At 39.7% G+C, this 72089-nt stretch overlaps 1 protein-coding gene across 1 annotated transcript; it reads right to left on the bottom strand.

The window, feature by feature from the left end:
• Nucleotides 1-22387: 22387 nt before the first annotated feature.
• On the bottom strand, nucleotides 22388-22756 carry LOC102282517 (histone H2B subacrosomal variant). The gene has a single exon (XM_005889335.3). The coding sequence runs from the start codon at nucleotides 22754-22756 to the stop codon at nucleotides 22388-22390; it is 369 nt and encodes a 122-aa protein (XP_005889397.1).
• Between the last annotated feature and the right edge of the window lie 49333 nt (nucleotides 22757-72089).

Genomic DNA, 72089 nt, shown 5'->3' with positions numbered 1-72089 from the left:
AACATTACTTGCCCTTGAAAAATGAAAAGTTGCAAACAATTTTTGATAATTTTAAATTTTGACAAGGATCCTTCTGCTGATGAAATTGTTGAAGCTATTAAGAGTATTTTATAGTCTATTTTATAGACAATATTTGGGATAAGTTTCTGATAAATTATTTTCAAATAAAAATTTTAGCACCTATAGAGCTAATGAGCTCCATGGAATATTTTTTCTAAAAATATTTCATTCTTCATACAAAATATTTTAATACATTTAATTAAAAATGTAAATTTATACAATGGCATTTTAATTTTTCCTCTGACATTTCTTATGACTTGTGGAGGTGGTACAAAGAAACCAAATGTGAAAAAAAAAAAAAAAAAAACCAAATGTGACTTCATAATTTGTATAAAATTTAAAGTGATTGCTTATGCATTCTATCCATGCATGCTCAACTATAAGAAAATAATTTTTAAATAGCCTCCTCATTAATAATTTGTTCATCTGAAGCTTCATAGTAAGTACTATACCTTCCCATCAAATGTCTTGATCTTTAAATTTATTTTCTAAGTCTGTGGGTATGTGCTTTGCAGTATTGAAGCTGTTTTCAAAAACCGAGATTCTTTTTTTTAGGGAACTAATTTATTCTGATTTTTCTGAAAATCAGGAGCTATGAAAAACAAGTTGACTATCTGGCCATACCAAAAGCAAAATACAAGTAAAAATAACATTGAGAAATCATGTTTAACCATAAAGAAACATGTTTTAAAATATCAAATTTAACACTCCTTCTTCCGTAAAGCAACACAAGTTTGCTAAACCACAACACTGAAGTGGAGTTTAACTGACATAATTTTTTAAAATAGAAATTAAAAGGAGAAAAAGCACTCCATTTCCACCCTGGAATCCTGTCATTTATAAAATAACATGCTCAAATGTTAGTGAAAATAAACAGTTGGTAAACCTGAAAATAAATGTTTCAATGAATGAATTCAGATTCTAACAGAACACAGTACCACCTCATATTTGCAGAAGAATAGCTTTTGTCGCACTTAGGTCTTACCAAACACAAATAAATAAAAATGGGGATTAAAAACAAGATACTAAATCAAAATCTTTCTGTAGAGTAGCAGCTGTCACAAAATGAAAGGAACCTAGTTCCACAGAGTTGTGTGCACAGGGCCAATTTTATTCCTAGAGTCCCAGAGTCTTGTACTATCAAAATAAAAGTATCTTTGTCTTGGAAAAAGTCTGATGAAGTCACCAAAATCTTATTATCCATGTTCCCCCAATGATACTTAGAATGCTCTTATCCTTTCAAGATAACTTCAACTTCTTAAGAGTTAACATTTGAGAAATATTTAAGCAAGTGGCAGCCTCTTCTGCATTAACAAGGCCCTTTCTATTCTCTCTGTGTGGGTGTGTATGCTCAGTAGCCTCCACTCTTCCTGAACCCAGGGGCTGCAGTCTGCCAGGCTCCACTGTCCGTGGAATTTTCCAGGCAAGAATACTGGAGTGGGTTGCCATTTCCTTCTGCAGGGAAAACCTGGGGTTCTAAACACTTCAAAAGATTATAATGACTCCCTGACGTGCTTTCTTGCAGTGTTCATGTGTACAGTTTTATTTTGTAATAATTTACTGACAAAGTTTACTGCCTATGTGCTGGCGGTTCCTGTCCCAGCCTCAGGCCAGAGTTAATATTTGTGCAGATGCCCCAGTCGGGCTCTAAAGACGAAGGGGTGAGAGCCTCCCACCATGGGTCCCAGAGGTACCTGTGTGCAGAACCTTCCTTTGTCACATGGCTGTGGTCACTGCTGCTGTGGCTGCTGCTTTTGCACTGAAGTTGCCATCATTGCTGCCAGTTTCGGCCTAGGTTCTGCCCTGGCAGATTTGTTTAGGAAAATATAATGGTTTTTTGCACCTAAGGTCTTTAGGTGAGTTGAGCCAAATACTGCAGAAGAGGAGCCCAGGATGCATAACTTTATAAAATCACTTGCTAGCACTAGGAGGTGTAAAATCATGGGATGGCAGACACAGAGCTCCTGGTGCCAATGGGAACCCTTAACAGTGCTAGGAGACTCATGAGAATGCACACAATTGTTTCCAAGATATTCTAACAATATAATTAATGTTATAGGTGACTGAGACTCTTCCGGAAGTAATGATGCAGGAAGATTGGTGAGTTTGGAGCCAAATCTATCCAAAGGTGCATTTTTGGATGAAAACTAGAGAGAAGTAATTTTGTGTTGACTTAAATATGTACTTCCTCCAGACTATGATATTTCTTTATCTTGAAATATTTGACCACTTTGAAAGAATGGTAGTTTATTTATATGCATGTGTGCCATTCTAGTACTTCTTGAAGATTCTACAAGATTCATTCATCTTAGGTATAAAATATGTTGCAGTACTTTTCACAGTGGCACATTAAAAATACTTTTCATTATGTAAAATTTCAAATATATGCAAAACTAGAGAGAACAGTATAATGAACCCCTTATGTACCCACATCTACCTTCCATAATTTCATGACTGAGTTTTTTATCTGTACCTTCACACATTTTCCTCAATTCTAGATTATTCCCAGACATATCATTTTATCTACAAAAATTACAATATGTACCTTTAAAGAATTAGGTACCATTATTTCTGGCTTCCCTGGTGGCTCAGATGATAAAGAATCTGCCTGCAATGCAGGAGACCTGGGTTTAATCCCTGGGTCAGGAAGATGCCCTGGAGAAGGGAATGGCTGCCCACTGTAGTATTCTTGCCTGGAGAATTCCATGGACAGAGGAGCCTGGAGGGCTGCTGTCCATCGGGTCTCAAAGAGTCGGACATGACTGAGTGACTAACATTTTCACTTTCACTTTCACCATTATTTCACCTCAAATTTAACAATAGTTATTAGCATTATAATATAGTTATTATTTAAATTTGTCTCTCTTGTTTTATTAGGCGGTTTGGGGATAACAATTTTGAGAGGATTGCAGAAAGGGCATCCCAGAAGCAAAGGGACAAGTGACCAGTGAGAGTATAGGTATGTTTGCAGGACTCATTTGCCCTTGGCTCTTCTCACATGAATCAGTTTTAAAACCAGGACTCGGACCAAAACAATTTATCCTGTGTGATGATTTGGCAGAATCAACCAGTATAATCTAACTGGAACATTGTTTTAGACAAGGTGGACATATTTCCTCTCACAGAACTGCATTATCTAGAGTTAGCATTTTTTTTTAAACCAAGGCTGTCTGTGAAAAAGGCAAAAGAGAGCCTCTTTAAAGATCTTACCCTTTCACAAAAATCTCAGTTGCTCTTTTCACAACCCTAAAAGTGGAATTATGGCATAAAATAGGGGGGAAATTACTCTCAATTGTTCTAAATGGTTATAAGGCACTGTCCATTATTTTACTTCTGCTTTATTTTTGCTATATGACTTGTCAGGTTTGGGAGGGAATAAAACATGTTCTTGAAGTCTGTGGTAAGAGAAAGATATTTTTTTTTTGATATTTTGATATTTAATCAAACTTAAGATGCCATTGACTGTACCACTACGTACCATTAAAAAGGGGGGGGGGGAATCCTGTTGACTAAACTGTAATGCAACATAAAATTCATTCCAATTTCAGAGATGTTAAAATGTGAAAATGAATGTGCATTTTAGAATCCATGGTATATGGCATTTATTTATGCCTTTTATAGAACAAGTTCTGTTCCTGATCCTTGACAAAGATTATCTAAATTAATTATTACAAAAAACCTAGTCATGGGTATCCTTACCTTCATTTTAGAGATGAGGAAAGTAAAGTCCAAAGAAGCTAAAAACGTCAGCTAACAATCACAGAGTCAGCAGTTGGAACAAGTTCATCGTACCTTCCTCTTCTCGGACTTGTGTTCTTGCTCTGTGACTCCAGTCAAGCTGCTGCTGCTGCTGCTGCTGCTGTTGCTTCAGTCGTGTCCGACTCTGCGACCCCATAGACGGCAGCCCACCAGGCTCCCCCGTCCCTGGGATTCTCCAGGCAAGAATACTGGAGTGGGTTGCCATTTCCTTCTCCAATGCATGAAAGTGAAAAGTGAAAGTGAAGTCGCTCAGTCGTGTCCGACTCTTAGTGACCCCATGGACTGCAGCCTACCAGGCTCCTCCGTTGATAAATTGTGGCCCTCTTGGATATTTGCAGCATGTGGCCTGTTTTCACCTTGGGTACTTTTCATTTACGGCAGACCCTTATCAGACCTTCATATGAGGCAAAACCTCATCCTGCCCGAACTCAGATGGGAAAGCGCAGTTAGAACCTCAGTTTTATCACCTGGGCAGAATGGTGGAGGCTGGAGGAAGCTGTAGCTGGTGGGTTTGTGGATCCTCAGGGCTTGAGAGCAGATTCACCAGACATTTGACCTGCAACAGCATACCAACTCCAAGTGCCAGCTCTCACTCTCACAGTCGAGTTGCCAGAGTCCACAGTGCTTGGGTGGTCTCTGGGGCTGAGGCTGAACTGCAAGGGCTAGAGAAGGACATCTCTCACATTCTTCACTTAAGAGAGAACCAGGCAAAGTTAGACAGGCAACTGTGGAATGTAGGTTGGACAGTCTTTTTTTTTGCTACTTTTCTGCTTATGTTTCCTTTCCTAAGCCCTCTCTTTGTGTTGAAGTCCCGCTCAGGTTTTTATTAACTTTGTTGCTATAAGGCAAGTAATTTAACCTCTGTTATCTTCAGTTAAGTATTTTAAAATATAAATATCATACATTGGTTGTGAGGATTAAGATATACTGATTGCCAAATTAGTCTCAATACACATTAGTTCTTCTTCCTTCCATTCTCACAGGCCATATATTAAATGCCATTTGTACCATTATCTACCAGTCTCCCACCTTAACAAGATAGTAATGATAATAATTTATACATAGTTTCCTAAAAGTTGTTCTATCTTTACCCTACTATCTCAGCTGATTTTCCAACAATCCATTGAAGTGGCTAGCAAAATATTCTCTTTGAAAATTTCAGTTAAATAGTAACATTTAATAGTAACAGTAATAGTCATTGGGCTTCCCTGGTGCCTCAGATGGTAAGGAATCTGCCTGAAATTCAGGAGAGCATGCTCGAGCCCTGGGTTAGGAAGATCCCCTGGAGAAGAGAATGGCAGCCCACTCCAGTATTCTTGCCTGGAGAATTCCATGGACAGAGGAGCCAGGCATGCTACAGTACACAGAGTCTCAAAGAGTTGGACATGACTAAGCACCTAACAATAGTAATAAAAATATTTTTTAAAGTTTTCTATTGCAAAGAGTAAAGAAAAAACTTGATACATTGGTGGAAAGTCTAAACTCGTCTAAACTTGCTTGTCTGAAGCAGAGGAGAGATGTCAGTGAATAGATGATTGAAGATAGTTTGAGTTATACCCTGAGTACTATTATACTAAAAATGTAAGTGTCCCTGAACTTGTAAATTATTGCTTGAGTAATATAAATAAAATCTCTAGGGGTACACATGTGAATGCCAAATGGTTCTTGACTGTCCAAAAAGTGGTTCCCTTGGTGTTTAGATAGGATCTTTAGCTCATAAGTCTTGGGTGTGTATCTTGTGTGCTCGCTTCAGTTGTGTCCGACTCTGTGCGACCCCATAGACAGCAGCCCACCCGGCTCCCCCGTCCCTGGGATTCTTCAGGCAAGAATACTGGAGTGGGTTGCCATTTCCTTCTCCAATGCATGAAAGTGAAAAGTGAAAGTGAAGTTGCTCAGTCGTGTCTGACTCTCAGCGACCCCATGGACCGCAGCCCACCAGGCTCCTCCATCCATTGGATTCTCCAGGCAAAAGTACTGGAGTGGGGTGCCATTGCCTTCTCCGGGGACAGCTGGTTAGGTGTGGGCAAACATGCTGTACACAAAGTAGAGCCATTATCCAGAGAGAGCATCTGGCTTGGGGAGTCCCAGGGTTTGTGGAACCTGCCATCATTAGAGTTTTTACTGCTGCCCTTGAGAGGGAAGCCCAATGAAAGACGAGACTTTCTGCTTTTACAGGGATGTGGGTCAGGGTTATTTGGATATGGAAAAGAAGGCTGACTTCTGAAAGGTGGAGAACCTAGAGGAATATTAGAGTTGTACAGCCTTCAATTACCAACTCAGATGAGTTTAGCATCCTTCTTAGTGGTCCTTTAGCACCCTGGGTGCTATTATTTATGCAAATAATAATAAGTAACACTTATTGAATTCTTACATTGTGCCAAACAGTGAGTTAAGTGCTTTACACACTTTTTCTCATTCAGGACTTTGTTATCCCCATTTTTCAGATGAGGAAACTGAAATCTGGAGAAGTTATGTGGATTTGCATCACATCCCACAGCTAGGAATTCATGGAGTAGCATTTGAGCCTCAGTGGTGTGTCTCAGAACTTGTGTATTCAGGAATTAGAATGTACTTATTTAATTTCTCTGTTCACTTAAAAAAATACTATCCATTTTCTTAGAATTGTATCTGTTTTTTGTCTGTGTACCCCTGTCTAGTGCTAGGTATATAAGAAATGTTTGGCAGATATTTATGGAAAGGTTGAATGGATGACAGACCCTAAGGAGCAAAATTACACACTGAAGCTCTTGGCATATAATAATTACTTAATAAATGTTAGCGATTATTATAGTTTTGGGAAATAAAAATACATTTAAAAGAACAGCTGTGCATCATATACCTTATTTTTTTTCAAATTTTTCTTTAATTGCATATTTCTATCCAATTTTAGAAAGTAGTGAACATTTAATTTCTATGCAGTATTTTGAATATACAGGAGTTAAATATAATTTTTGATAGAGTTTTTCCTTTGAAATTTGAGCTGTGTTTTTTTAAAAATGTGAATATAGTTGAGTAGAAAAGAGAGCTGCTGCAAGTTCAATTTAAACAATCTACAGTGTGAGAATATAGATGACATTAAATGTGAAAGAGTTTCTTATCATATGCTTCCAGCCATCACAGCCTGAGGACAAAAGCCAACTGTCAGATTAGAAGAATATTGTGATTTTTGTATAATACAAAACTCAAGTTTTCTCATTTTTTGGCTTCATAGTCAATCCATTCCCCTTATTCTTACTGAAAAAGTATTTAAATTGATTTAAAATTTTGTAACTGGAATATTGTACTATGGTGCCAATTTACTTATGGCATTGAAATATCCTGATGCGGATATCTTTGAGGAGGTAGGTAGATGGAATGAATTATATTATTACTGTTGTTGTTTTTCTTGTTATTTTTATCCTTTATCCATTTGTGGCAGAGCCTGCTTATTACACATCACGATATCCATAGTGTTTCTTCCGGAGTAATATAATCCTGTATTTATGTGGGGATAATACATCCAGCTACAGGACAGCCTCCCTTGCAACAAAGTGTGAATGTGATTATGGTATGAAATTCTGTTAGTGATATATAAATGGGAAAACTGTGATTTATATCTGGAAATTCTCCTTAAAAGGGAAAGAGTAGACTCTTTATTCTCTGAAACGTGAATATAGTGGTTGGAGCTCCAGCAACTAGCTTGAACCAGGAGGTGACCTGTCGAATGGCAGCCAAGAATGGCAAAGAACAGTGAAGAAAGATCTTGGCTCTCTAACACTTGGAGACTCCATACTGGCCAAGAACTGCCAATTCCTGGCCGTTATACGAAAGAGGTAGCTCAGATGGTAAAGAATCTGCAGAGACCTGGATTCGATCCCTGGTTATAAAAGATCCCTGGAGAAATGGCAACCAGCTCCAGTACTCTTGCCTGGAAAATCCCACGGACAGTGAAGCCTGGCAGGCTACAGTCAATAGGGACGCAAAGAGTTGGACATGACCGAGCGAGCACACACACATACGAAAGAGGTACAAACTTTCTTATTTCCACCATCACTTTGGATTGCTCTGTTATATGCAGCCAAACCTATTCCTAATACATGTTCTGGGGAAATGAGAGAAACTTTAAGAGAAGTTGTCTGTATCAGTGTATTAAAGTACTTCCATGGTAGGATGTTTTGTTTCTGTTCACCTCTAGCTTGTTAGTCCTATCTTCCTTCCTTCAGTAATCTTTTAGGCTTACCATTAAGATGTCAGCTGTTTTGAGGATTCTTATTACACGTGTTAGTCGCTCAGTCATGTCTGACTCTTTGCAACCCCATGGACTGTCGCCTGCCAGGCTCCTCTGTCCATGGAATTCTCCAGGCAAGAATACTGGAGTGGGTAGCCATGCTCTTCTCCAAGGGAATCTTCCCGATCCAGGGATTGAACCTGGATCTCTTACATTGCAGGCGGATTCTTTACCATCTGAGCCACCGGGGAAGTCTTTATTGCTATTCCTCTATCTTCAATATCTGTATAAGGCTGTTATAATTTCCTAAGTTCTCATCTCTCTCTTCACCAAAATCCCTGGGAGTTTCCAACATAAAATTACAGTTACATCAGTGGACTTAGAGGTTTCTCATTAATTCAGAAGGTACAAACTGTGGAAACCATTGTTCTAAGTGATTTTTTGTAGAAATCGATTTTAGATACTGTTTCTGTGATGATAGATTAGCAGACACTGACTTGAACATAGGCAGTCTTGATTCAACTGATAGTATTTGGTGAGAAGCAGTGGATAGAAAGAATTCCAAGCTTGAATCCCAGTTCTGATACTTAATAGCTATAAGAATTTGGAAAAAACACCTAAACTTCATGAGCCTCAATTTCTTTGAATATAAAATAAATTGTGATAAATATTAAAAAGAGCTAATGCACATGTGAAAATAAACATTCTTGCACAAACCTTTGCAAATATCTGGCAGTTTGGGTCAATGGAAAATATCTAGGTCCAGCACTTAGCAGGATATTTTAGGTATTTGCTAGCAGGGTAATTTTGGCCAAATTAGTTAATGTTTTTGAGCCCCTTCTTGTCTGCAAAATGAGAAAAATAATATTGCCTTACAGGGCTGTTGTGAGTGTTAAATGCAATAATGTATGTGAAGATTATAAGATAGTACCTGGTGCCCCACTCCCCCAAATGATAGATAATAGTATTCTTGTGGTTCTTAACTCTCTTTAATTTTCTTGGTGATTAATGGTGAACTATGGCTTATTGACTCTTAAAGTAGGTAAGTAGCTGGGTTGTTGAATCATACTATAAATAGAGTATCTATTAATAGCTTTATGTCTGCCTAAAGTTACATATTAGGTAGAATACTGCAGCCTCAGTCAATATTTTTATTGATGCTATGCCTGAAGGTAAAGTTTGATGATAACACAAAGTTGAGATAGATGGAACCATGAACATGATATAATGAAAAGGACACAGGTATTGATGATTGAAGACTTGGGCTTGAGTCCCAAAATTCAGTCATGTGATGACTCAGTTTCCTCATCTGCAAAATTATAACACTAGCAAGAATAGGAGGCAGGTGCATTTTATGAGCATCTGTTCTTAAAGATACCACATAATATGATATGATATCTTAAAGATATCATATAATTCATGACTTAACTCTGAAAAATGATAATGGGTATGCTTGTTACCATCTAAACTAGTCCCAATAAGTGACAATAGTAAAAGCATAGTTCACCAGCTTCAAAAGTATATAATTATCGACAATTTCTTAAAAATTAGTGAATTTGAACTGTTTCAAATTTTATGCACAAAATGTGCCTTTACTTATATTTCAAATTCAGGTACTTAAGATTTGCATAAAATGAAAGCAAGTGAATTAATCTGGTCTGCTACCCAGGAGAAAGCTTCATTTTAGAGATTTTGAGGCCAGCTTGAGTCATTGGGAAGACTTGAGATGAGTAATTTGACCAAAACCTGATGATTGTTCCTAAAAAGATCAGCTTATAAGAGCATTGAAAATAAAAATCTTTCATCTTTTATCCCCATCTCTGAGACAAAAATATCTTACTGGTGTCAGGGAAAAAGGGCTGGAGTTAACTAGGTAAGTTAGATTTATGTATAAAGATGGATAAAGCTGGACTTTGTAGCTGTGCTGAGTGCTTGTCAGTCTCCTGTTTGTCATCCAGACTATAAGAAGGTTCTGACCACAGATATCTAAGGTATCTACCAACACTGGCTATACCGGATGCATTCTTTCAGCCTCTCCTGGTCCCTAAACCTTGGGTTTTTATGGCTTTGCCATAGCTACTGTGGTAAAGGGCTATGTGGGGGAGGGCCATGAATTTACGATACTTGAGACTGATGCTTCAAGTCTCTGGCCCCTCTTACCAATTCCAGATTTGTATGAAGTATGATGTATTTTCCCTAGCGGTTGCTGAAGAGGCCACAGTCTGGGTGCTTAGGGGTATTAAATCCTCATAGAACAAACTGTGACCAGTGGGGAACAGAAAGCAGGATGGAGCTAGCAGACAAATTCCCTCTCCATTTTTTCCTACAATAGACTGTTCCAAGTCATGGTTTTCCCTAATAGTCTGTCCAGACATGTCCTGCATGGCTAAGAAGGGAACCCCAGTAAAGCGATTCTTTGTTACAGACTAGTAGCCAGTGTGGTCAGTGCATTACCTTGTATTTTCTTCCGTCTTCTGACTATCTGTCTTCTTCCATTTATCTTTTCCTTCATTTTTGCTGCCCTGGGATTGCACCTGCCAATAAGCTCTGGATTCAGATGCATTTTTTTTCCCCTGGAGAATTCAGATTAACTCACTATCAGCAGTGAATTGAGCTAGGTACTGAAGTCCCTGCTTTCTAAGAACTTACAATTTAGGCCAAAAGACAGGTATGTGAAGCATAACCTGTCATAATACAAGGTTATGCATGAGGACAACTCACAGTCTCATCTCTGAAGTCTTCCAAAATGTGGGTAGTTGTCTCTAGTTCTGGTTATTATTTTAATGTGTGTGATAATTGAAACATCTTGATTTGCTTATAACATTGCATATAGTCCTCTGAGATTTATTCAAGCTCCTCACTTTATTTTAGAGGCCAGCATTTTCCTTGGCATTTCAATAAGATATTTTGAATGTGTTCTTGTTGCTGCAGATATTTTGCTTTGGAACATACATCATTTTTTCATAATAGTAGCAGTTTATTATGCTTTTCTTTCCTAAAATCAAATTACTCTCAGATTTTTTTTTTGCTTTCTCTCTTGAGCCAGATCATTGAATGCAATGATGTTTATCTGTAGATGCTGTCTAGACTAATTTTTTCCTGTTTTAAAAAATGAAGTTAGCAGACTTTGCAGCCTAGCTAGCTACCTGTATGGTACTATAGCGTAAATGAGTGCTTTGGACTTAGATTTTAATATTTCTGAACACTACTATCTCTAAGGGGAGTCAAAATTGTAACTGAATTTGAAATGTGCCAGAAATTTGCTTTAGTGCCAGAGATTTCTTTTGACCTAAGATGGAATATCGGAGAAGGCAATGGCAACCCACTCCAGTACTCTTGCCTGGAAAATTCCATGGATGGAGGAGCCTGGCAGGCTGCAGTCCATGGAGTCGCTAAGAGTCAGGCACGACTAAGCGACTTCACTTTCACTTTTCACTTTCATGCATTGGAGAAGGAAATGGGAACCCACTCCAGTGTTCTTGCCTGGAGAATCCCAGGGACGGGGGAGCCTGTTGGGCTGCCGTCTATGGGGTGGCACAGAGTTGGACACGACTGAAGCGACTTAGCAGCAGCAGCAGCAGCAAGATGGAATATAAAGCTTATTGTGGCACCAATCTCTTTGTTTTGAGAAGATTACTTCGGTAAATTGTCTTATTCATGTGGATATAAATTAAGAATATAGGTTAAATATTGCTGCTTAACGACTCTCCAAACTTGCAACAATAATGCTAATTTGTTGCATTTGTCTTGACATTTTTGAGGGCGAGGAATATAAGAGCAGCTGGGCTGGGTGCTCTGGTTTGGAGTCTTTCATGAGTTTGCAGTTAAGATATTGGCCAGAGCTGTCTTCAGAACCCATGACTTGGGCTGGAATATCCACTTGCAGGGTGTTTCACTCATATGGCCAGCACGTAAGCTAATTCTGACTGTTGGCAGGAGACCTGAGTTCTTCACCACTTGAATATTTCCATAGGCTGCTTTGATATCCCCAAGGCAGGGTAGCTGGTTTCCCCAGAGTGAGTAATGCAAGAGAAAACCAGGAGGAAGTGGCAGTGTTTTTTTGTTTTTGTTTTGACATAGCCTTGAAAGTCACACACTGTCACTTCCAAGTGTATTCTCTTGGTTACACTGACCAATGCTGATATGTTGTGGGAGGAGCCACACAAAGACTTGAATCATAGGGTAAGAAAATCATAAGGGATTCATCTTAGAGACTGACTGCCAATTAAATAGTACTGTTGTGTGTGCGTGTGCGTGTGCGTGTGTGTGTGTGTGTGTTTTTTGGCTGCACTAGGTCTTAGTTGTGGGATCTTCATTGCAGCATGTGGGATCTAGTTCCCTGACCAGAAATCTAACCCAGGCCCCTGTATTGGGAGCACACAGTCTTAGCCACCGGACCACCAGGGAAGTCCCTGTTTAATGTTCTTAAAAGCTCTTTTTTTTTTTTTTAAACTGTGGGGTAATCCAAATGCAAATGTATCAGACTAAAATAAGGGATGAAAGTGAAAGTTGCTCAGTTGTGTCCCGACTCTTTTCGACCCCGTGGACTGTAGCCCGCTAGGCTCCTCTGTCTAGGGACTTCCCACACAAGAATACTGGAGTGGTTGCCATTTCCTTCTCCAGGGGATCTTCCTGACCCAGGGACTGAACCTGGGTCTCCCGCATTGCAGGCAGACTGTTTACCGTCTGAGCCACCAGGGAAGCCAAAATAAGGGATAGTTTGTTTAATAATAATGTTCTAAAAATCTGACTTGACTGGGGATCTGCATGCAACTCTCTGTAGAGATTAATTTGATTTTAAGTGACTTTTCTGTCTCCTTTGCTGGAGAATCCACAAGAGGAAGTGAGGGCCACTCAAAGGTAGGGTAAAACTTCATGTTCTTTTCAGCCGAAATCTTAGTAAGTCAAGGTTCCTGTAACTCACCCTCCTGGCAAAGTTCCCCACAGACATTTCTGTGCTTATCCCAGAGGGGCCTGGCATCCATGTGCCCACAGGTCAACTGGCCAGGAACATCCTAGGACATTGCTTTGAGCTTCCTTTTCCCTACCATCTTCAGACAGGAATCCCTATCTGCGTCTCTACTTTGGAATTCTAATCCCAGGGCAGAGAGAAAACAACCCTTTCCTCAACTTTCTGGTCCCAGTGCCTTTCCAGGGCCCTGAATGGAGCTGCACTGCCTGTGCCTGGGCCAGCACAAAGTTTTTCAGGAAAAGAGGCCCCTTTTGCCTCTGAGTAACTCTCCACCAAGAACAGAAAAAAAGACAAGCATTTTTGGTTTTCGGGACTCTCATTTTGAATGTAACTGACTTACCTTTCACCTTAACTTATATTTACAGGCTGCTACTTTCTCCCATATATTTACATAGTCTGCTGGTTTCTCCCCATCCTGCCAAATGTCTTTCAAAACAATCAGCTGTCAGAGCTAACAAAATCTGTCAACACATGATGTGTGGCCTAGCACAGGGTTGTGATAAAAACTGATTTTGAGCATTAAAAATTCAAGCTGTCCTCTTCTGTTTAAGCATTAAACAAGTGCTAATCATCTGCCCTAAGGTTGGTTGACTTTTGCCAGATCCTTGGCATGTTAAGCACTCTTATGATACCCCACACATGGCATCATTTACAACGGTCTCTTGCATACTGTCTAGATATTTTACGTGGAAGTGTTCAGCAAGCTGAGCCACGTGGCTTGGCTCCATCCATCAAGTCTCCTGAGCCAGAGCCCTGGGAATCCCTTTTTGGCTATTTCTCTGTTATGGTACACATTGCGCATGTCTCTTGGGGATTCTGGCTCCTAAGCCTCTTCCACATCTATCACTTCCTCCTTTATTTCTACTGCCAATGACTTGGTTCAGGCCCTCATTAAGACTTGCATGGATCACTCCAGTCATACGCAAACTGGCCTCTTTCTGTTTTAATTCACCCTCCTCACTTCTGCTCCTGGAATAATCTTTCTAACAGTGAATGAAATCACATATTTCTCCTACCTAATGTCCCTCCATGAGTCTCCCCAAGGGTACTGGATCAAATTCAAGTTGTAGGTCAGCCCACAGATTTTTGCCTTCCTCTCCGACCTTATTGGGAGAAGGCAACGGCACCCCATTCCAGTACTCTTGCCTGGAAAATCCCACGGACGGAGGAGTCTGGTGGGCTGCAGTCTATGCGGTTGCACAGAGTCGGACACGACTGAAGCGACTTAGCAGCAGCAGCAGCAGCCAACCTTATTTCCCCATCCTTTCTTCTGTGCTTGTTTTCAGCTATGTAATTTGCAATTATCTCAAATTGATACCATTAATGTCCTAAACTTTTGCAAATATTATTCCTTCTACCTATGTGCATATCCTACTGGTTTTCAAGATCTAGATCAGGTGTCATTTCCTGTTAGACACCTTTTTATTCTGGGTTAGATGCACCTTGCATGTTCCACAGTATCTTCTAACATGTCTCTCTCCATGAGAGGTAAAGCAGGCACCGTACTTTAAGCGATGGGCTCTGGAGCTGGAGTACACGGCTTTAACCACGGTTCTTTTATTACTAGTTGTGTGACCTCTGGCATGTTTCTTAGCCTTTTTTTATGCCACAGTTCCCCTGATGGTAAATGATATTAGTACTCTTCTCAAGTGGTGGTCTTGGGCTTTATATTGAGTTGATACATATGGAGTACCTAGAATAATGTCTAGCTCAGAGCCTAGACTCTCTGTATGTCAGCTATTCACAATAATTTCTTTTCAGTTTGTTGTTCCAAAAAGTTCTATGCTTTTATTTTTATTTTTTTTTTTTTTTAAATTTTATTTTATTTTTTAAACTTTACAATATTGTATTAGTTTTGCCAAACATCAAAATGAATCCGCCACATGTATGCCCGTGCTCCCCATCTTGAACCCTCCTCCCTCCTCCCTCCCCATACCATCCCTCTGGGTCGTCCCAGTGCACCAGCCCCAAGCATCCAGTATCATGCATCAAACCTGGACTGGTGACTCGTTTCATACATGATATTATACATGTTTCAATGCCATTCTCCCAAATCTTCCCACCCTCTCCCTCTCCAACAGAGTCCATAAGACTGATCTATACATCAGTGTCTCTTTTGCTGTCTCGTACACAAGGTTATTGTTACCATCTTTCTAAATTCCATATATATGTGTTAGTATACTGTATTGGTGTTTTTCTTTCTGGCTTACTTCACTCTGTATAATAGGTTCCAGTTTCATCCACCTTATTAGAACTGATTCAAATGTATTCTTTTTAATGGCTGAGTAATACTCCATTGTGTATATGTACCACAGCTTTCTTATCCATTCATCTGCTGATGGGCATCTAGGTTGCTTCCATGTCCTGGCTATTATAAACAGTGCTGCGATGAACATTGTGGTACACGTGTCTCTTTCCCTTCTGGTTTCCTCAGTGTGTATGCCCAGCAGTGGGATTGCTGGATCATAAGGCAGTTCTATTTCCAGTTTTTAAAGGAATCTCCACACTGTTCTCCATAGTGGCTGTACTAGTTTGCATTCCCACCAACAGTGTAAGAGGGTTCCCTTTTCTCCACACCCTCTCCAGCATTTATTATTTGTAGACTTTTGGATCGCAGCCATTCTGACTGGCGTGAAATGGTACCTCATAGTGGTTTTGATTTGCATTTCTCTGATAATGAAAACCTCGAATAGCCAAAGCTATCTTGAGAAAGAAGAAGGGAACTGGAGGAATCAACCTGCCTGACTTCAGGCTCTATTACAAAGCCACAGTTATCAAGACTGTACGGTACTGGCACAAAGACAGAAATATTGATCAATGGAACAAAATAGAAAGCCCAGAGATAAATCCACGCACATATGGACACCTTATTTTTGACAAAGGAGGCAAGAATATACAATGGATTAAAGACAATCTCTTTAACAAGTGGTGCTGGGAAATCTGGTCAACCACTTGTAAAACAATGAAACTAGAACACTTTCTAACACCATACACAAAAATAAACTCAAAATGGATTAAAGATCTAAACGTAAGACCAGAAACTATAAAACTCCTAGAGGAGAACATAGGCAAAACACTTTCCAACATACATCACAGCAGGATCCTCTATGACCCACCTCCCAGAATATTGGAAATAAAAGCAAAAATAAACAAATGGGACCTAATTAAACTTAAAAGCTTCTGCACAACAAAGGAAACTATTAGCAAGGTGAAAAGGCAGCCTTCAGAATGGGAGAAAATAATAGCAAATGAAGCAACTGACAAACAACTAATCTCAAAAATATACAAGCAAATCCTACAGCTCAACTCCAGAAAAGTAAATGACCCAATCAAAAAATGGGCCAAAGAACTAAATAGACATTTCTCCAAAGAAGACATACAGATGGCTAACAAACACATGAAAAGATGCTCAACATCACTCATTATCAGAGAAATGCAAATCAAAAAGTTCTATGCTTTTAAAGGGATGGACTTTGTTTTCTCGGCGCCTAACACAAAGAACACATTTCTGTGAATCCATAGTAAACTATAAGTACCATATGTAAGGTATAATACTCTATGGTACTTTCCTATTTCCTAGTACTTTGACACGTTTAATTCACACAGGAGCAAGCTAGCAGTGTACATATCAGGACTTGAAAAAGTCATAGTAAGTGACACATATATTTATATGATATTACATTTTTCATTTCTAAAATAAGACTTCTAAGCTCAGAGAAGGATAATCTAAGTTTGCTGGAATTTTATTGCTTGGGTGATTTGTATTATAAAATCAGCCCTATTCTTTCTTGTTGGTATGAGACGTCTTTTATTATGTTGTATGCCACTATCTTCAAATTACCATGGAATCCACATATTGATCATGTTGTTGATTTAGTCAGAAGTTGTCTTTCCCATCATCTTTGACTCTCACATATTTTTGTATTTTAAGTAATGTTTTAAAATCACTTCATGTGTCCAATAGACTAATAAAAATAGAATTTTGCCATCTGCATTACATATCTCTGACAACAAATTGTTAAATAGCATGAGATTTCATTTTAGCAGCAACATCCTCTGGTAAATAAACAAGACATTTGCCATCCTCCATCTCTAGATTAATATGTTTTTATTTAATAAGTATACAATCATTTTGAAACTAACTGCATTGTTTAGCAGTCAATAATCTTCTGGATGTTTGTATTAGAACAAAATTTGACTATGAATGATAGAAACCCAAAATAACAGTGGCTTAAACAAGCTAGAAATCCCTCTCTCGTGTAAATATAGGCAGTCTCAGGCTGGATGGCAGTTCAATCATCAGAGACCAAAGCTTTTTTATTTTTCTGCTCTACCATCCTTAATATATAGGTTTCTACTCCTAGTTTAAGATGGCTGCTTCAGCTCTAGTCTTTGCATCCCCAAGTCAGCCAGCAGGAAAGAGGAGAAGGGAAAAGAGCACTCTTGTTTTTTAAGGATACTTCCTGGAAGTTGCATGTTCCTTACAATTCGGCACAATTTGGTCACTTAGACACCTAGTCAAAGGAAGATTTGGAAATGTGATCTTTATCCTGGGTGACAATGAATTTAGCTAAAATTGAGGGTTCTATTTCTGAGAAGATGGGGGTGAATGCATAGTAGAAGACTGGTGCAGAGTGCTACATTTTGTCTTTCATTTAACTGTCTCAGGTTCCTGGAGTTCAAGACTTTAAAAAGTTGGTAAATTGGCCCTGTTAATGTCAAAATTATGCATTGAAATAATTTTGACCCTTAATGTCTTAGCTAGTATGACACATTAAAAAAATTAAAAATAGAAGCTAATTTTAGAAGTATGTTGACTTTATGAATTGATTCCAAGTTAAAAAGTATATTAGTAGTATTGTATGTAACTTTCTCATAAAGGAGCAATACAAAATTAAAGTGGCATATTACACCAAAGGCCTGGATAACTAAAGGAAAAATAGGCAAATTGAATGTTATCAAGATGAATAACTTTTGTGTATCAGAGGACACTATCAACAAAGTGAAGAGGCAATCCATGGAATAGGAGAACTATCTGAGAGAGGATTAATATTCAGAATATATAAAGAATTTCTACAACTTAACAACAATAATTTAAAAATGGGCAAAAGACCTGAATAGACATTTCTCTAAATAAAACATACAAATGGCTAATAAGCACATGAAAAGATCATCACTATCACAAATCAGTAAGGAAGTGAAAATAAAAACACTTTATATTCATTGCTACTGCTAAGTCACTTCAGTCGTGTCTGACTCTGTGCAACCCCATAGACACCAGCCCAACAGGCTCCCCCATCCCTGGGATTCTCCAGGCAAGAACACTGGAGTGAGTTGCCATTTCCTTCTCCAATGCATGAAAGTGAAAAGTGAAAGTGAAGTCGCTCAGTCGTGTCTGACTCTTAGCGACCCCATGGGCTGCAGCCTACCAGGCTCCTCCATCCATGGGATTTTCCAGGCAAGAGTACTGGAGTGGGGTGCCATTGCCTTCTCCGTTATATCCATTAGGATAGCTATTAAATGTAAAAATCAAGTAATAAAGGTTGATGAGGATGTGGAGAAATTGGAACCCTTATGCAGTGCTGGTGGCAATGTAAAATGAAACAGCTGTGTGGAAAACGGTATGGTGGTTCCTCAAAAAATTAAAAATGGAACTATCATGTGACCTAGCAATTCACTTCTGGGTATACACCTAATGTGGGATATTTGTATATGCTCAGAGTGGCATTATTCTCAAGAGTCAGAAGTTGGAAGGACCCCAAGTGATCATTAGTGGATGAATGGATAAATAAAATGTATTATATACATACAATGGAATATTGCTTAGTTGCTCAGTTGTGTCTGACTCTTTGATACCCTTTGGACTGTAGCCCATCAGGCTACTCTGTCCATGGGATTACTTTTTTAGGCCAGAATACTGGAGTAGGTTGCTACAATTTCCTTCTCCAGGGGATCTTCCTGACCCAGGGATGGAACCCACATCTCCCTATCTCGTACATTTCAGGCAGATTCTTTACTTGCTGAACCATCAAATATTATTCAGCATTAAAAAGAATGGAAATTCTGACATATGTTACGCTGGATGAATCTTGAAAACATTGTGCTAAGCGAAATACTTCTGTTACAAAAAGACAAATGTTGCTGGATTCCGCTTATATGAAGTATCCAGAGGAGCGAAATTCATGGAGACAGAAGGCAGAATGGTTATTGCCAGAGGTTGGAGAAGGGGGGCATATGAAATTGTTATTTAATGTTTGTGGAGTTTTAGTTTGAGAAGATGAAAAATTCTAAAAATGGATGGTGATGATGGTTCCATAACTATGTGAATGTACTTAATGTAATTGTACATTTAAAACTGAGTAAAATGATGTTTTATGTTATATATATTTTTACCACACTAAAAAATTGTTTAAAATTTTTTAAATGTGTTTTTTATACCCACATGCATTTATATAGTCAGACTTGAAACCGACTCCAGAGTTTTTTCCAAAAATCTTAATCTTATTTTGAGATTCTATTAAAATGTTTCAAAACATATACAAAGAGAGAATAATACACAAGGAGCCCCCTAGTTCCCTTCAAGTAAGGCCCACTTTAACACCTCAATATATAGTAAAACATTTTTCTGAATAATTAGGTCATTGCCCCATTTATGTACTCTCTCTACTACAGTGATTTGAAAGCCAACTATAAATTTTTCATCATTTTCAACTTTATTTTGTAGAGATATAGGTGTCCCAGGCAAAGCCTTAGAAAACCTGCTGTATCGCAGACCCTGCAAGAAAGAGCAGCATTGTGTAGATGAGATACTCTTTCTGTAAAGAGCCATAGCAAATATTTTAGGCTTTGTGGGTCACATTATGCCTGTTGAATATTCTTTTTCCTTTTAAATATCCCTATAAAAATGTAATAATCTTTCTTAACTTGTAGGGGGTTCAAACAAAAGAGGGATGCTTCCAGATTTGGCCCAAGGGCTGTAATTTATTGACCCCAGATAGAACTTGGAAGCCCTTCTAATGCCAACCCCTAGCAGAATGGCAGGTGTGGGCATCGAATAATGATTAAGTAGATCTTTCAGATGGCAAACAACTTCTATCTGGGCCTAACTCAAATTGGATGGTTTTGAGTCTAACTCAAATGCATGCATATAAAAACAAGAGACAGAATAGCCTCAGTTCCAATCTCAGTATATACAGGAAACCCCCTTTTCTTGAGGAAACTTAAGTGACGTTACTTGTAACCAGAAGAATCTAAATTCCTCTCATCTCCTGCAAATGTAAATTGGTAAAACACTTTGGAAGACAGTCTGTTAATATCTAGAAAGTTGAGTATGGGCATATTAATTACCCAGCATTTCCACTGTTAGGTTTTGTAACTAGAAAAATTCTTGTACATTTGTGTGAGAAGGTGTATGTACAAGAATGTTCACAGCGTGCCTCATGTGTTCACAGTGGCCTCTCTTACCCTGTTCACGGGGCTCCCATGGCAAGAATACTGAAGAGGTTTGCCATTCCATTCTCCAGTGAACCATGTTTTGTCAGAGTCTGGACCATGTTTTGTTGTGAGTCAGAGTAAACTGTGGGAGATAATGGACAGGGAAGCCTGGGGTGCTGCAGTCCGTGGAGTAACAAAGAGTCGGACGTGTCTTAGCGACTGAACAGCAACTGTTAACCTGGTCAGATCCCAGCTCTGCCACTACATAGGTATGTGACCTCAGTCAGCTACTTATTTCTCTGTGCCCCATTTTTCTCATCTGTAGGAGGGAAAAATTACTTAATCCTCACAAGGTCATCCCTATTAAATAATTTATGTAAGATGAAGGCACATAGCAAATGCTACATAAGTCGTAGCTGTTGTTATAGTTCGTTATAGGAGCATTGGTCATAATAGCAAAAAATGAAAACAACCCAAATCTCCATAAACAGAGTAAGCATACATAAACTTGTATATTCACATTATGGAATACTATAGAGTGCAGGAGTGAAAAGAATGAATTAGAACTATTTAAATCTTAGAAACAGTTTTAAAAGAAAAAGGCAGGCACAAAAAGATCTAGGTAGTATGGCCCCTAAATTATAAATTAGGAAAATTAAACATATTCTGTAGAGATGTATACATAGGTAGCAAAAGTACAAAGAAAAGCAAGGCAATGGGAAACAAAATTCAGTATAGTAGACAGGGAGATAGGACTGGGAAATATCTCCAGTGACATCTATAAAGTTCAAAGTTTATACATTGAGTGGTAGGTTCCTGTGTGGTGGCCTTATTATGCTATAAATATGGAATAATACATTCCAGTGAATTAAATATAAAGGTAGATTAAAAATTGCTTCAGCCACTATGAAAAGCAGTATGGAGGCACCTTAAAAAACTAAAAATAGAGTTATCATACGATTCAGGAATCCCAATCCAGGACATATATCTGGGAAAAAAAGCTGTAATTTGAAAAGTTACTTGCACCCCAGTGTTCATAGCAGCACTGCTCACAAAAGCTAAGGCATGGGAAGCAACCCAAGTGTCCATCAGCAGATGACGGGATAAAAAAGATGTGGTATATGTATATAGTGGAATACTACTCAGCCATAAAACATAAGAAATAATGCCATAAGCAGCAACATAGATGGATCTAGAGATTATCACACTAAGTGAAGCAAGTCCAACAGAGAAAGAGAAATATGATATGATATCGCTTATATGTGGAATCTGAAAAATAAGACAAATGAACTTATTTACAAAATAGACATAGAAAATTGACTCATGGTTACCAAAGGGGAATGACTGGAATAAAGGGATAGATTGGAATAAAAGATTAACAGATGTACACCACCTTATTAAAAAGACGCACACGCAAAGATAAAAATTACATGGTTAAGAGCTGAGCTTATTGAAAGAAATAGTTTACATGTTCTAAAGGGACTCCACTAAAGAACTAAGTGGTTGAATGTAGTTTGCTGTAGAAAATACTTTTTTGATGAAAATTTATCAGTGTTGGTATGCTTCTGATTAAAATGTTTGTGTTCATAAATTCAAAGTCAGTGTGCCCTGGGAGTCAAAATAGCTGGATTAAATAATCATTTACATAGTTAACAATACCTTAACAATACAATTAGCATTGAATTTATATAATGAGATTTACACATTCATAGGAAAATCATGAGTTCTGGGAGGGAGTCACATGGGCAGCAGGTGTTGGAAAACCTAAATAGTAGGCAAATCATTAAAACATAAAATAGCAAGAGAGTAATTCTTCTCTACACATAAGACAAATAGGAAAAATACAGGGAAATATGACTATGTTATAAAAAAGAAGAATGAATTCAATATTGAAGTGATCATTTGGGAAGTAAGAGTTACTTTCCCCAAGATTTAATGAAGCTCGAACATGGAGTTTAGGAGCGGACATATCGTTGGACAGCTTCTTTTCCGAAAGCCACTGCATACTTAGCCAGTTTCTCAGGCAGCAGCAAATACACTGCCTTCTCGATGTCTTCAGGGGTGAGGGTACAGCGTTTCCTGTAATACATTAGGTTGCAGGCTTCAGTGGAAATGCGCTCAAACATGTCATTGATCATGGTGTTTATGATGTCAATGGTGCGAGATGATATGCCCTTCTGGGGAACCACTTCTTTTAGGACCCTGTTTATGTAGAGTGAGTAATTCCTAAGGCCAGATTCAGAGCTGGAATGTGATTTCTTTTTGGAGATTGCTTTTTGGTGTCCTCTGCAGCGCTTGTTCCTCTTGGTGACGTTTCTGGCCATTGCAGATGTTGTTCTTATCAGTTACAAGTGGAGAGGAGAAGGGCCTACAGGTGGTGGGAGTGCTCATATTTATACTGGCATGTCACAGTCAGACTTCTGGGGCTCCTCTCTGATTGGAGGTCACTCTTCCTATGTCATAATCCCCCAGCAACAACACTGGTTTGTTGTTAAGGGGAAATCTTGTTTCTGGGCAACTTAAAACTCTCCTAAGAAGATAGTGTTGCAGAAGGATTGAGGAGGACTTTATAGCAGAAGAGTATTCATTTTTCATACTTGATTTTTTAGCAATTTGTGTGCATAATATATACTATTTTCAGAGTTGGCACACTTCATCAACTTGAGAGGTTGGTTGTAGGAAAGTAAAAGAAAAAAATGCCATAAATCTTTTAATAGGTGGAATATCTGTTTATAGAAGTATACAAAAATTCATTTTATAAGCAAATGAATAAACTATTAAAAATCTCATAATGATGTTATAATAAAAATAAATATGTAAACTAATCTGCTTTTAAAAATTGTGACTTATTTAAAAAATGAATTCTAATTTATTTTTTGGACCACAACTCCTTAGGAGTAACTCAATAAAACTAGAGAATAAAACAAAACCCTCCTATTTTATTGTTTAAATTAAGATATGTGAACTGTGTTCATTAATTTTTTATAATGGTATTAATGTAGGCCTTGAAAATTTCACAAATTTTATTACATGGTCTGCTTTTTACAAGTTATTGTAGTTCTTCTGTCATTATTAACCAAAAGTATTTGTAGGGTCATTCTTGATCATGTGTCATGTTGATACTCATGCTTAAAAAAAAAATCTCCATTTGCTTTCTTAATCAAATTCATCCCTGGATAAAATAAAAAAGAAATAGAAGTAACTATAAAAATCCCAACTCACAAGCATTTCAGTAACTCATGGTTGCCATAACTATTAATGCTGCCAAGAAATGTCTTTCACTTTGAGCTACTTCACAGCTAAGGGAGTCTGGGTTATGTGTAATTTCTGGAATGCTATCTATAAGCCCTTTCCTTTTACTCCCACTCAAGACAGTAAATCTGAAAGAAGGCAAGAAAGAGTAATGTTATTATAGAGACACCTTTGAACAAGCTCTAATTTTTGAAGCCAAGAGGCATCATTTGTAAATGTCTATGCTTTATTGCTAGTAACATACCTCAGACTGCTCCTCATCACTGAGTATGGAGGCTGTTGCTTCCATGTATGCTTTGGGGTGATGGATCTTTAGTCAGATCTTGCTAATACTGCTTTCAGATTACTCAAGATACAATTACTTAGCTTAATTATAGCATCGGAGAAGGCGATGGCATCCCACTCCAGTACTCTTGCCTAGAAGATCCCATGGACGGAGGAGCCTGGTAGGCTGCAGTCCATGGGGTCTCAAAGAGCCGAGTCGGACACGACTGAGCGACTTCACTTTTACTTTTCACTTCCATGCATTGGAGAAGGAAATGGGAACCCACTCCAGTGTTCTTGCCTGGAGAATCCCAGGGACGGGGGAGCCTGGTAGGCTGGCGTCTATGGGGTCGCACAGAGTCGGACACGACTGAAGCGACTTAGCAGCAGCATAGCTTTATTTGCTGTTGTTTAGAAGCAGCTGTCAGGTGAAAACCATTCATCCCCTATTCTTCTGTACCCACGTTGAAGACCTTTTACTAGTGTAACACTTCCGGCCTCTCTCTTCCTTCTTACTCCTGACCTTTTACTAGTGTAACACTTCCGGCCTCTCTCTTCCTTCTTACTCCTGACCTTTTGCTAGTGTAACACTTCCGGCCTCTCTCTTCCTTCTTACTCCTGACCTTTTACTAGTGTAACACTTCCGGCCTCTCTCTTCCTTCTTACTCCTGACCTTTTGCTAGTGTAACACTTCCGGCCTCTCTCTTCCTTGCTTACTCCTCCCTGGGACAATCTTCCCAGGAAGGGAGGTTGGGAGACAATGGGCACGCCTATTTTGGTCCCTTCTGGACTCTTGCTGGGATTTAACTCTGGGCAGCTCTGCTCCTGATGGACTGAGTAGGTCATTCTGCTTAACATGGAGGTGCTGCGTGTTGCCCTACACCTATAGTTGCCCTACACCTAATGGCTGTTCTTTAGTTTGTCAGTAATGAAGCTGACATTTTATTCCTGTATTTCTGATCCCTATGACTCTCTCAATTGGTTCTGTGCTGAGTGGGAAGAAGGAAGGGTGCAATATATTACAGTAGTTAAAAAAGTCTTTAAAGCCAAAATGATAAGCTCTATGCTAAAATACTGACTGATCAGAAAGTTCAGAAAATGAGAGATACTGATTCTGTAAAATTTCTGGATACTTTAGAGTTAAGCTGAATTTTCTTTTAAATTTTAATGAATCGTTCTAAAATATGTATGAATTCACCACTGATATGCTGTTTTCCTTTTCCTTCTCCCTTCCTCCTCCTCCAGACAGTCTGGAACAGGGATAGACACTTCTTAGCATAATGTCCTTTAGGAGATGCCTGCTATTATCAGTCTGGGCAGTGCAGCAAGTTTAATTATTTCGCATCTATGATAACCTGAGAATGGGCACCGTGAAGCCCTCTCTCCTCTTCCCCTTTCTTCCCTGCCCCCACTCTCAAGGTCCTAGCCTTAGAGCAGAGCCTGATGACCTTCAGTAGGGGACATAACAGAGTCATAACAGAGCACACTGATATCCAGTGTGCTAGAGTTCTGGAATCTCTGAGCTTTTCAAGTATAGCCAGAGTCTAAAGTTAAGAACTATTTCATACATTTTTCCAGGCACTTCTTTTTTTTTTAAGGTCATCATCAAGACTCACAGTAATTATTCAACAATAACTGTGGCAGAAGTGATATCAATTCAAAGAAAACATGTTCTGACGAGAGTGTGCCCAGTGAACACTTAAGTTTCCTGTGGCTGCTGTGGAAAAAAAAAAACACCACCACAAATTTAGTGACCTCTGAAAACAACACAAATGTATTACTTTAGAATTCTGGTGGTCAGAAATCCAAATGGGTTTCACTGGGCTAAAATCAAGGTGTCAACAAGGCTGTTCCTTCTGGAGGCTCTAGGGGAGAACCTGTTTCCTTGCCTTTTCTAGCTTCTAGAGGCTGCCTATGTTCCTTGGCTTCTCCTCCATCTTCAAAGCCAGTAATGGATAGTTTTTCTCACACTGCATCATTCTGACAGTGAGCTTCCTGCCTCCCTCTTCCATGTAAGAGGACCCTTGTGATTACATTGGACCCACCCAGATAAGCTCCACATCTCAAAATTCACATCTTAGTCACATCTGAAAATTACATTTTGCCATGTGAGGTAGTAGTCACATAACTGGGGGTTTGGGATATGAGCATCTTTGAGGGACATTATTCTTCCCCCCATGGCCACTATGAACAGAATGAGATTGTCAGGGAAAATTTGGGTTACCAATAGTATAGACGTGGGAGATGACTAGTACTGTCCTTAGCTGATAACTAGAAATATGTTCAAAAAGTGCTTTCTATATATAGGCTAACTTTCTTGTAATTTGTATATTTTTTCTAAAAATGAAGAGTTGTTTTGGATTCCTACTTTCTGTGCTGTGCCTCTATATTATGGCTCCAAAAATATGCTAAGTATAATCAGTTTTATCCTTGGAAGGCCAGAAGATGACATAGAAGAGATATTTTTCTTTACTCTTCCTCATTTTCAAATTTCCTTCTCTTCTCTTTTTTTCCAACTTGCTCTCTCACCAGTATTTATTTAATGCCAATCATGTGCCAGGCATTGCATAGGTTACATGTGGGGACACAGAGATAAAGAAGGTCTACTTCTTACTTTCAAGGAACTCAGTTTATTGAGGTAGGCAGACAGGAAAGTGATAATAACTATGAACAGGGACCTAGAGGCTATGTCATGGCATCCACTGAATATAGCAAGAACATAGGGTTGGCCCTAGATCACTCAGCCTGCCAGACCAGGCTTCTCAGAAGATGTGATGTTTTAGTTGAATCTTAACAGATATAAAAGTTATTCAGGTAGATAAGGTTGGTGGTAGGGGTAGAGGAAACAGAGTTGTATAAATAAAATACCTCCAAGAAAGACATTTTTTGTTGTTTGCTTTTGTATGAAAATGGAAGACCCATGGTCTGAAAGAGCCTGAGCTTGATTGCCCTTTCTTGTCTGGTGGTATTCAGGTGTGGGAGAAAGTGTAGTCTCCAGAAGGAGGTAAAGGGAGCCTGTTTGCCAGGGGAGAATCCAGTCTTAGTTTAGGCTGTGGTTCTCAAGATTGGATATATCTTGAAGTCACCTAGGAAGATTAAACAAATAAGCCCATGCCAGGGCTAGACCCCAGACTGTCAGATTCTGCAGGGAGGGAGGCTCAGGTATTTTTTCTTTTGACTTCTTTTAATGTGAAGTCAGGTTTGAGAATCACTAGTTGAGCTAAAATAGAGAAAAATATTTGAAGGTGTTGGAGAGTTCTTTGTAGACACTGGAATGGGAGTAGTAAGGGAAAGGGTTAAGAGGCAGAGAGGTAAGAAGGGGAGCTAGGAGGAGAAAGGTGGAGTGATAGAATGAGTAGATGAGGGGCTGATGATGGGGAAAGTGGCTCTTGAGGGTGACACATGTTCTCTGGTTATAGGACTCCAGGTTCAGAGACTTGAAGAGATGCAGATTGACGTAAATTTGTTTCTGTACAGTTATTCATTTATGGCCACACTGCTAGGCTTGTGGGATCTTAGTTCCTGACTAGGGATAGAATCTGGGTCCTTGGCAGAGAATGCAGAGTCCTAACCACTGGACTGCCAGGGAATTCTTTTGTTCATTTGTTTGTTTCTGTGCATTTAATCAGGCTAATTAAAGTCAAGGCTATGGTTTTTCCAGTGGTCATGTATGGATGTGAGAGTTGGAGTGTGAAGAAAGCTGAGAGCCGAAGAATTGATGCTTTTAAACTGTGGTGTTGGAGAAGACTCTTGAGAGTCCCTTGGACTGCAAGGAGATCCAACCAGTCCATTCTAAAGGAGATCAGCCATGGGATTTCTTTGGAAGGAATGATGCTAAAGCTGAAACTCCAGTACTTTGGCCACCTCATGTGAAGAGTTGACTCATTGGAAAAGACTCTGATGCTGGGAGGGATTGGGGGCAGGAGGAGAATGGGATGACAGAGGATGAGATGGCTGGATGGCATCACTGACTCAATGGACGTGAATTTAAGTGAACTCCTGGAGTTGGTGCTGGACAGGGAGGCCTGGCGTGCTGCGATTCATGGGGTCGCAAAGAGTCGGACATGACTGAGCAACTGAACTGAACTGAATATTGCCAAAAAGCTCTTTCAGTGCTAGACAAGAAACAAATCTAGGAGAAATGAGGAGAGATAACAGAGGAAGGTGGAGCCAGGCTGGAGCCCACTTTGTTGTGGAGTCTTACTGTTTTATATTTCCATGTTTTAGGAGGAGTCAAACAAGCAAACTCTTCATGTTCCTTTTTCCTGCTTTGTTGACAGTTCTGTGGTGTAGGTCATTTCTCTTTGTCTTCATCTGATCTTCTTTTGCTGGGTTTCTGAGGCTGACACTCCTAACCTCACCAGTACCAAGCTGTCTCCCTCCCATTGCAGAGTCACCTGTGTCCTGCTTTGGCTAATCTGAAAGCTAGGTCATTATTCTTAGGTGACCTGGAAGAGAGTAATTAGATTAGCTCTGTGCAGAGTAAGAATGTAATAAAGGAATTAGCCTGGAAAGTAAGTAGAAGGTTGTCAGTTCCTGATGGATTTGATGTTCTTTAGCAGAAAACAGAAAATGTATTGGGACAATAGAGAGAAGAAAACTTTTAATTTTGTTTTCAGTTCTGATTCACATATTATAATAAAACATCAATTAACTAAAAAGTAAGTACCCCCCCCAAATCAATAGATTATCACCGTAAAATGGATTTTCCTATAACTATAATAAGAGTGCTCTTGCTAAGCACACAGAACAGGAATAAAAGTTGCCCAAGGCCACCTGGCCAGGAAGTTGTTGAGCCAGTCGATAATGGAAGCCTGTTAGGCATCCAAGCTGGAACTCTTAACCACTGGATATACTGCCTCTCATTAGCTGGCCAAGAAGGGAGGACCTTCCAAGTAGGAGGAAGGGAATGATTAACAGCATGGAGGCATAAAATGACAAGCTGTTTTCTAGAATGAGGGAAAACTCTTCCTAGAGTAGAGGGATTATGTCTGAGAAAGATGTAATGGTGCGTTTAGTTTATAACACATTTTAAACTGGAGTCTAAGAGTTAAAATTATTCTATAAGTATTTGTGAGTCACTGAGAATTTTAAGTATTCATGTGATTGGCTCAAAGTAATGTTTTGAGAGAATGGACTTGGTGCCAAGTACAGGAACAAATGGGCTTCCCAGGTGGCTCTGGTGGTAAAGAACCCGCCTGCCAGGGCAGGAGACATAATGAGACATGGGCTCAATCCGTGGGTTGGGAAGATCCCTTGGAGGAGGACATGGCAACCCATTCCAGTATTCTTGCCTGGAGAATCCCATGGACAGTGGAGCCTGGCAGGCTACAGGGTCACAAAGAGTCGGACATGACTCAAGTAACTTAGCACACATGCACAGAAACAAATAGAGGGAGAAACAAGATCTGAGAACCGAGCGATGTCATTGGTGGCCCAGGAGTGGGACAATAGAGGCCTGAACTGAAGGGGAACAATGAGCTGTCTGAGAGAATTGGTGAGATCTGATGATTAAACCTAGACAGCATGTTAAAAAGCAGAGACATTACTTTGCCAACAAAGGTCTGTCTAGTCAAAGCTATGGTTTTTCCAGTGGTCATGTATGGATGTGAAAGTTGGACTATAAAGAAAGCTGAGTGCCAAAGAATTGATGCTTTTGAACTGTGGTGTTGGAGAAGACTTCTGAGAGTCCCTTGGACTGCAAGGAGATCCAACCAGTCCATTCTGAAGGAGATCAGCCCTGGGATTTCTTTGGAAGGAATGATGCTAAGACTGAAACTCCAATACTTTGGCCACCTGATTTGAAGAACTGACTCATTTGAAAAGACCCTGATGCTGGGAAGGATTGAAGGTGAAAGGAGAAGGGGATGACAGAGGATGAGATGGTTGGATGGCATCTCTGATTCAATGGACATGAGCTTGAGTCAACTCTGGTGGTTGGTGAAGGACAGGGAGGCCTGGCGTGCTGCAGGCCATGGGGTCACAAAGAGTCTGACACAACTGAGTGACTGAACTGAGCTGAACTGATGATTGATTTACTATCTGTGGCAAAGGAGAAGTAAGAGTCTAATATAATGCTAACTTTTACTGAGTACTGACTAGGTGTCTAGACACTGTGCTAAGTACTTCCCAGGTATTAACTCAATTAGTGTTTACAAAAGCCGATGATACAGATACTACCATTATCAGCATCTTTGCATGGGTGTGGAAACTAAGACACAGAACAGTTGCATAACTTGCCTCAGATTATACAGGTGGTTAGCAATACAGCTGGGATTCAAGCTCAGGTTTCTGGCTGCAAGTCCCCTGCTCTTTGACCTCAAACATCCCGTTTCTCTTGTAATCCTAATGTGTATGGTGCTCTACCTGCTGCATGTATTTGTTTGACCATTGCATCTCATTTCATCTTCACTAGAGTCTGAGGAAGTAGGTGGAACCAGTAGTTCTTCCTGTCTCACAGCTGTAAATTTGGCTATTGCCAGCAAGTAGGTGGATGAACGAAGACTTGAACCCTGATCTTCTAACTCCATCCCCAGCACTCTGGCCAAAGCCTCATGCTCTATAGAGATTACTGTGGGGAGAGGAGGAGGGGAAGGGAAAGTTCATTAAGCAAAGGACAGCTGGAGCAATGGAAAGGATGTGATGTTAGAATTTAGACCCTCAGGAAGTTGTTTCTCTCACTTTACATGCAATAGAGTCCCTAAGGCTATGGTATATATAAAGGAAGAATCATTTCTTTATTCCACAAGAAAGAAGATTCTGACAGCCATCATATAGCTTTACATTCTAGACAGGTCAGAGAGGAAAAAAAAATAAACACCTTTACCTAGGGGGAAAGGATGATTGATTCTAAATTAGGAGAAAGGATTTAAGGAAGGGAGTCTATACTAAGAGAATCCTAATAAGGTTTTATAACCACATCTCTTCTTCACTTGTCCTGAGATGCCCCTTTAAGCTGGTTATACACAAAGAAACAAGACAGATATGTTAACATAATAAAATTAGAGGCTGATAATCATAATAAGAAAATTATTTTCATTTTTAAACAGCTAAACTGAAACCAGGAGCTGTCAAGTGTCTTTCTTTAAGTACATCAATTTTTTTTTTTTTTCCCCTTCTAGGTGATATAATAAAGTCTTGCCCTGGTTACACTCAAAGGAAAAAAAAAAAACACCCAGTGTTCTTGAATTTAATAAAATCCAAATACCTAAATCTAATGTCTCTCCAGGGCCCAATAAAAGAATATAAGTCTTTTGGCAGTTCAGACTGAAGACATTCACAACAAAGGCCAATTTCCAATTTTCTTTATCTTTATGAGCTTTATCTTAGGACCAGCTTCTGAAGCAGTGAAGTCTAAGTACTAATCTCTTTGGGTAAGGCTGTATCACTACAGTTTTCTTAGAGGAGTGATGGATCCCAGGGACAGGGGAGCCTGTTGGGCTGCCGTCTATGGGGTCGCAGAGTTGGACACGACTGAAGCGACTTAGCAGCAGCAGCAGCAACACTAACATTCTGGAATATGCTGGAAGCTGCCATCTGAAGATATGATCTCTCCATTCTGCTGTGTCCTGAAATCACAATACCTGATTAACACCTGCAGAGTGTTAATACCTTCCAAAGTATTAGGAGTTTATTAAAAGAAGAGTACTGTCGGAAGAGTTCTCAAGATAATATAGTAGGAAAACCCTAAACATACCTCCTCATAAGCATGGCAAATTTAAAATGACTTATGGAGAAACTATTGATGAGAAAGATCAAAACCTACCAGAAAAGACCTTCATTAACTGAGATATAAAGAATGTACCACAACCAGACAGGTAGAAGGGATGGAGTCATGGTATAGTCAAGACTCATATCCCTGGGTAGGTGACCCACAAATGAAAATTATGTTTGCAGAGGTTCTCCCCAGTGAGATGATGGGGAGAATTCCCTAAAAATTATGATAATCATTTCATGATATATGTAAGGCAGATCATTATGCTGTATACCTTAAATGTATATAGTGCTGTATGTCAAGTATAAAACAGGAAGTAAAAAATAAGTATGGACTCAGTGCCCATGAATTAATAGAAAACAATTTCCTGGAGACCAGGACAAAGTGCGTTTTGTAGGAGCTGGCCACTATCTTTGTGGAGCAGCTCTCGTTGGTGTGAGTGGTGACAAGGTTCCTCAGACACAACAACCCTCAGTACAGAGGTCATGCCAACTTATTTTGACTGAAGAAATATGACCAAAGTTGATTTTTAAAAATCAACTTTCAAGATGAGTGGCTAATGTAAACAAACTAGGAACAAATTATTAACTACATATTATGTGCTAAGTGGACTTCCTCAATGACTCAAGTGGTTCTGCCTGCAATTTAGGAGACTCAGGAGACAAGGTTCAGTCTCTGGATAGAGAAGATCCCATGCAGGAGGAAATGGCAACCCACTCCAGTATTCTCACCTGGAGAATCCCATGGACAGAGGAGCCTGGCAGGCTACAGTCCAGAGGGTCGCGAAGAGTTGAACATGACTGAGCATGCATTCATGCATGTGCTAAGCACCATGCTAACTGCTTCATTTTAGCCTCTCAACAGCTCTGTGAGGAAGATATTATTATCCTCAAATTGTGAGTTCATAGTTACCCTTATATTTATGTTCACTCACTTGCATTCTGATGTATTTTCTTCAATGAGAAAAAACTGAGTGGGTTCTAGGTTTTCTGTTGGAAGCTGTCCAGAAATTCAGATATTCATGTGGGAGTATGGTAATCATATGAATGGCATCCATGTATATCTTAGTGGGGAAAAATGAGAATGGCTAGGCTTTAGCTTGAAATGTAATCCCGTGTAGAATTTCTCACCTCTAGGGGAAATATGGAGAAGGCAATGGTACCCTACTCCAGTACTCTTGCCTGGAAAATCCCATGGATGGAGGAGCCTGGTAGGCTGCAGTCCATGGGGTCGCTAAGAGTAGGACACGACTGAGCGACTTCACTTTCACTTTTCACTTTCATGCATTGGAGAAGGAAATGGCAACCCACTCCAGTATTCTTGCCTGGAGAATCCCAGGGAGGGGGAGCCTGGTGGGCTGCCGTCTATGGGGTCACACAGAGTCGGACACGACTGAAGTGACTTAGCAGCAGCAGCAGCAGCAGGAGAAATATTGGGTAGCATATTTATACATATTTTTACTTTTAAAAGTATGTGTTTAAATAAATGCTGGATAGAGTGTGGAGAAAAGGGAAACCTTTTACACGGCGGATGTAAATGTAAATTGGTACAGCCACTGTGGAGAACAGTATGGAGGTTCCTTAAAAAGCTAAAATAGAGCTACCAGTTGACCCTGCAATCCCACTCCTGGGCGTATATCTGCAGAAAACCATCATTTGAAAGTATGCATGCACTCCAGTGTTCATTACAGCACTATTTACAACAGCCAGGACATGGAAGCAACCTAAAGGTCCTTTGACAGAGGAATGGATAAAGAAGATCTAGAACATATAAAGAATGGATTACCACTCAGTCATGAAACGGAAAAAATAGTGCCATTTGCAGAGACATGGATGGACCTAGAGATTGTCATACAGAGTGAAATAAGAAAGAAGAAAAAACCATAATATCACTTATATGTGGAATCTAGAAAAGAGGCACAGATGAACTTATTTGCAAAGCAGAAATAGAATCACAGATGTAGAGAACAAACTTATGGTTACCAAGGGAGGTGGGACAACTTGGGAGATTGGGATTGACATATATACACTACTATGAATAAAATGGGCTTCCCAGGTGGCGCTAGTGGCAAAGAGCCCGCCTACCAATGCAGGAGGTGTACAAGATGCGAGTTCCATCCCTGAGTCGGGAAGATCCCCTGGAGGAGGGCATGGCAACCCGCTCCAGTATTCTTGCCTGGAGAATCCTATGGACAGAGGAGCCTGGTGGACTACAGTCCATACGGTTGCAAATACTCAGACATGACTGCAGAGACTTAACACACACACATGTATAAAGTAGATAACCAACTGTATACCATAGAGAACTCTACTCAGTGATCTGTGATGACCTAAATGGGAAGGAAATCTAAAAAAGAGTGCATATATGTATACATAAAACTGATTCAATTTGCTCTACAGCAGAAACCAATACAACATTGTAAAGCAACTATACTTGAATTTTTTATGAAAAAGTTATCTGTTTAAGGTGCATATAAAAAATGTTGCCAGCATATAGCACCATAATTTCTCAGATTTTATGACTTAGGACCAGTGTGAGCAAGAAACCAGGGATGATTTACTTAAAAACAAAGTAAAGACAAATATTAAATAATGAATGTAAATGTTAACTAATGAATATGAACAGGTATTATGAAGATATAAAAAAATCTTGAAGATAATATGTGAGTGACTGGCATTTGGGGAAAAAAAGTCTCTTCCTGGCCTGAGGTCTGGAGCTCAGGCCAGAGGTAAGAGCTGGTGTACATCAGTTTTTGTTGAATCAGCATTCATTCACCTTCCAGGGCCCTAGGAATCTTTTTGTGACTTTAGTTACTCCAGATGGGAATGTTCAAGAATGGAATAAAGTTGAAACTGAGTCAGACAACCAGGACCCTGGAAGTGTCAGTTCTCCCCCTTAAGTATTGTAGTCATAAATACTCAGAATGAGTGGGCTCTCTGCCTTAGGGTCTTTTTCTGGGTGAAAGTCAACGGCTCTTCAACCAGCTTTCTGTGGAAAAGGCAAGAAGTAATGTTTTTCTTTGATATTGCTGAGTTTTCCAAGATGCTCTTTTTGTTTTTAATTGAAGTGGTTTTCTTTACTTCTCAGAGTTGAAAGTTGTTCAGGGACTGTTTATCAAATACCAGTGTGCCTGGTACAGTGCTGACCAGGGATACAGAGAGAAATAACAGGCTGTTGCCCTTGAAGATCTGTGGAGAACCTTTTTAAGAATGCCACACACTGGTCAGGGAGATGGACTAGATTAAGAAGCCAATTCAGGACAGACAAACTTAGAAAATAATGAAGATTTCTAAGAAAACCTCTATATAATATACTGTGATGGGAATGGAGTGAGAAAACAGAGGATCATAGTCACATACGTATGGCTATATCCTTGAAACTTTAGGTGTCCAGGTTTGGCCTTAAGCCATTAGTAAAAGACAGTGGCTACCCTTAGGATTCCTTAGTATCTTTAGGGATGGGGTTTCCACATTTTTCTTGCAATACTCATACCTAAGATATTTTCTAATGTCTGTCCTGTGTGTGTGTGTGTGTGTGTGTGTGTATTCTCAGTCGCTCGGTTGTGTCCGACTCTTTGTGGCCCCAGGGATTGTAGCTGCCAGACTTCTCTGCCAATGGAATTTTCCAGGCAAGAATACTGGAGTGGGATGCCATTTCCTATTCCAGGGGATCTTCCTGACCCAGGGATTGAACTCGAGTCTCCTGCAAAAGTGAAGTGAAAGTGAAAGCCGCTCAGTCGTGTCTGACTCTCAAATGTCTATCCTAAATCCCTATTACTGAAAGTTCAGTTCAGTTGCTCAGTCCTGTCCGACTCTTTGCACTCCCGTGGATTGCAGCATGCCAGGCTTCTCTGTCCATCACCAACTCCTGGAACTTGCTCAGGCTCATGTCCATCTAGTCAGTGACGCCATCAAACCATCTCATCTTTTGTTGTCCCCTTCTCCTCCTGCCGTTAATCTTTCCCAGCATCAGGGTCTTTTCTAATGAGTCAGTTCTTAGCATCAGGTGGCCAAAGTATTGGAACTTCAGCTTCAGCATCAGTCCTTCCAATGAAAATTCAGGGTTGATTTCCTTCAGGATTGACTGTTTTGATCTTGCAGTCAGGATTGACTGGTTTGATCTTGCAGTCCAAGGGACTCTCAAGAGTCTTCTCCAACACCACAGTTCAAAAGCATCAATTGAAAAGTTATTGAAAAGTTATATTGAAAGTTAACCCATCCTCTTTTACAGAAGAGCTGTCTGCTGTTTCTTTCAATATCATGAATGATTAGAAAGAACTTCTGACTTTGCCCTCTCCATCTTCAAATCTATGTCTAGATCCTATTCCAAATTCTACTATTTTCAGCCACTCTGGTCATGAACTGTATCATTCATTTTTTTCTTCTCATTTTTTACCTCCCCCTGCCAATAATTACACATCACCTTTAATGTTTCCTTCTAGCTATATAAACATGAATTTCTTTTGGTTTATTGTCTCCTCTCTTACTGTCTTTCATTTGCCCTTCTTGCTTTTTTTTTTTTCCCTTGAATTTGTCCTTCCAAAAGTCCTAAATTTTAATTTTATTTAAAGTCTAAATCTTTGTACCTTTTAGTTGGATTTAATTTTCCTTCTTGGGGAATCAGTATTGTCCCTTTCGTGCATGTGTACTGGGTGAGGTAAGGGGAGCCCACTGGTTTAAATTATGCTTTGCTGGGTCATGAGGTCTGGAGTCACACTCTAACGTGTGAAAATCCAAGAGAGAAAATTATCCTTCTACTACACTGAGTGCTTCCTGGGCTGTAATTTCCAGGAACTGGATCTTTAGGGGTGCATTAATGCTGTTGCTGGCAGGCAAGCAACAGATGAAAAATAAATATACTTGAGGGCTCAGAGGCTATTTCTGAGGCTGGAGGCAGGTAGTCAGGCAACAGGAAGTAAACACAGCAAAACAGTAGGAATAAGATAATTTACCTTTGGTCCTTTGAGCAGCAGGGAGCTGGGGAAAGACTGTCCCCAGGCTTCTGAAGGGGCAGCCCCAACAGGTGGCTTGTAGAGCCTTACTAGCCATATAGCAGTTGACTCTGAGCAGCTGCATTTTACAGACCTGAAAATAGCTTGAAAATGAGTTTTCTCAGTCCTAAGAGTTGCACAAAGCAGGGCTGGTGAGGGACATGACAGCTGGACATCAGGGATATATGAATAGCTCTTTGGAAAGTACTTTCCATGCCCACTGTTGGACGGGAACCTTGTAACAACCCTGTGAGGAGCACAGCAGTGATATCATTAACACTTTGTTGCATAGATGAAGAAACTGAGGCTCGAGGAACTTAAACTGCCCAAAGTCATATACGTGGTTTTAATGTTGTACCAGGCTTCCCAGGGCATAAGAGATTGTGGGTAGAACTGGATCCTCATGATAGTTTATAAGCATTAACCTTTACTCACCAACTTTAGAGAATTTCAGATCTCCTGAAATTCAGTGATGAAAATAATGATATGGATAATAGTAATTATAATAAAAAATATAGCCACTATTGTTTAAGCACTTACCACATGCTGTTTAAACCTCACAGCAAACCTAATACCTAACAGTGATCTTTTCATCCTTGTTTAGCAGATGAAAAAAACGAGGTCCAGAGAGGTTTAGTACTTTGCCCAAGATAACACAGCTATTAAGTGCCTGATGTAAGATTATAACTGAAGTATATATAATTCCGAAGTCACATATTTCCAGCAGGAAAAATTCAGGGGGTAACTTAAGCAGTCCCCAGGGATGTCCTCTTGTGCTCAGTAAACACAGTCTTACTGACCACAGTAGCATTTCATCTTCTCTCGGGTAGTGGCCCCATGGGGCTGCCCTGACTCCTGGCCTTGGCAGGCGTGGGGTTTCTGTCCACGGCGGCTCTGACTACTCCACCCGTGACCTCGTTACTGTGCCTTGCTCCAGTATGCTCCAGCAGTCAGCCAGTGTGGGAGGGCCCGGTACGAACTATGTCCCAAGCAGCATTGCCTGATGCTCTGGCTACTTATAGAGATTTCAACAGTAAAGCTCTTTATCTCTCTTCTGAAGACCTTGGGCATGAACCCAGAGAGGCAGAGCCAAAGGGCCTTAACTGTATGCCCTATGCTCTGCTCTGAATTCCTCTTCTTTTTCAACAGCTACTTCACATCTTTACACAAATCAAGTTGTCCCTCCAATCTCCCATCTCTTAGCAGCACACTCCTTTGACTTTTATGCAAATAAAGGCCAGTGGGCCAGTGACATACAGCCAAGTGAATCAGATCTTTTAGAATTAGCATACCTTTGGACCCTTAAACTTGAAGCCCCATTACCCTTATTATTATGACCATTGCTTGTTATTTACATATTGGATCCTCTTCCATTAAATTATGCTTGTGATATATTTTAGGCAACATGTTCTTACATTCACACATACAATGATTGCTTGATGTGTAGTTTATTATATGAATAAATGAATGAATGAATGTAGGTAAACAAAAATAAGTGGTTTCTAGTTTTTGCTAACTTTAGGCTAGGTTCCTACCAGACTCCTTAAATCAGTTCTACTCATTTATGCCTCAGGGTATTTGCACTTGTTCCTTTTTCTTAGGAACAAGTTTTTTCTAGAAAACAAGAACTTTTTTCTAGAGTTTTCCATTGTTTCTTCCTTCACTTCATTCAAATCCGACGTAATCTCCTCAGAGAGGCCTTCCCAGACAACTTCATATAAAAATATTACTCCTTGAAGGTCTCTACCCCCTTTCTGATTCAGTTTTTCTCAATAGAATTATTTTATGTTGGCTTATTTTCTGTTTTACCCACTCAGTTCCATGAAGGTTGAGGCCTTTGCTTCATTCCCTGCTGTATCTCTGTAAGTTTTGAATGATCACTGGCAGATAGGAGCTTAATAAATATTCGCTGAATGGGTGAATTAAACTGAGAAAGGCTCTCCAAAGGGAAGTGTGCCTACATGCAGAGGCTTTTTTAGTCTTTGTTAGGCATTACTCTAGTGAAGACATTCAAAATTCAGCAGTCTGGTAACATCTAAAGTGTTGACTCCTCAAATGAGTTAACTGTTTATTGATCTCTTCTTCTTGCTCCTTGAAAATGTGCATCCAGATCTATAAAACTCTTAGTTCAGAGTTCATTATGGTGTTTTCAGCTGGGCAGCCTCATGATGAATGACTGCTTATAGTAAAACCTGATTTATCTGCCATCAAAAGGAAAAGGTAGATTTTAGTGTAAGGTTTTTATATATCCTTATACTAAAACAAAATCCCTATTTGGCTGAGATTAAAATGGTTAACAAGTATTTTGGAGCTTCACTTCTGCACATAGTGGAGTAATAATGTTTAGATTTACCCTCTTGCCTGAAATAAGTTAAAAGCAGGGAAAAATATATGAAACAATGGTTCTCAACATATTGAATACAAGATAAGAAAAATAGTGAAAAACAAAGCATGTGAGTCTTACAGTTGCCCAAATTTACTGTTTTGAGGCATTTTCTATAGGCTGTGGTGTAGTGAGGGGAACTTAGGACAGATGTCCAGCAGTCTCCCCAAGTTTAAGAGACTGAAGCTAGAAGTTCAGGTAGGTCAAATGATCAAGAGTTCACAAAACAGAATAGAAAAGCGAGAGACACACACAGAGAATTCCAGAGACCTGCACAGAATCCCTTTGACTATTCAACTGAGTGCTGATCAGCTCACGCATGTGTACAACTCAGCTGTGTTGGAGGGAAAAACCACTCAAAACTCTCAGAGGGAGCGATCTCTCCGGCTCACACGGCACAGGGTGCAGCGCCTGCTCCTGCCAGCAGAGATGGGAAATGTCATATTCATGGGGTGTCAGGTAAAGTTCTTGGAGGTATGTTCTCTTAGTAGACTGAAATTAATTTTTTTTCTAAATGTTTTTCTGTCCTGCCTAACAAAGTTTAAAAGCAAGACCTGAAGTTTGCAAGTAACTTGACCACATCCCAGAGCAAAACTCAACAATAATAAATATCTGGCATCCACTAGAATGTTACCAGCAAATAAGCAGGGAAATATAAACAATAAGAAGATTAAAAACTCCTAATAAGATTTAAAAGTTTATTAATAGAAGCTGACAAAAAATGACACAAATGATAATATTAATAGACAAGAACATTAAAACAGTGATAACACTATGCTATATATTCAAGAAACTAAAGGAAGGATTAAATATGTTAAGTAAAGATGTCAAAAATAAAAAAAAAAAGACCCAAACTGAAATTCTGGGGGGTGAAAAACATACTCAACTGTATTATTGGCAGATTAGATATTACAGAAGAAAATACTAGTGAACTCTCCAAATTTAAAAATAAGAAAAATGTAATAATAAAATTAAAAAACCAATTAAATATAGGCAAAAGATCAGCACAAATGCTTTGCTAAAAAAGCATTTGCTAAAAAATGTGGATGGCAAATAAACACATCATCATCGTTAGTTATTGTTGTTTAGTCAGTAAGTCATGTCTGACTCTTTGCAACCCCATGGACTGCAGCTCACCAGGCTTCCCTGTCTACTATCCAAGTTTGCAGAGACTCATGTCCATTGAGTTAGTGATGCCATCCAACCATTTCATCCACTCTCACCCCCTTCTCCTCCTGCCCTCAATCTTTCTGAGCATCAGGGTCTTTTCCAATGAGTTGGCTCTTCCCATCAGGTGGCCAAAGTATTAGAGTTTCAGCTTCAGCATCAGTCCTTCCAAAGAATATTCAGGACTGATTTCCTTTAGGATTGACTGGTTGAATCTAGTTGCAGTCCAAGGGACTCTCAAGAGTCTTCTCCATTCCTTAAAAAACTGGAAATAGAACTGCCTTATGATCCAGCAATCCCACTGCTGGGCATACACACTGAGGAAACCAGAAGGGAAAGAGACACGTGTACCCCAATGTTCATTGCAGCACTGTTTATAATAGCCAGGACATGGAAGCAACCTAGATGTCCATCAGCAAATGAATGCATAAGAAAGCTGTGGTACATATACACAATGGAGTATTACTCAGCCATTAAAAAGAATACATTTGAATCAGTTCCAATGAGGTGGATGAAACTGGAGCCTATTATACAGAGTGAAGTAAGCCAGAAAGAAAAACACCAATACAGTATACTAACGCATATATAAGGAATTTAGAAAGATGGTAACAATAACCCTGTGTACGAGACAGCAAAAGAGACACTGATGTATAGATCAGTCTTATGGACTCTGTTGGAGAGGGAGAGGGTGGAAAGATTTGGGAGAATGGCATTGAAACATGTATAATATCATGTATGAAACGAGTTGCCAGTCCAGGTTCGATGCACGATACTGGATCCTTGGGGCTTGTGCCCTGGGATGACCCAGAGGGATGGTATGGGGAGGGAGAAGGGAAGAGGGTTCAGGATGGGGAACACATGTATACCTGTGGCGGATTCATTTCGATATTTGGCAAAACTAATACAATATTGTAAAGTTTAAAAAAAAAAAAAAAAAGAGTCTTCTCCAGCACCACGATTACGAAAATCCAAATTAAAAGTGCATTGAGATACTTTCACATCCTTAATTGAAAATGACTGACTTTACTATGTGAGAGTATGGATGTGGTGCAACTGTAACTCTCATCCACTGCTAGCTGAACTGTAAAATGGTACAACCACTTTGGAAAACAGCTTGACATTTTCTCAAAATGTTAAACTTATACCTACTGTATCCCAATACTAGGTATTAATCCAAAAGAAGTGAAAGCATATGTATATACAAAGACTTATACATGAATGGTCTTAAGAGCTTTATTTTTTATAGCCCCAAACTCGATATAACTCAAATATCCATCAGCAGGTGAGTGGACAATACAGTTGTGATATATTCATGTAATGAAATTCTATTCAGCAACTTTGAAAGAATGAACTATTGATACATATAATGATATAGATAAACTTCAAAATAATTATGCCGAGTAAAAGAAGCTAAACAAAATAGAGCACATAATGTGTGATCCATCTATATAAAACTGTAGAAATGTGAGCTAATTTATAGTGATGGGGCTTCCCAGGTGGCACAATAGTAAAGAAACTGCCTGCCAATGCAGGAGACATAAGAGAGGCGGATTAGATCCCTGGGTAGGGAAGATCCCCTGGAGAAAGCAATGGCTGCCCACTCCAGTATTCTTGCCTGGAGAATCCCATGGACAGAGGAGCCTGGCAGGCTACAGTCTATGGGGTCACAAACAGTTGGGCACAGCTAGCATCTGAGCACAAAGTTGTTAAACATGCATAACAATTTTTTTCATAAAAATCTTTCAAAAAATAATTTCCTTTTTTTTTTATTTCTTAAAAGAGCCAAATGAACACGGTTAATACCTTCTGAGGGGCTCTAGGGTCATCATTATTAATATGAATTATTACTAGACAGCCTCAAAAATGAACTCAGACAACCATGTGATTCAGCCTATACCTTGGATTTGATCTGCTCTTCAAGTTCTTCTGGCCCATCTCTCTGCTGTTAGCTTCATGACCTTCTGCCAACAGCATGTCCTCTAACCTGAAACTCTATTTCTTGCACTATTGGCCTCAAATGTGTTACCAAATTTATACAGAGTAAAGCTCACATGCCATATAGCAGTTGTTCTCCTTCTTTACTTCCCAGTACTAAGAAGTTCTCACTCTGCTTTCCTAGGCTGTGCCCAGCCTTCTCTCATTCATTTTAAAAATCAGTCCCAGCTGGTAAGACACTTATTGCTTTTCAAAGGCTTGGCCAGTAAGTATTCTCTGTTTAGTAAATGAATGGATTAAACACTGTTAAATAATTCTATTACCTGAAATATGCTATCTTCTTTTTTGTCCCTGTATTTGAGTTGCTGACCTTTCAATGCTGTTTTCTCTTTTCTTTTTTTTTTTTAAAGTGCTGCTCTTTGAGATCCCACTGTTCCTCATGGTGATGGGACATTAAAGACCAGAGCTCTAAGGTGTTAGTAACATTACATTATAAGCATCTAAGTCACAGAGATGAAAGGAACAGCCTCATGAATGCTGTGGAAATGGCATGAACTTGGTTTTACTGTCAGCTCTATGCATAGGAAGATTGGCATAAATTTTGTTTGCCAAGTGGAGAGTTCGATATTTTCATATTACTTTTTCTTCTCTTCATCATTCTAAAGGTTTTAAGTTATTTCTGGTCCCTCTTTTAATCATTTATTTTGAATGCAACAAGGTTCTCTCTGCAGGTTTGTTGACAGCTTTTCATTGGACTTTTCTGAGAACAAGCATGTTAATGGCATATTTAATGCCAGGATAAGCCATTGATTTGAGTGTGTGATATTTGCTGGAACATTGTGTCCTGAATAAAACATAAAAACACACTAAAATGTAACCTCAGAAACTGAATATTTAAATAGTCATGAATGAGAAAGCTGAATCCAAATATTTTCTCCCATGTAGTATACAGAATGTAGAAATTTAAATCTATTGGATCAGTACTTGATTTTAAGAAATATATGTTTCAGGAAAATTCCTTTTGAGACCAGATGTAGAATATAAATAAAGACATCAGAAAAGTTTCTTACTAAAAATAGCTACAAATGGTGTAACATATATGATACTAAAAAGTCATTTATTGGCATTTACCACTGAACTGTTGGTCTTTAGAAATGAATTGCTTTAATGTAGATGAATTTGGTATTGCATGCTGTTATAATAAAATTATACTAAATAATAACCCCTGTGAGGTTGATGGTTTATTTAGTCTTCTTCTATTATTCTGCTATTGTAGTCATCATTAATTAAACTTAATCTGTGTTCAGAAATCTTAAGTTTGAGATAATAAAACAAAACTAATTTTTTTTCCCCCCCACCATGTTAAATTGCAACATTGGCCATAGTTCTTCAACCCTCCCTGTGTTCATGTTCTCTGTTGCATGAAACTGTAGTTTTACTCAGTCCCATAGGTGGGGTATATTTTATCAGGCCTATAATATTGGGCTTCCCTGGTGGCTCAGAGGATAAAGCGTCTGCCTGCAATGTGGGAGACCTGGGTTCGATCCCTGGGCGGGGAATATCCCCTGGAGAAGGAAATGGCAACCCACTCTGGTACTCTTGCCTGGAAAATCCCATGGACGGAAAAGCCTTGTAGGCTACAGTCCATGGGGTCGCAAAGAATTGGACGTGACTGAACGACCAGTCAGTTTTTGAGGAGAATGGAGCAGAGGTGATAGTGTGCCAGTTTTGAGCTTAGGTCTTACATGATTCTGCTTCCCTTGTGCCTCTGCCATGGCTATGAGAAGAACGCGTCTAGCTAGTCTGGGGGTAGTAGGACGAGGATGAGGGACGCATGGAGTAGAGCCATATGAGCTGAGCCCGGGCTGGATCAGCTGATCACAGACATGCAAGTTAAGTAAATGCTATTGCTATATGCCACTGAGGTTTTATATTTTTTATTACATATGTTATTGAAGCAAGAGCTAACTGATAAATCCATAGATAAAGAAAATTTCAATGCCAATGCCAAATAAATATAGTGGATAAATATATTAATAGTTATCCTCAGTGAGTTTTCTAAACATTTGTAGTAAAATGATATGTAATGTTTTGCTTGTGTTGTTAAGAAAGGTTAGAAATAATCATGACATCAATTTCTTGGACAGATAAAAGTTAAATCAAACCATGATAATATTAAATTAAATCAGTGACATGGAAAGTTTAAAACTTGGGTTGTGACTTTACCTATTGATCTTCTTAAAAAATTATTTAATTTTAATTGCGGATAATTGCTTTACAGTATTGTGTTTGTTTCTGTTGTACATCAACAGGAATTGGCCATAGAAGGAAACGGCAACCCACTCCAGTGTTCTTGCCTGGAGAATCCCAGGGACGGGGGAGCCTGGTGGGCTGCCATCTATGGGGTCACACAGAGTCGGACATGACTGAAGCAACTTAGCAGCAGCAGCAGCAGCATACATATGTCCCCTCCCTCTGGAACCTCCCTCCCACATCCCACCCCATCCCACTCTTGTAGGTTGTCACAGAGCTCTGGTTTGAGTTCCCTAGGTTATAGAGCAAATTCCCACTGGTTATCTATTTTACCTTGTCTAACTCAATGAAGGAGAAGGCAATGGCAACCCACTCCAGTACTCTCGCCTGGAAAATCCCATGGACAGAGGAGCCTGGAAGGCTGCAGTCCATGGGGTTGCTAAGAGTCGGACACGACTGAGTGACTTCACTTTCACTTTTCCTTTCATTCATTGGAGAAGGAAATGGCAACCCACTCCAGTGTTCTTGCCTGGAGAATCCCAGGGACGGGGGAGCCTGGTGGGCTGCTGTCTATGGGGTCACACAGAGTCGGACATGACTGAAGCGACTTAGCAGCAGCAACTCGATGAAACTAAGCCATGCCCTGTGGGACACCCAAGACGGGTGGGTCATGGTGGAGAAGTCTGACAGAATGTGGACCACTGGAGAAGGGAATGGCAAACCACTTCAGTATTCTTGCCTTGAGAACCCCATGAACAGTATGAAAAGGCAAAATGATAGGATACTGAAAGAGGAACTCCCCAGGTCGATAGGTGCCCAATAGGCTACTGGAGATCAGTGGAGAAATAACTCCAGAAAGAATGAAGGCATGGAGCCAAAGCAAAAACAGTACCCAGCTATGGATGTGACTGGTGATAGAAGCAAGGTCCGATGCTGTAAAGAGCAATATTGCATAAGAGCTTGGAATGTTAGGTCCATGAATCAAGACAAATTGGAAGTGGTCAAACAGGAGATGGCAAGAGTGAACATCAACATTCTAGGAATCAGTGAACTAAAATGGACTGGAATGGGTGAATTTAACTCAGATGAACATTGTATCTACTACTGTGGGCAGGAATCCCTTAGGAGAAATGGAGTAGCCATCATGGTCAACAGAAGAGTCTGAAATGCAGTACTTGGATGCAATCTCAAAAACAACAGAATGATCTCTGTTCATTTCCAAGGCAAACCATTCAATATCACGGTAATCCAAGTGTATGCCCCAATCAGTAATGCTGAAGAAGCTGAAGTTGAACGGTTCTATGAAGACCTACAAGACCTTTTAGAACTAACACCCAAAACAGATGTCCTTTTCATTATAGGGGACTGGAATGCAAAAGCAGGAAGTCAAGAAACACCTGGAGTCACAGGCAAATTTGGCCTTGGAGTATGGAATGAAGCAGGGCAAAGGCTAATAGAGTTTTGCCAAGAGAACACACTGGTCATAGCAAACAACTTCTTCCAGCAACATAAGAGAAGACTCTACACATGGACATCACCAGATGATCAACACCAAAATCAGACTGATTATATTCTTTGCAGCCAAAGATAGAGAAGCTCTATACAGTCAGCAAAATAAGACTGGGAGTTGACTGTGGCTCAGATCATGAACTCCTTATTGCCAAATTCAGACTTAAATGGAAGAAAGTGGGGAAAACCACTAGACCATTCAAGCATGACCTAAATCAAATCCCTTATGATTATACAGTGGAAGTGAGAAATAGATTTAAGGGACTAGATCTGATAGACAGAGTGCCTGATGAACTATGGATGGAGGTTTGTGACATTGTACAGAGGACAGGGATCAAGACCATCCCCATGGAAAAGAAATGCAAAAAAGCAAAAAGCTGTCTGAGGAGGCCTTACAAATAGCTGTGAAAAGAAGAGAAGTGAAAACCAAAGGAGGAAAGGAAAGATATAACCATTTGAATAAAGAGTTCCAAAGAACAGCAAGGAGAGATAAGAAAGCCTTCCTCAGCGATCAGTGCAAAGAAATAGAGGAAAACAACAGAATGGGAAAGACTAGAGAGCTCTTCAAGAAAATTAGAGATACCAAGGGAACATTTCATGCAAAGATGGGCTCGATAAAGGACAGAAATGGTATGGACCTAACAGAAGCAGAAGATATTAAGAAGAGGTGGCAAGAATACACAGAAGAACTGTACAAAAAAGATCTTCATGACCCAGATAATCACGATGGTGTGATCACTGACCTAGAGCCAGACATCCTGGAATGTGAAGTCAAGTGGGCCTTAGAAAGCATCACTACGAACAAAGCTAGTGGAGGTGATGGAATCCCAGGTGAGCTATTTCAAATCCTAAAAGATGATGCAGATGGTGCAAAATCACTGCAGATGGTGATTGCAGCCATAAAATTAAAAGACACTTACTCCTTGGAAGGAAAGTTATGACCAACCTGGATAGCATATTCAAAAGCAGAGACGTTACTTTGCCAACAAAGGTCCATCTAGTCAAGGCTATGGTTTTTCCAGTGGTCATATATGGATGTGAGAGTTGGACTGTGAAGAAAGCTGAACGCCGAAGAATTGATGCTTTTGAACTGTGGTGTTGGAGAAGACTCTTGAGAGTCCCTTGGACTGCAAGGAGATCCAACCAGTCCATTCTGAAGGAGATCAGCCCTGGGATTTCTTTGGAAGGACTGATGCTAAAGCTGAAACTCCAGTACTTTGGCCACCTCATGTGAAGAGTTGACTCATTGTAAAAGACTCTGATGCTGGTAGGGATTGGGGGCAAGAGGAGAAGGGGACAACAGAGGATGAGATGGCTGGATGGCATCACTGACTCGATGGACGTGAGTCTGGGTGAACTTCGGGAGTTGGTGATGGACAGGGAGGCCTGGCATGCTGCGATTCATGGGGTCGCAAAGAGTTGGACACGACTGAGCGACTGAACTGAACGGAACTGAAAAGATGATGTTGTGAAAGTGCTGCACTCAATATGCCAGCAAATTTGGAAAACTCAGCAGTGGCCACAGGACTGGAGAAGGTCAGTTTTCATTCCAGTCCCAAAGAAAGGCAATGCCAAAGAATGCTCAAACAACTGCACAATTGCACTCATCTCACATGCTAGTAAAGTAATGCTCAAAATTCTCCAAGCCAGGCTTCAGCGATGTGAACTGTGAACTTCCAGATGTTCAAGCTGGTTTTAGAAAAAGCAGAGGCACCAGAGATCAAATTGCCAACATCCGCTGGATCATTGTAAAGGCAAGAGAGGTCCAGAAAAACATCTATTTCTGCTTTATTGACTATGCCAAAGCCTTTGACTGTGCGGATCACAATAAACTGTGGAAAATTCTGATAGAGATGGGAATACCAGACCACCTGACCTGCCTCTTGAGAAACCTGTGTGCAGGTCAGGTAGCAACAGTTAGAATTGGACATGGAACAACAGACTGGTTCCAAATAGGAATAGGAGTACGTTAAGGCTGTATATTGTCACCCTGCTTATTTAACTTCTATGCAGAGTACATCATGAGAAACGCTGGGCTGGAAGAAGCACAAGCTGGAATCAAGATATCTGGGAGAAATATCAATCACCTCAGATATGCAGATGACACCACCCTTATGGCAGAGAGTGAAGAGAAACTAAAAGGCCTCTTGATGAAAGTGAAAGAGGAGAGTGAAAAAGTTGGCTTAAAGCTCAACATTCAGAAAACGAAGATCATGGCTTCTGGTCCCATCACTTCATGGCAAATAGATGGGGAAACAATGGAAACAGTGTCAGACTTTATTTTGTGGGGGCTCCAAAATCACTGCAGATGGTGATTGCAGCCATGAAATTAAAAGACGCTTACTCCTTGGAAGGAAAGTTATGACCAACCTAGATAGCATATTCAAAAGCAGAGACATTACTTTGCCAACAAAAGTCTGTCTAGTCAAGGCTATGGCTTTGCCACTGGTCATATATGGATGTGAGAGTTGGACTGTGAAGAAAGCTGAGTGCCGAAGAATTGATGCTTTTGAACTGTGCTGTAGGAGAAGACTCTTGAGAGTCCCTTGGACTGCAAGGAGATCCAACCAGTCCATTCTAAAGGAGATCAGTCCTGGGTGTTCACTGGAAGGACTGATGCTAAAGCTGAAACTCCAATACTTTGGCCACCTCATGCAAAGAGTTGACTCATTGGAAAAGACCCTGATGCTGGGAGGGACTGGGGGCAGGAGGAGAAGGGGACGACAGAGGATGAGATGGTTGGATGGCATCACTGACTCGATGGACGTGAGTTTGAGTGAACTCCAGGAGTTGGTGCTGGACAGGGAGGCCTGGCGTTCTGCAATTCATGGGGTCGCAAAGAGTCGGACACGACTGAGATACTGAACTGAACTGAACTGGTCTATTTTACATATGGTAGTATATATGTTGCCATGCTACTCTCTCTATTTATCCTACCATCTCCCTCCTGCCCACCTCTGTGGCCATGAGTCTGTTCTCTATGCCTGTGTCTCCCTTGCTGCCCTGCAAATGGGTTCATCAGTACCATCTTTCTAAGTTGCATATATACGTGTTAATATATGATATTTGTTTTCCTCCTTATCACTTACTTTACTCTGCATAATCGAGTCTAGGTTCATCCATCTCATTATCACTGATTCAAATGCATTCCTTTTTATAGCCGAGTAATAATCCACTGTATATATGTACCACAGCTTCTTTATCCATTCATTTGTTGATTTACCTATTAATCTTTTATACAATGCCTATTTCTTAGTAGGCATTCAATAGAAATTTAATGAATGAATAAATGAGTGAGTGAGTAGTTTCTTTTCCTCCCTTAATTTTATTTTCCCTCTTAATGATTTACTACAAAAAAGGTATACATTTAAGGACGAGTAACAAACAAACCAATCAGCAATTCAACAAATCTTTGTTCTAGGTCAGTGGTTCTCACCTGGATGTGATTTCATATCCTAGGGGACATTTTGCAATGTCTGGAGACATTTTTGGTTGTCATATCTGGGGGGTGGTGTGCTAAAAACATCTTCTAGGTAGAGGCCAAGGATATTGTCAAACATTCTACAGTGTACAGAATAGGTATAATTGGGCCCAGTATGATTTGGCCCAAGTAGTATTTGTGTGTCCTTTGAGCTTTTGGTTTTCTCTTGTCTTGCAGGACCATGAATCTTTCTCCCATGTTTCTTTTTCTCTTCCTTGTGTAGTGCCCAAAGATTGCTTCTGATTTTTTAAATCCTTTTCTTCTCCAGTCCTTCCAGAACTGCTTCATTGAATCTCATCACTTTTCTGTGTCTTCCCTGTATTCCATACTCTTATGACTAGAACGGTTTCAATATTTTGACACTTAAGATGGCCTTTCTCTTTCTGGGAGCTATTTTTGCTTAATTCCCTTTTCTCTTCTATGCAGATTTTCTGGAAACTCTCCCTTGTTTGTCGTTGTTAATGTTGTTTAGTTGCTCAGTTGTATCTGACTCTTTGCAACTCCATGGGCTATATAGCCTGCCAGTCTCCTCTATCCATGGGATTGCCCAGGCAAGAATACTGGAGTGGGTTGCCATTTCCTTCTCCAGGGGATCTTTCCTACTCAAGGATTGAACCCAGGTCTCCTGCTTGGTGGGTGGATTCTTTACCACTGAGTCATCTGGGAAGTCAGAAGCCCTTCCTTAGATCTCTGCGAAGTCTTATGACGGGAGTTCTAGTGCTGCTGTACGTCTTTCCCCTAATTACAGATAATTGAAAGTTGGTAGTAGTGTTGTTTTTTAATTATGACGAGTTGTCGGATTTATGTGTGTGCATTTTTCCTTCTTATTGATCTGTATAGTTTTTTGGAAGATGTGTATAGAGATTCAGATTTAGTTGGCCAGTGTTACCTCAGCAATCCAGAAATGATATCATTATCTTTTTTTAATTTAAATTTATTTATTTTAATTGGAGGCTAATTACTTTACAATATTGTATTGGTTTTGCCATACATCAACATGAATCCGCCACGGGTGTACACGTGTTCCATCTTTTAACTTTGCTTATAGCATCATTGCAGTACAGAGATTTTGCAATTTTATGCAATGAGATCTTTCTTTACTTTGTATGGGCTTCTGTTATGCTTGAGAAAGTTTTCCTCTCTCCACAACTGTAAAGCTGTAATTTAACATTTTTCCCAGTATGTATTTTAAAAATATTTTATTTTTATTTATTTGGCTGTGCTGGGTGTCAGTTGTGGCATGTGAACTCTTAGTTCACAGCATGTGGGATCTAGTTCCCTGACCAGGGATTAAACCCAGGCCCCTGCATTGGGAGCATGGCGTCTTAGCCACTGGACCACCAGGGAAGTCCCCAGTATAATTTTTTAATAATAAAAAACTTAAATCTGAATGCACCTTGGTTGTGGGAGATAGGAATCTTAACTTTAATTTTTCCTGTAATTATTAAAATAACTAGTTACATAATATAAAATAATGTATTCTTTCAGGGGTGTTATGGATCCTTCCTAAATTCTTAGGCTAAAGAAATATTAAAGCCTATATAGGGAATGTGTAAAGGATTCCAATGTGAAAATGCCTTGAAGGCAGGAACCAAAGCATGGGATCCATGACTGAATCAAAGTTTATTAAATGGGTTGTTGCTGTTGCTCCGTCACTCAGTCATGTCCAGCTCTTTGTGACCCATGGACTGCAGCACACCAGGCTTCCCTGTCCTTCTCTATCTCCCAGAGTTTGCTCAAACTCATGTCCTCTGAGTTGATGATGGAAACAGGTTGAGATCAATATTAATTAGAAATATACTCCTTTTCACATAAGTATTTGCAACCTATACAAACTTTTTCAAGTATTTAAAGACTAGTAAATGATGTGCTTTATGCACTCAGTCAGGAATGGCAAATACATTTTTCTTTTTTTCTAATTTTATTTTATTTTTAAACTTTACAATATTGTATTAGTTTTGCCAAATATCAAAATGAATCCGCCACAGGTATACATGTGTTCCCCATCCTGAACCCTCCTCCCTCCTCCCTCCCCATACCATCCCTCTGGGTCGTCCCAGTGCACTAGCCCCAAGCATCCAGTATCATGCATCGAACCTGGACTGGCAACTCGTTTCTTACATGATATTTTACATGTTTCAATGCCATTCTCCCAAATCTTCCCACCCTCTTCCTCTCCCACAGAGTCCATAAGACTGTTCTATACATCAGTGTCTCTTTTGCTGTCTCGTACACAGGGTTATTGTTACCATCTTTCTAAATTCCATATATATGCATTAGTATACTGTATTTATGTTTTTCCTTCTGGCTTACTTCACTCTGTATAATAGACTCCAGTTTCATCCACCTCATTAGAACTGATTCAAATGTATTCTTTTTAATGGCTGAGTAATACTCCATTGTGTATATGTACCACAGCTTTCTTATCCATCTTTCTGCTGATGGACATCTAGGTTGCTTCCATGTCCTGGCTATTATAAACAGTGCTGCGATGAACACTGGGGTACACATGTCTCTTTCCCTTCTGGTTTCCTCAGTGTGTATGCCCAGCAGTGGGATTGCTGGATCATAATGCAGTTCTATTTCCAGTTTTTTAAGAATCTCTACACTATTCTCCATAGTGGCTGTACTAGTTTGCATTCCCACCAACAGTGTAAGAGGGTTCCCTTTTCTCCACACCCTCTCCAGCATTTATTATTTGTAGACTTTTGGATCGCAGCCATTCTGACTGGTGTGAAATGGTACCTCATAGTGGTTTTGATTTGCATTTCTCTGATAATGAGTGATGTTGAGCATCTTTTCATGTGTTTGTTAGCCATCTGTATGTCTTCTTTGGAGAAATGTCTATTTAGTTCTTTGGCCCATTTTTGGATTGGGTCGTTTATGGATTCAACGCAATCCCTATCAAGCTACCAACAGTATTCTTCACAGAGCTAGAACAAATAATTTCACAATTTGTATGGAAATACATAAAACCTCGAATAGCCAAAGCGATCTTGAGAAAGAAGAATGGAACTGGAGGAATCAACCTACCTGACTTCAGGCTCTACTACAAAGCCACAGTTATCAAGACAGTATGGTACTGGCACAAAGACAGAAATATTGATCAATGGAATAAAATAGAAAGCCCAGAGATAAATCCACACACATATGGACACCTTATCTTTGACAAAGGAGGCAAGAATATACAATGGATTAAAGACAATCTCTTTAACAAGTGGTGCTGGGAAATCTGGTCAACCACTTGTAAAAGAATGAAACTAGACCACTTTCTAACACCATACACAAAAATAAACTCAAAATGGATTAAAGATCTAAATGTAAGACCAGAAACTATAAAACTCCTAGAGGAGAACATAGGCAAAACACTCTCCGACATACATCACAGCAGGATCCTCTATGACCCACCTCCCAGAATATTGGAAATAAAAGCAAAAATAAACAAATGGGACCTAATTAACCTTAAAAGCTTCTGCACATCAAAGGAAACTATTAGCAAGGTGAAAAGACAGCCTTCAGAATGGGAGAAAATAATAGCAAATGAAGCAACCGACAAACAACTAATCTCAAAAATATACAAGCAACTCCTACGGCAAATACATTTTGATTCATGTGTCAGCTCCAACTGACTGACCTAGAACACTGGGTATGAAGGATTCTGAGCCCAAGGTGCATATGTCTGAGCCTAAATCTGAGCTCAGTTGGAAAGAAGGGCCTGTAGTGACTACTGATGGTTAGAAATGGGATGGAGGTGTAAATGCAACTTGCTTGCCTATCCCCGTAAGCACCTTTTGTCATAATCATCGTTTCCCAGGGTGGCGTCTGGCATATGACAGAGCTTGAATACAGAAGCTAGGCTGTTGGGGCTATAACAAAATACCACACACTGGGTGGCTTATAAACAACAGAAATTTCTTTCTCACAGTTCTGGAGGCTGGGAAGTCCAAGGTCAAGTGCCAGCATGGTTGAGTTCTGGTGAGAGCCCACTTCCTGGTCCACTGCTTTTGAGCCTTCTCATGTGTCACCATACGGTAGAAAGTGATAGGGAGTTCTCTGGGGTCTCTTCTCTGGGGCCATAATCCCATTCATGAGATCCACCCATATGACCCAACACCTCCTAAAGGCTCCACCATACCACCATCTTTGGGGGTTGGATTTCCACATAAGATTTTGGGGGTGGTGGGGATTCAGATGTTCAGACCATAGCAGTCACATAGAAGCTGTATAACCTTAGGTAAATTATTTAGCCTGTCAGTATTTCACTTTACTTATATGCTCCATGGGGCCAATAATTATATTTACAGCATAAAATTGTAAAAATAATGACTTTTTGTAAAACACTTAGATAGTCCCTGGTTTGTTATAAACATTAGTTATTATCCTTGTCTTTAGTATCAGTTATTTTATTATATGATATATAATAATATATTGTGTTAGTATTATTATTATAGAGCTAATAAATATTTGTGGAGTGAACATATTTAGCTGTTTTATTACAATGTTTCTTTTGTGCATAGGAAATTATGCTAGTATCTGTGAATCCATTAACCATGCTTTTGAAAAGTGAAGTTATACTCAGTAAGAGTCACATACACATCAAGTATGTTATACTTAGTATCTACTTACTCAAAGAACAGACAAATTAAATTGTTTTTCCTATTACTATTGCAAATCCAGATCTATACCCATTTCCTTATCAAACTCAGAAGTGGGAAGATGAATAGGAGTGTTACAAGCTCCCCAGAATAAAGTAGTTATTAAATACAGGGCCTTAATATCATTAATGGTGAACTAGAATATTCTGACCTTTGACATTGATCTCCACAGTTGAATCTGTATTAGGCTAATCAATTTCAAAGAGAATTAATTTGAATAACAGAAATCTTTATTTAAGTATGTCATAAATACACTTTGCACAGCAGAAGAGCATATGAACTTGAGTCCTATTTTCAGGAAGAGTGTTTTGAACTTAAGGGGAGTGTTTTTCAATTTGTTTGTGTACATTAACTGCAAAGAAAAAGTCAAGCCATCATCAATAGTACAGCTGGAGGAAAGTATTGGATTTAAGCTTTGCTTTAAATGAATCTGTTTGTGTTCTGTTTTGGATCACTTCCTGAAGTCAATACTCATCGACCTTAAAGGACCTCTTTGAGCTCTAAAAAGATGTCTATCCATGGAGATAACATTTAGAAAGACTACAATTGTATTTTGAAATTCACGTCTAAAATTGACTTCTCTTTAAACAATCATTCTTCTCTTCCGGGAAACAAACCACATGAAATTATGTAATTGTGTTTTTATTTTCTGCTGGAAATTTTACAGAATGTTATTAAGGTGATCTATGGCCAATGTTAGAATCTCAGACCAGTAACATCAGCATAATTTGGGAGCTTGTTAGAAATGCAGATGCTCAGGCCACACCTAGACCTCTTGAGTCAAAATCTACATTTCACTCAGATCTCTGGGTAGTTTGTAAATGCACTCAAGTTTGGGAAGTGCTGTTCTCTGTATTTGGATAACTGAATGACCTGAGACTTTTGCTGAACATCTGGTAGGTCGAGTAGTCCATGACACAGTTTAGACTGGTGGTCACTTAGATTAAGCTGGATAAGGTGGGAAAAAAAATGTTGCTCAAATGGCATGTTGATTTTTATAAAAAGAAGGTCGCCTGAGGATATTAAAATGAAGAAAGACAGTCTGATCATTGTGTACCATGCCCCTTCCTGTCCTGTCATTTACTTAATTAGAAACGTATTGCATCTGTTGTCTGCTTTTATAGCCAGATGCACGCTGAAGAGCCCATCACATCCAGTTAGTGATATAGGAGTTGGATTTTCATGAGAGAAAGTTATCTAATTACCGTGTCACTAAGCTTGTGCTAATTTCACAGTATTCATTTTTCAGTCCTTTATAGAGAGTGAGATTTAGAAATATCCAAAAAGAGCAACTCAGGTCTGCTGTATGACATCTGCAGTCGTTGGCTAATTTAAAATAAAACAACCACACAGCGCGACCCACATACGATCCTCCTGTTACTTCTCCAGACTCTTTCTGTTAAAGCTGGTATCCAGGGACATTTATCCTCTCCTTCCTTGATTAGAGCACCAGTGGATTAAAAGCTCTTTTTCATATGGTTTGTCACGGAGTAAGGGTAACTGATAGATGATCTCCCTTCTCCTGGAGACAGAGCAAGCTAATGAGATGTGATGACTGCCTCTGGTTGAAGAAGCAGGACTGATGAGTGCGCTAGTGACTCTACTGACCCCAGTAAACAGATTTCTATTGACAACCTGTTGACATAACAAACTAAGAGCTTGTGATTTAAGCTTTTCTAAGCCCTTAAATAAATAAGATTTTTTCCTAATAGTACTTATTTTACTATTGTCTAGGTTGTCTTGATTAAATACACCTACCACATTCCTGGATGCTCTCATTTTTTTTTTCAGTTATTTACAAAATTTGCTTTTGTATGTATACATATAAATATATGTGTGTGTGTGTGTGTTTAACCACTCCCAGCAAAACTCAGCAACATGTAAAACCTGGCTCCTGTAATTGATGTTTCAATTTCAATGTTGTTGGGAGATGGAAGAAAAAGGGTTAGATCGGAACCCATCTGGAAACACTCTGCTCTAAATCAGACTACACTGGTGAGTAACAGTTGTTGCCTTGGTGAACTTTATTGCCATCGCTGATGCTGCTTGCTCTAGCCAACCTCCCACAAGGGACACATAATGGGAGCCCTGTATTCAAGCCCCTCTTGGAAGAAATCCATAAAAGAGCAGAGATGTGAACCCAGCAATAAATCCTAGAGGCGTTTGTGCCGGAGTCATGAAATGATACCAATAACTCCTTAGTAACACATTGAAGGGACAATAAAGGGAATCCACCAGGTTGTTTTTGATGTATTAGGGCTATTTTTAATTGAAACTCATCAAAAACACAAGAGAGCATGTGACAGCAGCTGCATGCTCATTGCTCTTCATTTATTTGAGATTTTATCTTAAACTCTGCTTTTATTCTGCCACTTATAGTTTGTTATTTAAAACACCCTTGAAGATTGGTTCAGCCCTCGTTCATCAGCCTACAACAAGCTCCACGCTTGTGCTTACCTTCATAAAATCTCATCCCTTAATCTCGTCTCATTTCCCTCAATAAATCAGCTAAGTACTCAACCAATCAGTATAGGCTAAGGTGTATACCTTCTGTGTCTAGCACTGTGCTAAGTGTCACAAAAAACATGAGGAAGGAGAATCACTGCTTATATTTTCAAGGAGCTCAGATCACATTTAGAAATGCACAGAATTAAACATGTGGGTTGGGTAGAGAATAAAGCAAGGTATAATTAAACGCTAATTATTTAAGGAGGGGAGAACTCAGCGTAGCTGGAGAAGAGGGTTTCTCTGAAGAACAGGCCCCTAAGGTGGGCTCTGAACAAGAAGCAGAGAGTGAGGCCAAGTGGGAGGTGGTCAGAATGGTGTAGGTCATAATGCTGTCCAGACAGACTGAGCTATCTGAAGCAGAAGCTTTATGTTGGAGATTGGTGGGAAAACATGTCTGTACTGGGGTTAGGATACAGGGTGGAGAAGAGGGTGTAGGAAGACTTCACTTGGAGAAGATCAAACTGGAGTCAGAGAGGCAAATTTTTGAGCATCTTGTAATGTGTGAGAGGATAAGGGTACAGGCAGCAGGAACAGGGAAGGAGGGGAGCTGAGGAAACAGTGTAACAGGTTTGGGACCCCTTCCTCCCTCTCACAAATTCCTTAGTTAGCTTCCCTCCTACGTAGTGTTTCTTGGAATATGTTCTGTAAACCACCTACATTGGACTTAGGAGGCAGACTTCTGGGTTTTATCCACAAATTGCTGGAAATGTAGATTTGTAGTGACTCTACATATTTTACGTATGAGGAAATTGAGGCTCAGGAAGGCCTGTTTCCTAGGCTACACGCAGAGGATTAGTTGGGCTTCCCTGGTGGCTCAGATGGTAAAACTTGCCTAGTCATCACAAAGTTCAGCACAAACCTCAGCTGGAGTTGTTTCACAGGCTCTGAGGTCCATTCTGTTTCCACCCAACCAGGTGTCGTTTCATTCGCTCTTTGTATAGAGAGGCTAAACTGGCAATGTTTATGTTGTTGCAGCTTTGATGTTTTTTTTTTAAAGTTTTGTGTTTTTTTTTTTTTTTTTAGTTTTTTTGTGGGACAAACTTTCTAATAGAATAAAAAAGGAAGCCATCCACAATATTTCATTTCACCAAGTCAACTGTTATTATTCATAATGTTTCTAACTGGCATGTTGATCTTCCCTTCATCCTGTGAGAAGTACTCCTTTATGTAACTTTCAGTATTTTCCTAGGTATATGAAGAAAGACAAGACAAACGCTGTATAATATATTCACAATTGATACATCTGGGTGAGATGTTCTTGGGCTCTACTTTTTAAACATCTGTTTTTTTTTCTGTAGGTTTGAAAATTTACTGGGAGAGAGGGAAGCTGCTTCCCCTCCTCTTCCTCTTCCCACTGACTAGAAAATAGCAATTAGCCCAGGGACAGACTTTCATATAGAGATAAAAGCCACATGTTGAGGAAACCAGATTCTTCCCTGCAGACCCGGATCCTGTGTCTTTGGGCTATAAGGCACAACCCAGAAACAAACATCTATCTTATTCAAACAAACAAAACAAATCCCAACCCCTCCCCCCACAACAACAAAAATATCCCATGAGTAGTTATGAATGTGTTTGCTGGAGCCAGATTGTCTGTGTCCAAGTCCAGCTCCACTGCTTGCTAATTAGGCAGGTTATTTCAAGTTGTCTGTGTCTCAGTGGTAAAGAATCAGCTTGCCCATGTAGAAGATGCAGGTTTGATTCCTGGATCGGGAAGATCCCCTGGAGAAGGAAATGGCCACCCATTCCAGTGTTCTTGCTTGGAGAATCCCATGGACAGAGGAGCCAGGTGGGCTATAGTCCTTGGGGTCACAAAGAGTCGGACACAATGAGTGTTTAACACTTTTACTTTTTATTTTCAGTGTCAAACTAGTCATGAATCGGTGTTTTATAGAATAAGCAAGCTATAAGAAGAGCACTGAAAAGGAGTTTATTCGTTTATGTCCAGACTCCTTGTGCTAGCAGAAGCAAGAATAACCTCTGGGGCTATCTGTCTGTGAGAGCCTGGGTAACACTGCTGTCAACTGAGGTCAGAGAGGGACCAATGAGTGGATGTTGGCCTGGTAGCTGGGGACCAAGGTTCCTGGTTGTGTGATATTTCTGCTTTCAGTTTTCCCATCTGCAAAAGAGGGTTTGATTTTAAAGGACTGCTGTGGCTCTAGAATTTTCAAGTAAGCCTTGCCTTGAAAAGTTCTTTGAATTTAAGTGGAAATCATTCATGACCACTTCAGTTTTCATTTCTAACACAGCAAGCAGATATTTGTTCATATGCCAGCCCTCTGATGACAGTTTATTCAGATCTTGCCCTCACCTTTAGAGTCTGATGCACTTGGATCTATCTGGGTGAAGATGTCTGCCTTCCTGAATGGATTCTGGTGCATTCACTTGTCCAATACATATTTATATTGTATTTATGTGCCATGCTCTAGGCTAGACTCTGGATATACAGTGATGAACAAAGCAGTCACAGTCTGTGCCTCCTGGCACAGTGAGTCTCATGGGTATGTGAGACAGCCAATGAATAAATACAGCAGGAGTCCCCAACCTCCAGATCTAATGCCTTACAATCTGAGGTGGAGCTGATATTATAGTAATAGAAATAAAAATGTATAGAAAATGTAGTGTGCTTGAATCATCCTGAAACCATCCGCTCCTCCCCAGTCTGTGGAAAATGGTCTTCCCCGAAACCAGCCCCTGGTGCCAAAAAGCTTGGGAACCACTGAAGTAAAGAAATATTAATAAAAGAATATATAATTATAAAATTATGTCAGACATATTATGATAGGTGGGGCTTCCCTGGTGGCTCAGCAGTAAAGAATCAGTGCAATGCAGGAAACACTACATTACAGACACCCTGTAATGCGGGGTTTGATCCCTGGGTCAGGAAGATCCCTTGGAGAAGGAAATGGCAACCCACTCCAGTATCCTTGCCTGGGAAATCCCATAGACAGAGGAGCCGCGGGGTCGCAAGAGTCAGACATGACATAATGACTAAAAAGCAACAATTATGATAGGCTGGTACTTTGGCCACCTCATGCGAAGAGTTGACTCATTGGAAAAGACTCTGATGCTGGGAGGGATTGGGGGCAGGAGGAGAAGGGGCCGACAGAGGATGAGATGGCTGGATGACATCGCTGACTCGATGGATGTGAGTCTCAGTGAACTCCAGGAGTTGGTGATGGACAGGGAGGCCTGGCATGCTGAGATTCATGGGGTCGCAAAGAGTCAGACACGACTGAGCAACTGATCTGATCTGATCTGATCTGATGATAGGCTAGCTAAGAGATTTCTGAGGAGATGCATTTAATCACTCATGTAAGAAAGAATCAGCCATTTGAAGAGTTGATGGAGCTGGGAGAATGATCCAAGTGAAGGGACTACCCTGTAAGAGCTACAATTACCAACAGTTCTTGTTAGAGTTGGTGTTTCATGTTCTTTTCATAAATATAGCAACTTAAAATGTTTTTCTAATATCTTTTTGAAAAAAAAAACAAATAAGAAAAACATTAAAAAATTATAGAAATAAGTGTATTGATTATAAAAAAGCTGGAAAATACAGATGTCATGGGGAAATAAACCTCCTCTTATTATATCCAGATATGATTACTTTGATATTTAAAAAATTTCTTCTTATTAAAGTATAGTTGATTTACAATGTTATGTTAGTTCCTTGTGTATAGAGAAGTGATTTAGTTTAATATATATTTTAAATTATATATTTTCTTTTTAATATTCTTTTCCATTATAGTTTATTATAAGATATTGAATATAGTTCCCTCTGCTATACAGTAGGACCTTGTCATTTGTCTCTTTTATATGTAGTAGTTTGTATCTGCTAATCCTAAATTCCTGATTTATCCCTTCCCCAGACCCCTTCCCCTTTGGTAATCATAAATTTGTTTTCTATGTTAGTGAGTCTATTTCTGTTTTGTAAAGAAATTCATTTGTATCATCTTTTATTTTTTTGCACATTTATTGCAGCATTTTTAAAATTGAAGTATACTTGATTTACAGTGCTGTTTTAGTTTTAGGTTTAAGCAATGTGATTCAGTTATATATATATGTATATAACTATATCTTTTTCAGATTCTTTTCCCTTATAGTTTATTATAAGGTATTGAGTATAGTTACCTCTGCTATATAGAAGGTCCTTGTTGGTTATCTGTTTTATATATCAGTTCAGTTCAGTTCAGTCACTCAGTCATGTCCGACTATTTATAAACATATATACTATATATATACTATATAAAAAAAGTGTGTATATTTTAATCCCAAACTCATTTGTGCCTTTGTCCTGTCCCCTTTGGTAACCATAAGCTTGTTTTCTATGTCTGTGGGTCTGTTTCTATTTTGTATATAAGTCCTTTTATATCATTTCATTTTTTTTTTTTTTTTTTTTAGATTTCACATGCAAGCAATATCATGTGATATTTGCCTTTCCCTGTCTGGCTTACTTCACTTAGTATGACAATCTCATGTTGCTGCAAATGGCATTGTTTCATTCTTTTTATGGCTGAGTAATATTCCATTGTATAAATATACCACATCCTCTTTATCCATTCATTGTTGATGGATATTTAGATTGCTTTTACGTCTTGGCTATTGTAAATAGTGCAGCAATGAACATTGGGGTGCATGTATCTTTTGGAATTAGGATTTCCTCTGATTATATGCCCAGAAATGGGATTGGTGGATCATATGACAACCCTTATTTTTAGTTTTTTAAAGAACCTCCATATTGTTTTTCCTAGTGGCTGCACCAATTTATACTTCCTCTTATAGTGTAGGAGGATTCTTTTTTTCCTGCACCTTCTCCAACATTTATTATTTCCTGACATTTTAAATATGGCCATTCTGACCAATGTGAGGTGAAACCTCATTATAATTTTGATTTGCATATCTCTAATAATTTTTGATATTGAGCATCTTTTCATGTGTCCCTTGGCCATCTGATTGTCTTCTTTGGAAAAATGTCTATTTAGGTCTTCTGTGCATTTTTTTATTGGGTTGTTTGATGTTTTATTTTATTGAGTTGTATGAGTTGTTTGCATATTTTGGAAATTAATCCCTTGTCGGTAGCTTCATTTGCAAATATTTCCTCCCATTCTGTAAGTTGTCTTTTGGTTTTGTTTATAGTGTTTCCTTTTGTTGTGCAAGAGCTTGTAAGTTTGATTAGGTCCCATTTGTTTATTTCTATTGCCTTGGGAGACTGAGCTAAGAAATATGTTTTGTTTATATTCTCTTCTAGGAGCTTTATGGTGGTGAGCCTTATATTTAAATCTTTAAGCCAGTTTTAGTTTATTTTTGTGTATAGTGTGAGAGAGAGTTTTGACTTCATTGATTTACATGCAACGGTCCAGCTTTCTGATCACCACTTGCTAAAGAGACTATCTTTTAGCCATTGCATATTTTTGCCTCCTTTGTCAAAGATTAATTGTCTGTACATGTGTGAGTTTATTTCTGGACTCTCTATTCTGTTTCATTGATCCATTTCTTTTCTTTTTTTTCAATACCACTCTGTTTTGATTACTGTAGCTTTATAATGGTATCGTCTGGACTCTGGGAGACTTATGCCTCCAACTTCGTTCTTTTCCTTAGGATTGCTTTGGCAATTGCTTTGGTCTTTTATGGTTCCATACAAATTTCAGAATTATTTGTTCTGGTTCTGTGAAAACTGTTATGGGCAATTTGATAGAGTTGCATTAAATATGTAGATTGCTTTCAATAGTATGGTCATTAATTCTTCCACTCTAAGAGCATGGGCTATCTTTCCATCTTTGTATCATCTTCATTTCCTTTATCAATATTTTAGAGTTCTCAGCTATATGAATCTTTCATCTCTTTGATCAGGTTTATTCCTAAGTATTTTATTTTTTGGTACAATTTTTAAAGGGATTTTTTTTTAAACTTTCCCTTCCTCATATTTCATTGTTAGTGTGAATAAATGAAACTGACTTCTATATATTAATTTTGTATCCTGTTTCCTTGCTGAATTTATCAGTTCTAGTACTTTAGTGTGGAATCTTCAGTGTTTTCCATATAGAATATCATGTCATAGTTATATAATGACAATTTTACCTTTTCCCTTCCAACTTGATACCTTTAATTTCTTTGTCTTGTCTGATTGCTATGGCTAGGACTTTGAATACTATGTTGAATAGAGATGATGAGAGTGGGAATCCTTGTGTTGTTCTAGATTTTAGTGAGACATTTTCCACCATTGAGTATTATGTTGGCTGTAGGTTATGTTGAGATATGTTCCCTCTAATCATTTGGTAAGAGCTTTTATTTTTAAAAAAAATCATGAATAGATGTTGAATTTTATAAAATAATTTTTCTGCATCTGCTGAGATGATCTTGTGGTTTTGCCTTTTCTTTTGTTGATGTGGTATATCACATTATTTTATTTGCATATGTTGAACCATCCTGGTGACCCTGGGATGAATCCAACTTCGTTGTGGTATATGATGTTTTTTATGTGTTATTGGATTTAGTTTCCCAATATTTTGTTGAGAATTTTTGCATTTATATTCATCAAAGACATTGGCCTATAATTTTGGGAGGGTAGTACTATCTTTGTCCGATTTTGGTATCAGGGTAATGATGGCTTCATACTGTTCATGGGGTCTCAAGGCAAGAATACTGAAGTGGTTTGCTATTCTCTTCTCCAGTGGACCACGTTTTGACAGAATTCTCCACCATGACCCGTCTGCTTTGGGTGGCACTATATGGATGAGCATGGCTCATGGTTTCATTGAATTAGACAAAGCTGTGGTCAGTGTGATCAGTTTGATTAGTTTTCTGTGACTGGTTTTCATTGCTGACATCCATTGGATCATAGAAAAAGCAAGAGAGTTCCAGAAAAACATCTACTTCTGCTTTATTGACTACACCGCAGTCTTTGACTGTGTGGATCACAACAAACTGTGAAAAATTCTTAAAGAGGTGGAATACCAGACCACCTTACCTGCCTCCTGAGAAATCTGTATGCAGGTCAAGAAGCAACAATTAGAACTGGACATGGAACAAAGACTGGTTCCAAATCAGGAAAGGAGTACATCAAGGCTATATATTGTCACCTTGATTATTTAACTTATATGCAGAGCACATCATGTGAAATGCTGGGCTGGATAAAGAACAGGCTGGAATCAAGACTGCTGGGAAAAATATCAGTAACCTCAGATATGCAGATGACACCACCTTTACGGCATAAAGTGAAGAAGAACTAGTTCAGTTCAGTTCAGTTCAGTTCAGTCGCTCAGTTGTGTCCGACTCTTTGTGACCCCATGAACTGCAGTATGCCAGGCCTCCCTGTCTATCACCAACTCCCAGAGTCTATTCAAACTCACATCCATCGAGTCAGTGATGCCATCAAGCCCTCTCATCCTCTGTTGTCCCCTTCTCCTCCTGCCCCCAATCCCTCCCCACATCAGGGTCTTTTCCAATGAGTCAGCTCTTTGCATGAGGTGGCCAAAGTACTAGAGTTTCAGCTTTAGCATCAGTCCTTCCAAAGAAATCCCAGGGCTGATCTCCTTTAGGATGGATTGGTTGGATCTCCTTGCAGTCCAAGGGACTCTCAAGAGTCTTGTCCAACACCACAGTCCAAAAGCATCAATTCTTCAGTGCTCAGCTTTCTTCACAGTCCAACTCTCACATCTATACATGACTACTGGAAAAACCATAGCCTTGACTAGATGGATCTTTGTTGGCAAAGTAATGTCTCTGCTTTCTAATATGCTATCTAGGTTGGTCATAACCCTCCTTCCAAGGAGTAAGTCTTTTAATTTCATGACTGCAATCACCATCTGCAGTGATTTCGGAGCCCAAAAACATAAAGTCTGACACTGTTTCCACTCTTTCCCCATCTATTTCCCATGAAGTGATGGGACCAGATGCCATGATCTTCGTTTTCTGAATGTTGAGCTTTAAGCCAGCTTTTTCACTCTCCTCTTTCACTTTCATCAAGAGGCTTTTTAGTACCTCTTCACTTTCTGCCATAAGGGTGGTGTCATCTGCATATCTGAGGTTATTGATAATTCTCCCGGCAATCTTGATTCCAGCTTGTGCTTCATCCAGGCCAGCGTTTCTCATGATGTACTCTGCATAGAAGTTAAATAAGCAGGGTGACAATATATAGCCTTGATGTACTCCTTTTCCTATTGGGAACCAGTCTGTTGTTCCATGTCCAGTTCTAACTGTTGCTTCCTGACCTGCATACAGGTCAGGTGGTCTGGTATTCCCATCTCTTTCAGAATTTTCCACAGTTTATTGTGATCCACACAGTCAAAGGCTTTGGCATAGTCAATAAAGCAGAAATAGATGTTTTTCTGGAACTCTCTTGCTTTTTCGATGGTCCAGCGGATGTTGGCAATTTGATCTCTGGTTCCTCTGCCTTTCCTAAAACCAGCTTGAACATCTGGAAGTTCACGGTTCACGTATTGCTAAAGCCTGGCTTGGAGAATGTTGAGCATTACTTTACTAGCATGTGAGATGAGTGCAATTGTGCGGTAGTTCAAGCATTCTTTGGCATTGCCTTTCTTTGGGACTGGAATGAAAACTGACCTTTTCCAGTCCTGTGGCCACTGCTGAGTTTTCCAAATTTGCTGGCATATTGAGTGCAGCACTTTCACAGCATCATCTTTCAGGATTTGAAATAGCTCAACTGGAATTCCTTCACCTCCACTAGCTTTGTTCATAGTGATGCTTTCTAAGGCTCACTTGACTTCACATTCCAGGATATCTGGCTCTAGGTGAAGAGCCTCTTAATGTAAGTGAAAGAGGAGAGTGAAAACATTGGCCTAAAACTCAACATTCAGAAAACTAAGATCATGGCATCCAGTCCCATCACTTCATGGCAAATAGGGGAAACAATGGGAACAGTGAGAGACTTTATTTTGGGGGGCTCCAAAATCACTGCAGATGGTAACTGCAGTAGTGAAATTAAAAGACACTTGCTCCTTGGAAGAAAAGCTGTGACCAACCTAGATAGTATATTAAAAAGCAGAGATATTACTTTGTCAACAAAGGTCCATCTAGTCAAAGCTTTGGTTTTTCCAGTAGTCATGGATGTGAGAGTTGGACTATAAAGAAATCTGAGCACTGAAGAACTGATGCTTTTGAACTGTGGTGTTGGATAAGACTCTTCAGAGTCCCCTGGACAGCCAGGAGATCCAACTAGTCAATCCTAAAGGAAATCAGTACTGAATATTCATTGGAAGGACTGATGCTGAAGCTGAAACTCCAATACTTTGGCCACATGATTCGAAGAACTGACTCATTGGAAAAGACCCTGATGCTGGGAAAGGTAGGAGGAGAAGGAGATGACAGAGGATGAGATAGTTGGATGGCATCACGAACTCGATGGAGATGAATTTGAGTAAGCTCTGGGAGTTGGTGATGGACAGGGAAGCCTGGTGTACTGCTGTCCATGGGGTCACAAAGAGTTCGACATGACTGAGTCACTGAACTGAACTGAATGATGGCTTCGTAGAATAACTTTGAGAGTGTTCCCTCCCCTTCAATCTTTTGGAAGTATTTGAGAAGAATCAATATAAATTCTTCTCTGTATGTTTGGTAGAATTCTCCAGTGAAGCTAAATGGTCCTGGACTTTTGTTTGCAGGGAGTTTTTAAAATTACAGATTCTATTTTACTTCCAGCGATTAGTTTGTTCAAATTATCTATTTATTCTTGATTCAGTTTTTGTGGGCTGTAGGATGCTTTTGGACTTCCCTGGTGGCTCAGACGGTTAAGCGTCTGTCTACAATGTGGGAGACCCGGGTTCGATCCCTGGGTCGGGAAGTTCCCTGGAGAAGGAAATGGCAATCCACTCCAGCACTATTGCCTGGAAAATCCCATGGACAGAGGAGCCTGGTAGGCTACAGTCTATGGGGTCACAAAGAGTCGGACATGACTGAGCGATCTTCACCATGATGCTTTTGAACTGTGGTGTTGGAGAAGACTCTTGAGAGTCCCTTGGACTGCAAGGAGATCCAACCAGTCCATTCTGAAGGAGATCAGTCCTGGGTGTTCTTTGGAAGGAATGATGCTAAAGCTGAAACTCCAGTACTTTGGCCACCTCATGCGAAGAGCTGACTCATTGGAAAAGACTCTGATGCTGGGAGGGATTGGGGGCAGGAGGAGAAGGGGACGACAGAGGATGAGAGGGCTGGATGGCATCACTGACTCAATGGACGTGAGTCTGAGTGAACTCCGGGAGTTGGTGATGGACAGGGAGGCCTGGCGTGCTGCAGTTCATGAGGTCACAAAGAGTCAGACACAACTGAGTGACTGAACTGAACTGAACTGAATTGTTCATAGTATTCTCTCATGTCTTTTTTGTATTTCTGTGATAAGAGTTGTTACTTCTCCTCTTCCATTTCTTATTTTTTCATTTGGGCCCTGTCTCTTTTTTACTTGGTATGCCTGGCCACAGGTTTGTTGATTTTTTTTTTTCCCCATTCAAAGAACCAGCTTTTGGTTTCATTGATTTTTTTCTATTTTTGAAAATCTCTATTTTGTTTATTTCCTCTCTAATCTTTATTAGTTACTTCCGTCTGCTAACTTTAGGTTTTGTTGTGCTTATTTTTCTAATTCTTTTAGGTGGTAGGTTAGATTGTTTATTTGGGGGTTTTCTTATTTTTTAAGGAAGGCTTATATCATTATGAACTTCCATCTAAGCACTGCTTTTGCTACCTCATATAGATGTGGTATGGTTGTGTTTTCATTGTCATTTTGCATAAAGTATTTTTTAATTTCCTTTTTTATTTTATTGTTGACCGATTGGGTTTTTAGTAGCATGCTGTTTATCCTCCATGTAATTTTTTTCTCATTTCTCTTTCTCTTGTTGATTACTGTAAATGGTTTTATACAGTTGTGACCAGAAGAGATGCTTGAAATAATTTCTATGATTTTAAACGTGATGAGGCTTATTTTGTGTCCTAGTATGAGATCTGTTCTAGGGAGTGTTGTATGTGCACTTGAAAAGAATGTGTTTTTGCTTTGGTTTCTTTTTCTTTGGATGCAATGTTCTGAAAATACCAGTTAAATCGAACTATTCTATTGTGTCATTTAGGGTCTCTGTTGTGTTATTGATTCTCTGGAAGATCTGTCCATTGATACCTTTTCCATTGTAGCAGGTGTAGTGGGGGTGTTAAAGAGTCTTACTTTTTTGTATTCCCTTTAATTTCTCCCTTTATGTCTGTGTTGTTCAGTTGCTCAGTTGTGTCCAACTCTGCAACCCCATGGACTATAGCATGGCTGTGTTAGTATTTATGTATTTCAGTTCAGTTCAGTTCAGTTGCTCAGTTGTGTGGTGCTCCTATATTGGGATGCATATATATTAACAGGCATAATATTTTATTTTTGTATTGATCCCTTTATGACTATGTACTGTCCCTCTTTATATTTCTTTATAGCCTTTGTTTTAAAGTCTGTTTCATCTGATATGAGTATTGCTACCCCCACTGTCTTGTAATTTCTATTTGCAAGAAATATCTTTTTCCATCCACTCGCTTTCAATCTATGTGTGTCCTTTGCCCTGAAGTGGATCTGATGTAGGCAGCACATCATATGTTCTTGTTTCATCGTCCAGTCTGTCACTCCATGTATTTTGATCACAGCATTTTGTCCATTGACATTTAAAGTAATTATTGATAAATATGTATTTATTGCTATTTTAAACCTTGTTTTCCAGTTGATTTTGTATTTCTTCTTTGTTCCTTTCTTTTTCTTTTTGTTTTTCCTTTTGTAGTTTGATGGTTTTCTCTTGTACTCATGTTCTTTTCTTTAGGCTTTTGTGAATCTATTGTGTGTTTTTGATTTGTGGTTACCCAGTTTTTCAAGTATGTTAACCCATGACTCTACCTATTTTCTTTTTCTCAGGAGTTTTATTTACTTACTCATTTTTGGTTGTGCTGGGTGTTCATTGCTGCGTGGACTTTCCTCTAGCTGTGGTGCATGTAGTTGCAGCATGCAGGCCTCTCGTTGTCGTGGCTTCTCTTGTGGAGCATGGGCTCCAGGGCGCATGGGCTTCAGTAGTTGTAGCAGGTAGACTCAGTGGTTGCAGTTTCTGAGCTCTATGCTGCTGCTGCTGCTGCTGCTGCTAAGTCGCTTCAGTCGTGTCCAACTCTGTGCGACCCCAGGGACGGCACAGGCTTAATAGTTGCGGCTTCGTTGCTTTGTGGCTTGTGGGATCTTCCTGGATCAGGGATCAAATCAATGTCTCCTGCATTGGCAGGTGAATTCTTCACCACTGAGCCACCAGGGATACCTGCTATTTTCTTTAGACTGATAATCATATAGGCTTAAACACATTCTAAAAAATAAATCTATAGTTTCTCACTCACTTCCTCCACATTTTATTATTTTGATGTCTTCTTTTATATTTTCATGCTTATCCTTCTTCTGTTCATTGTAGGTTCCATCACTCTCCTGGGAATTATTTTTTTTAATCTGTCTACTGGCTTATTTAAGTAATTTACTTTCCAATTGTGATTTTCTATTTTCTATAGTTCCTTGCTTCTTTTCTACTTAGAAAAGACCTTTCAATATTTCTTTTAGAATAGGTTAATATTGCTGTGTTTTTTTAGTTTTTTGCTAAAACTAGAATAATTTTTTTTTTTGGCTAAGCAGCAAGATAATCTTGGGTAGAATATCCTAGCTTGAAAATTTTTTCCCTTTCAGGGCTTTGGGTATATCATGCCACTCCCTTTTGGCCTGTGATGTTTCTGTAGAGAAGTGAGTTGGTATCCTTGTGGGGGTTTCTTTGTAACTAACTCTTTGTTTTTCTCTCTCTGACTTTAGAATCCTCTCTTTACCCTTAACTTTTGCCATTTTAATTATAATATGTCTTAGTGTAGGTTTGTTTGGGTTCATCTTGTTTGGGACTCACTGTGCTTCCTGTACTTGGATATCTCTTTCCTTTTTAGGTTTGGGAAGTTTTTAGCCATCATTTCTTTAAATTTGGTTTCAATCCTCTTTTTTCTTTTCTTCACCTTCTGGCATTCCTTGTGTGTGTAGATTGGCATGCTTTATATTATTCCATAGGTCTCATATATTGCTTTCATTTTTTCATTTGTCTTTCTGTCTGCTGTTTTGATTGGGTGATTTCCCTTATTCTGTCTTCCATTTATTTGTTCTTTTGCATTCTTCAGTTTGCTACTTATTGCCTTTAGCTTGGCTTTTGTCTTGGCAAATAAGTTTTTAAATTTTAGTTGGCTCTTCTCTACACCTTCTAGTTACATTTTACAGTAATCTGCATTTCTAGTGATAGTTTTCCTTAATTCTTTCAGTATTTTATGCCCTCCTTTTTGAATTTGGGATCTAGTAGACTAGAGTAGTTGTTTGGTTGCTAAGTCACGTCCAGCTCTTTGCAACCCCATAGACTGCTGCACACGAGGTTCCTCTGTCCTCCACTGTCTCCTGGAATTTACTCAAATTCATGTCCATTGAGTTGGTGATACTATCTAACTATCTCATCCTCTGCCACCCCCTTCTCCTTCTCCTTCAATCTTACTCAGCTCCAGGGTCTTTTTCAGTGAGTCAACTCTTTGCATCAGGTGGCCAAAGTACTGGAGCTTCAGCTTCTGTTTTATTGTTTGTTCTTTCAGAAGAATTTTCTTGATCTTTTAGCTGAGAGTGGTTCCTCTTCTTTTTCATTTTACTTATATTTCTCTGACTCTATGAGGTTAGGAGAAACTGTTATCTACTGTGGTCTTGATGATCTATTTTTAATGTGGGAATATCCCACAAAAAACATCCCTGTGTTGGTTGCATGAATCTAATATTTTTGGTGGGAGGGCTGTTTTTAATATGGGTGCCTGGCATGTCTTTCCTCAGAGTGTGCTGGCTATTATCCCCTTGATTGTCGGTGTGATTGGTATTGTGGTGACCAGAGCCTGCCCTGGATATTGAGCAGGGCCTCCTGTTTGCTCTGTGGTTGTCAGAGCCCTGTCTGGTACGGGGTCTGCTCCCTAGTTGTTGGAGTAGGAACCCCCAAATCCATTTCTGAGCTGTGATGTGAGGTAGATGAGACTGGAGTACTTCTACTGGGAGAGGAGCCACTGTGTGTTCCTCTACAGGAGATGTCTGCTGGGAGGTGCACTCCATGGTGTCACCTGCCACCTGTTTGTTGTGTGGGCTCACAAAGTATACTGTTGGCAGTGCCCCCAGCCCCACCTCAAACATGAGAATGAAGGTCTAGGTGCTCCTTAGGCACTGTGTTCCCAAAGTCACCAGTGCAGATTCATTGGCACAGATTTGCTGAAGTCAGGCCCCAGGACAGCTATAGTCATGCACCTGCTCCTGCTGTAGGAGCTATGCAATCATCTCAGACCCCAGCCCCACCTGCACATGCGCCCACAAAGCCTGTAGCTGTTAACGTTGGACCTGCCCTAACCTTGAGAGCACCAGTAATTTGCTCAAATGTCCTGCAGGCACTGAGCTTACAAAGCCATTGGCAGTGTATAAATCCATGGGGTAGCAGAGCCACTGGGAGATGACTCAGATTTCAGCCCTGCTTCTGAAGTTGTTAAGGGGCGGGGGAGGGGAGGGTTGCGGCCTAGGATGGGCTCAGATTTCAGCCCCACCTTTGTGTGGGGACAATCCGCTGGTGCTTGCACGCTCCCAGAACCCACAGAGGTGGGGCTGTGCCTGCTAAGGACATGCTGAGAACAAGGCTGCTATGCAGGGCCCCACCTCTCTTTGCACCCATTAGCCATGTGGCTCCTATGGCAGACCCCGGGTCTGTCCTACGTCTGCTTCTGATTGCAGCTCAAAGCACACTCCAGTGCCTTCAGACTGTCTCTGTGCAGCAAAGCCAAGTCCTCTCCCCAGGTCTGTCCACTGAAGCCCAAGTTTCCAGCACTCAGCCCCCATGCACACCAGTGGATGCATGTCCTGGACTGGGGAGTCCAGGGAGGTGGGCAGGACCCTCTGTGCTGGTCTCTCTGTTTTGCCTGCTGGAGCCCAGTTGCCGCATTCTCCTCTGAGACCCTGAAGCTTCCCATCTGTCCCAGCTGATCTCCCAGCCAATGAAGGGAGTTCCTAGGGTGAGGCAAAATTTCCTCTTTGACAGCTCCCTCCTTCCATCCCGATTCCTATTTTCTTTCATCCTACCCAGCTACATGATGATCTTTCTTGCAACTTTGCTTGTATAAGTTTTCCTAGTATTCATTAGGTATTCTGTGAGAATTGTTTCACATGTATAGTTACTTTTAATGTATTTGTGGGAGGAGTAAGTTCCATGTCCTTCTTTTCTGCCATCTTGATCTCTGCCTCCACTTTGATATTATTAGACCTTATATCTGTATCACTCTCCATGTCTCTGCCTCTGTTGCTCTCTATTTAGCTCGGTGTCTATATCCATGTTTCCATATCTATATCTCTCTACAAGGAAGTGCATAGCTTGTATTATTTTACAACTTGCTTTTTTAAAATTTGTTAAGCAAATCTCAGGCATCATATCATTTCATCTGTATTTTAGAATACATATATCTTTTTCCTATGGGTGTTCATACTGCACTGAGATGGTGAGGAAAAGTGACGAT

This window comes from Bos mutus, chromosome 20 (assembly GCF_027580195.1).
Source record: "Bos mutus isolate GX-2022 chromosome 20, NWIPB_WYAK_1.1, whole genome shotgun sequence".
Taxonomy (NCBI): domain Eukaryota; kingdom Metazoa; phylum Chordata; class Mammalia; order Artiodactyla; family Bovidae; genus Bos; species Bos mutus.
Note: the sequence above shows the minus strand (reverse complement) of the source record. Positions and strands in the feature narration are given on the sequence as shown.

Excerpts from the sequence above, each read along its gene's own strand:
- LOC102282517 (XM_005889335.3), bottom strand. The coding sequence starts at position 22,756 with ATGGCCAGAAACGTCACCAAGAGGAACAAGCGCTGCAGAGGACACCAA.